This window comes from Aphelocoma coerulescens, unplaced genomic scaffold (genome assembly GCF_041296385.1).
Source record: "Aphelocoma coerulescens isolate FSJ_1873_10779 unplaced genomic scaffold, UR_Acoe_1.0 HiC_scaffold_94, whole genome shotgun sequence".
Classification (NCBI taxonomy): Eukaryota; Metazoa; Chordata; class Aves; order Passeriformes; family Corvidae; genus Aphelocoma; species Aphelocoma coerulescens.
The window spans coordinates 545,104-615,519 of NW_027184076.1; the positions used below are offsets into that span (position 1 = coordinate 545,104).

Sequence of the window (70,416 nt, forward strand, 5' to 3'; positions counted from 1 at the left end):
CCCTCTGGCTCACCGCCCTCCAGCAGCTCCTCAGGGCACAGTGCCTGCGGCCGCCGGCAGCTCCCACCGCTCCAGGGACACCGGGGCTGCAGCTGCTGCTGCGCCCGGCCCGGCCGCCAGCTCGGAGCCAGCACAGGAAGAGGGGACAGAGGGGGCACAGGGGGAAAACAAGAGATTAAAAAGGTGGCTGAGGGCAGAAAGAGCTTAGAATGCAGCCTAGGCCTATATAAACATCAATCTATGTATCTAAACATCCAAATACTTCTAACTATATAACTGCGTACATTTATAAATATAACTTAGATATATATATAAATTTTTCTCTACACATATATAAATATAACTCTGCAAATCTATAACTGTAACTGCATATGTATAATTACATCACATCTATAACTATATATATAAATTTAACTACACAGATCTATAAATATATGCACCTATAAACACAACTCTATAAATCTATAAATACTATATGTAACTAATAAGTATAGTGTAAATACTATAACTAACTATATGGATATATAAATATAACTATAGACATCTATAAATCTATCTATAAACAGAGGGATTCCACCTGCCCGATGGTCACAGGCTCTCCCACGGTCCCTTCCTCCCACGCAAGGCAGCCCTCCTGGAGAGGTAGATCAGATGGATATCTGGGAAGCAAAAGGAACACTGAGTCAATATTGGCCTTCAGGCATCTCTCCTTTTGGAAGTAATTGCCTTTCTATCAAAGACTGTAGAAGGTGACCTGAAAGGCAGACTCTCCCTTGGGAATTTGAAGCCTGCTCTTTAAAGAACAGGGAGCATTCCAAGTTTTCAAAACCTCTGAAGGTTTGAAGTCTCCCGATAAAGTCTCAGCACCCACGAGAGCTTGAAGCACAGACAGTCCCAGCTCCCACACAGAAGCCCAGCCTTGTTCCTCCTCTGTGCTGACACAGACACCTCAGTCCTCACTGAAATGGCTGAAGCTGAAGGGTGCTGTGAGCTGAGTTACGAACCAGCTCCATTACCTGGGACCTACAAACTGCCCTCTGCAGTGAGCAACAGCGGCTTCAACTCGACCATCAGCTCTGGCAGGAAGAACTGGGAGGGAAAGATCTCCCCATGAGGCCTGCAGGCTGCACCAGCCTTGCTCAAGAACGCAGATCCAAGGTGCTCTCTCTCTCCTATTAGTTCTTGCTAATTTGGGGTAAGTTAAGTTTTTCCTTTCCAAATCATAAATCCTTGTGTTTTATCATTTGCTTGGCCTCAGAGCTTCTGCTGCTTGTATTTTTAATGTGTCTCACTAGGCCTACCAGCAGATTGGTCATACATTGATTTAATGTTCTGAGACAAAAAGCTCAGACTTCTACATTGACTTTTTGCTGGGGTTTTGCTCTCTTGCTTCAGGAGTCACTCAGTGTTGCCTCCAGAGCACTGTCACCCTGCAGCAAACTCATCCACAGACTTCAGCTCCAAACTGGGACACCTGGGTTGGTGACACAACTCCCACAGGGTCAGGGTTATTCATGGCTCTCTGGCCACAGCACAGCACTCGGTGTCAGTGCCTCTGGAGAAGCGTGGAGGGCAGGGCTCGGGGAGGCTGTGCCAGGGCAGGATTTGACCTAAAGGCACCAGGAAGCACCAACCCTGCAGACAAGAGCTCAACTCTTCTCATCTCCCTTCCTGCCAGAGGCAGGCTCAGAGCAGCTGCCTCAGAGCTCTCTAAAGCAGTGTGGGCTCTCTCCTTACCAGGCTCCTTGGGCTCCAGGGACCTCTTTCTGCAGCTCATGGCGCCAGGCAAAGCTCCCTCTGCTGCAGCCCTGTTCCCGGCCTCCCCTCCTGAAGACTCAGGGGCAACACTACGATTGTCCTGAAAACCAGAAAGAAAGAAACCCAAATATCACTCACTGTTTTCTGCAGGGACACAATAGATCAGAGCCTGCCACATTTTCTTCTCTTGAAGAAGAAAATGCTTTTGAAAACTGCTGTGTCTGAGTTTACAGAAGACGAAAGGTCATCACACTTGGCAATGAGATACTGGGGATCCCAAAAAATCCCACTCACCACCTTGACTCTGCCCTTTCTGGCTAATAAATCTGCAGCAGGCAGTGGGTGTGCATATTAAACAAAACAGAGAAATTCTTTGGCAAAGTTGTATAATAATATGCAAAAAGGCCTGTGCCAACACAGGAACTGAAAAGTCCAGGCACATCTGGGAAGAGGCAAGAGTTAACAGGAAGGGGATTCCTAATCCAAAGAGGGAATCTGTCAAACACAAGGACTCATGGTCCCTGACTGAATTGCTCTTCCACACAGAAGAAGCCCCTGGGCTTAAAGGAGTCCTTAACCCGTTCATGTCCAGCATCACCATTGTCCTGCTCACCAATCACACAAGTCATGGGGCCTCAAAACCAACACTTCTGCCCCCTTAAAGCTCCACTGCTCACACACTTCCATCCCTTGTTCCTAACAAAGAAGTCTGGGCCCCAAAGGCCTTCAACAGTGGAGAAGACTGACTTCTCAAACACAGTCCAAAAGCTGCCAAAGCCGACAAAGTTGAATGTGGGGCTCACACTGAACACATGAAGTGGGCACTAAGGAAGGAGTTCTGCCAGCTCCTGGCACAGGGATGTGCTCCTCCCTCCACAGCCCTGAGCAGAACAGCAGAACACTCTCATCCAGGCTGCAGCTTTGCAGGGTCTGGATGGGAACACACATCTCTTCCCACAGAGATGCCCAAGAGGAAGGTGCCTGAGCTCTGGAAAACGGAGAGCAAGGCTGGCAAGTTTGCCCAGCTGAGGATTTGCCAGATAGAAACAGGAATGGAGGCACCAGGCTACTGAGAGGAGCAGAAAGCTGCAGCTCCAGCCCATCCCCAAGCACGGCTCTGGCAGCGCCTGCACGCTCGGCACGGCTCACACAGCAGCAGCAGCAGCTGCAGCCCAGCCCTTGCTTTGCCTTGGCCTTCCCACCCAAAACAGGCAGAGCCCACGTCTGCTGCTCTAACGGAGGCACCTCTCGCATGCCCCTCCCTGCATGGGACACTTTGCCTTCAGTGGCAATTCTCCCCACACTCTTCTCTTCTTTCCCATCACACAGAGCCTCTTAGAACCTACAGAGCATCACCACAAAGGCCCCTGCACCAGGGATTCTCCCCAGCAAAAGGAGCACCCAAACCTGGCCACCACCGGCTCAAACCTCTCATCCTCCCTAAGGGGGGAGACTTTTCATTCCCTCTTCTTTTGGAAATCTTGCTTGACCAAGCAAATCCTTCCTCGTCCATTCAAAGCTTAATCCAAGAAGCCTTTGCTTCTCAGCCATGCAACAACATCCACAGCTCTCAGCCCAGCCCCTTTCACTCCCACCCAATGGAGTTACCTGAGCAAAGGGAGACCTTTCAGGCAGGGATGGTGACAGCATCTCCTCCAGTGTCTCAAGAACAAGGTCTAGATCCAGGGGTGGCAATTCCTCTTCCCCAGGACTATTCCAAGCCCAGCTGGAGGCCGTCCATGCTGCACAAGCAGCACTGCCAGCTGGAGCACTGGGGGCTGAACTGCCTGGCGTGGCTGCAGGAATCCAAACACATTGGTCAGGCTCCAGAATGTGGCTTTGGGACACAGAGCTCTATTGCTGCCTTGCAGCAAACATCACAGGAAGCACACAGAAACTCAATTCCAGAGATGTACTCTGACTTCCCAGGGGATTGGAAGACTGATTTCTTCCTCTCAAACAGTGTTTCCTCTAATTGATGGGTATGTATATTAAAGGATGGATTGTAAAACTGATCTACACACAAAGACTTTGTAATCTCAGCCTTTTCTATCTCCCCAGCAGCTTTTGGATGTGGCTGCTTCTGAGTTTCTCATCCCAACAGACCACAGAAAGTGGATTCACCCAGGAAGAGCTCAGATCTGCAGACACACATGCTAAAATTCAAATCTGATTGTATTGTAAAAAGCAACCTTGTGGGTGAGGCTGTATTCTGCAGCTGCAGCAGTTCTGGGGACACACAGAGCTCACTGAAATTTAATAGCCTTCTTTGCAGGAGAGACAATCTGCAAACTCTGCAATATCCTGTCAGCATCCTAGTTGGGCTTCATTCCAAGAGAGATGGGGGTGCACCTGACACTGACCGGTTGTGGACCAATGTTTTCTGCCTCTCCCTTTCATCCCTACAGAGAGGCTGTCTGGAAAATGGCCAGAACACCCTCCAAATCTGGAGGAAGGACAGGAAAAGCAGACAGAGACTGGTTTTGTTTTCATGGTCCTGCTTCCCCATACACTTGACACTTTCTACCTGATTCTCTCTTGAGATCTTCCCACGACAGAGCACTGTGCAAAAAGACTTCAAATGGTCACTTTCCAGGACCTGTTTGAATAGCAAGGGTACAAACTGTCTCCCTACCTGATGGGCTGTAGGCTGGGGTGTGCTGCTCTGAAGATGTGCAGCTGCGCTTCTGCGGAAGGGCCACGGAAGTTCTCGGATGGTCTACAGGCACCAGTGGAACCATGAGCTCAGGGTGGCGTTTAAGGTCCATGCGAACCAGTGGAATGACGAGCTCACGCTTGAGTGGAAATTTGCATGTGCCTGGTTCCTCAGATGAGACCCCAGGAAGTCCAGAGGTGGTAAACATTCTCTTGGGAGCTGGTGGGGAAGCGTCAGACTCCTGAGCACCTGGACTTGTCCTGGGAGGTCCGGGAGGCAGCTCTAAACCCTCAGGTGAGACAGCACCGAGGTGCTGGGATGAGGGAGCTGTGTAGGAGGCAGGGAAGAGGAAAGGAGGCACAGGGAAGACTAGGTCAGTATTGGTTCTCAGGTATGTTTCCCTTGGCAGCAACTGTACTTCTATCAGGGAAGAGAAAAGTTCCCATCCTCCCAAGCAGGATTACAAAGAAGAAAAAAAAAAAAAACATGCTTCCGGGCTATTCAACAACCAATTCCTTGTCTACTTAGCTCTCCCCTACTCATTCAACCGTCTGGGAAAACCGTCCCGCTGCAAATCCTTGGCAGGAGGCAGCTGCCAGAAACCCAACTGCCGGGTCTTTTCCCTCTGCTCCAAAGGGACAGGAGGCTCCCTCCAGCTGGGCGGGACCACAGCCGGGCCCTCGGCTTACACACCCGCACGGAGAGCTCCCCAAGCAACCCCAGGGGCGGGCAAGGAGCAGAGCCAGCCACGGCTCAGGGCTGGGCCGGCTGCAGGCCCAGCGGGCCGGGCTGTGGCGAGCGCAGCCCCGGCGGGACCGTCCCGCAGCCCCCGGCAGCGCGGCACAGCCGGCACCGCTCCCGGGCCCTGCCGGCGCAGCTGCCTTGCCCAAGGACAGCCCCTGTGCCGCCCGGGGCAGCCGCGCTGAGCGGCCCCAGCACGGGCAGGGCCCGCGGCCAAAGCCCCCGCCAGCCTCACGCCCGCAGCTCCCACCCCGTCTCACCGGCGCCGGGGGGGTGCCCGGCGGGGAAGTGCAGCAGCGGCCGCTCCGTGTTGAGCTGCTGGAAGCGGCTGGGCTGGCGGCTGCGCACCTCCAGCCCGGCTGCCAGCCGCTGCCTGTTGGCCCTGGTCAGGCGCTTGATGCGCAGGAGGAGGTCGGGGCGGTCGCGGCGGAAGTTGGGATTCTTGAAGTGCACGACGGCCCCGGCATCGCCCGGCACAGCCGCGCCAAACCAACCCAGCACCTTCTGGAAGCCGTAGAGATTGAGCTGCCGGACGACGCTGCCGAAGTGCGTGGCTTTGAAGGAGTCCGGCAGCGCCGCCCCTCCCTCTCCGCCCGCCCCGTCGGCGCCGGCCGGGCTGAGCAGCTCCTGCTCAAAGAGGGCGCGGTCGATGAGCAGCCCCTGGCCCTGGCTGTCCCAGCGCACGGAGCGGACGCGGGGGCTGTTCGCCAGGCGCCACAGCTTGGCGGGGAAGGTGCTGGCATTGAGCCCGGCGGGCAGCGGCAGCTCGGCCATCGCGCCTGTCGCCCACTGGCGCCGCAACGGCCGCAGCTGCACCGGCGGCGCGCGGCCTGAGGGGGGCGCTGCGCTCGGCCCCGCGCGGGAACGAGCGGCACAAAGCCGGGGCTGCGGGCACAGCGCGGGCGGGGCGGCTCCCGGGGCGCTGCCCGGGCGCGGCACGGACCGGAGCGGGGCAAACCCTTTCTTTCTCTGCGTGGAATCGTCCCTCTGCCTTTGGCTCGCAGCACGACCCCAAACCACCAAGGCAAGCGCAGCCAGTTTCAGAAAGGGTCCAAACTGAGGAATCCCATGGGAAACTGTTCCTATGTGTCAAGTGGCAGCCACATCTCTCTGTGTTCCGCATGGCTGAAGGGAGGGAGGAAAAAGATCTTCCACTGAGTAGCTTCACTCTTTTGCTTGGGGTTGCTACCAGAGTTGCCTACTTCAAAGCAGACTGGTCCAACAAGACCAGGGGAAATGATGAAAAGGAGAGACTTGAGGACTTGCTTTTTGCCCCTTTTCCAGCTAACTGGCTGGCTCTTTCTCACTGTTTCTGCCTGTCTTGGGCAGATTTGGCCCATTTCTCATTCTTTGGAGTCAGAAGCAGCAACAGGAAGGGGCAGCAGTTTTGTCAGCGTTGCCCATCAAAGCTTAAATCGTGCACCGTGGATGGATGTTGCTTTCCCCAAGGGATTAATGACCTAGAGTTGTAGTGAACTCCCGCTGATGTCTCTCCAAGAGATTGTGCCTTTTTCTTTCCTCAGGAATCATTTCTTCTCTTCTTTTTTTTCCCCAGTCTGGGGAGAGTTCCAATGCAAAATCCCTCCTGCAGCCAAGTCTTTTCAATGGACACTAACAAAGGTGATCTTCCAATCCTCTGTGCTTAGTGTCACTTGTTCTTTTAAATTCTCTTTTGAACTGGAAAGATTTTTCTGTTCATAGCAGGAAAAAATAGACCTAATTCTTCCATCTCTTTAATTTGTGCCTTTTTTTTTTTTTTTTTTTTAATATCTCTACATCATTTAACCCTGCGGGCTCATGTGAGTATGTTTGGTGCTGTGGCATAAGCTCATCCCACACACAGAGGGGATGTTCTCCTTACATCCAGCTTGTCTTGAGTTCCAGCTAACACTGCCTTCTCTTGCCCTCCTTCCAGGTCCCTTTGTGAGGAGCCCTGCCCTGTCACTTTGGTCCCTGCCCTATGGGTGACACAAGGATTGTTGGTCTCACCACATTCTGGAATAGTCTTTTGCACTGAGTGGTTTAAAGATGCCCTGTCATCTCTTCCTGTGTGTGCTGGCTTTCTCAGAAAAATGGAAACCCACTACCCAGAAAATCTCTTCCCAATTCATCTTAAACAGCTTAAAACAGTACCTGAATTCCGAATGATGCACCTCAGTGGGATGGGGTTTGTCTTTCTTTAAACACAGTGTAACAACTCTTGTAAAAATTATCCCAGCGACCGAATTGCAACAACATTTCTAATGAATAGGCAAAAAGGAGAAGACAGGAGTTCAGAAGAGAAGGGACATCTTTCTTCATGTTTCATGGCCCTTATTTCCCAGACATTTGTCTATGTGCTGCTTCATCCAGAAAAGCCTCTTTGAAGATCTCCTCTGTACTCTCTGTGAGTTATGAGAAACACACGATCACTGGACCGGTGCCCTACTGGAGATGAGGAAGCAGGTGGCTGAAAAGCGGATTGTCCATTGGAATGTTTAGTCACCCCTGAAGTATGGTTATGGTTGCATTGACTTTTCCACAGTACTCTGTGGCTAAGAATGAGAAGTTACCCTTAGCTGTGTTTTAAGGCTACTGAAACTTGAAAAGAAGGGTGCTTATCTTGTGTCTGGCAGCATGACTCATTCCCAATTTTCTACCCTACTGGTAGAATTTAATGTCAGTTACAAACACCACAAGACAAATGATGGATATTACATTTCAGTGTTTGGGCCAAAAATTGGTTTAATAATTAACAACAGAAAAGGTTGTTAAGTTTTAGGAAAGAAAAATCCTTAAAACTGTGGTATGTGGTTTTAGATTAAGATTTTTCTCTTAAAATTACTCCTTTCCCCTTTAAAAGTAATTTGTAGAGAACATCACTCAATGTACAGGCCTGATGACTTTAAGTATTATTACTGTTCCATATCTTTCCTTTTTCCCTACATGGCACCGTAGCTTTTGAATCCCAATTTTTACCACTTTGACAATGCAGTTTTAATGTTTTTCCTACTGGTGAATACTTACCAGTTCCAAGTTAAAGAGCAGTCAGTTCTGAAAGCAAAATATGCCTTATGTAAATATATTTTTTCACTAGTCTCCTGGTATTACATGCAACAGGGGCAACGTTAAAACAGTCTATACTGACTTATTTTAGAAGCTGTTAGAAATTATAAATATTTTCAGTATATCTGCAATACATTAGTGTGTGTTTCAGGTGAAACTGTCCCTTGTGCTCTTCTGCTAGCATGTAAGATCTCCTTGCGGCGTAGGAAGACACAATTTTCACTTTCTGATTGGCCCACAGCTGTGTCACTGCCTTCACCTTTCCATCTCAGATGCTCAGACAGTTTTTCCTCCAACACCTGCGATAGCAATGTCCCTTAAGGTGATGCAGACATGGTGGGCATGCAGCACCCAAGCTGTTCCTGATCTTCTGGGAACTAACTGCTGGTCCTGAACCCATCCTTTGCTGTTTACTTCTATACCGTACTTGTGGCAAAGGCTGTTCCTGCCAGTGTTGTAGGTTACTTGGTCTAACCACAGCAGCATGAAGAGTAGAAGCTGAAGAAAGAAATGTACATTTTTCTGACCAATTTAGCTGGAGTCTGTATTTGGACTTACATTGCTGATAAAAGTGAGAAATTCCTGGCAAACAAGTAATAAGTCATTGAATTTAGCATGTATTTCTTGGGTTCCTTGGCTACAGAACGGGGAAGAGAATCTTCATCACTTTCTTCCTCCTTACAGATGTGGTTTTAACCCAGTATAGGAACACCTAGACCCCAAGTTTGACATAACTAAAAATATTGGCATAGGAGGTAGAATCCCACCAGGCAAAGGGAATCTTACTGCAACAGCAGGTACAGAGCATCCACGCTTTTGAGTCCAGTGAATTCAAAACACAGGTTTTGAAACCTGCTCACCAGCACTGAGGGGGCCACCTTAGTCCCTGGACTTTAGAGGGTAAGAAGAGAGAACATAAAGTCTTTTCTACAAAAAAACAGAACCACAAAGTAAAACTTCATGGTAACTGCCCTGAAACTGCACCTCCGTTTTGGGATGAACTTGGTCTGAAATGGTTCTTTGCTGAACTTCACAAGCAGCTTCTGCCTCTTTCTGTTTGCTCCCTTGGGTTTGTTTGTCTGCAAACACCATCTCAGGTTGTTCTAGTGCTGCTCCCCCCGACTAAAATCTCTCTGTACATTCTGCAGCCTCCACTGAATATCTGCATGAACTGTTTTGTGTGATGTCTGCACAAGTCTTGTTAAACCTGAAGTTGTGATGCCCTGGTTTGGGTCTCCCTGTCTCCTGGACATGCTGCTCAGGTCTGCCAGGATGGTTGTCCTCCCTCAAGTGAGCTGAGCTAGTGGAAGCGCTCCAGGGACGTTTAAGAGCGCAGCTACCTCAGGTGGAAGGAATTCTCATCGTCTGTGCCCGTTCAGGCTGGCTGTGACTGTGCCGAGGGGAAATGGCATTTGTTACCTGAGTAGCTCCAGGAGGACTAAAGGTCATGGTGAAATGCTCTGGTGAGGGCTGTGGCAAAGGAACAAAACTGGGATTAAGGGGAGTTTTCAGTAATAATTGCATCTTGTTCTGGCTGCTGTCACAGGTAGTTTAGTCACTGGCTAAGGTAGCTCAGAAGTGATTTTGGAATACTGCTGTTGGACTTTAAATGGTATGGACTCTTCCTCATCCAGATGTGTGGCTGTGGGCCTGTGTGTTTATGAGTGACACACAAGCTGAGAGAGGCAGACAAATTCTGCAGGGCTCCTGGGGTTCAGGTGCCCTCCAGCATCCTTCTGCTTGCTGGAAAAGCTTCTTGCCAAGCAATGGAAGAAATATCTCCCTCTTCTTCTCCAGGAATATCAACTTGGCCACCTGCATCTTGCAGCTCATGTCAAGGGAAGTACTGGGAAGCTGGACATCTCATAGACTCCAAACTCACCTCATATGTTTGCTGTGTCCTTCAGTAAAGAATGTCTTCTTACCAGAAGAACTTGAAGACATTCGACACCTAAGCCAAAGTAAAAGAAAAGAAAGAAATTAAAGCATCCGTTGTCAGTATTTAGGATCAAGAAAATGCAAATATTTGCAAAAGGCTCAAGTGAAGAAATGAAGAAACAAAGCAGGGTTTACTCTATTAAAGCTAGGGATATAAGTCTGCCTGCTTATGCACCCAACTGCTTTCCAGGTGTGCACCTGCCAGGGATTTTACCTTTCTGTATGCTGTAGGTCTCAGGCTAAAACCATCAACAGGCAAACCCAACCAAACCAAACTAACCAACCAACCAAAAAAACTCCACAAAAATCCCCAACTCAGAACTAATCTGAACTAAACTGAACTAAACTAACAAAACCCCCCCCCCAAACACCAATCCCCCACCAAACGAAATAAAAAGTAGGTGGAGAAACTTGTTCCCATAATGTCACTCCTTTGACACAAGACAGTTTAGACCTCTTTTTGAATGTGAAAGAAAACCATACATCCTAGGTAGCAAGATTCAATTATCACTGAATAAATAAGAAGGACATTTTAGTGTCGGGAGAATTTGACCGTTACTCTTAAGCAAAAAAGTTGGTACCTTACTTTCCTGGAAACATCACTTCTGTTTATGGTATTACAGTCCCTCCTGACCGGGCCAAATAACAGCTCCTTGTCTGCCGACAAATACAGCCATGATTCTCAGGTATTTCGGTGTGTGGAGATGAGCAGCGGGTGAAAAGGAGCACAAGCCATCTCCTCTGAGCTCCTGCTGTTTATGGGAACAGATACGGGCCTTGGGGATGTTTGCTAAAACACTGCACTCCAGCAATCAAACTCCACACATTCAGAGTGCTGAGTGCTGAGGCACACTCAGCACTCGCTGGCACCAGCTGAGGACTGTGGGCTTCTGTGAAGCCAACACACAAAATTAACCCCTGTTAAGGTCAAAGCAATGGCATTGTTTAAGAATTAGACAAGTTTATCGGACAAAATTATTTTGATGACAGAATGTAAATTTATTTTTTGCAGACAGCACAGCAGATGATGGAAATTGCAATCAAAGATGTCTGTTGTAGGCAAACTAGAATGCAAGGCTGATTGTTTCATTCTGAGATTTCGATCTGAACTGTATTTGTGCTGGACAAACAATAGGATATACCATTACAAGGAGAAAGAGGTGGAAATGCTTTGAGAAAGGAGGAGCATGAGCCATCTTAGCATGAAAAGCAGGGGTCTGTGCTTGCTGGGCTCTCCCACAGGCCCAGTTTTGTGCCACATGGCCAGTCTGATTCTAGTTATGAACCCTGTGGAGAGCAATAACTGTCCTGACTTAAGCAGTGGAAAAGGGAATGTGCTTGCTGGGGTAAATTGATAGTTTTCTAGTAAATCTTTGTCTGACCATGAAAGAATAAGGGAAGAGACAAGAATTTTATAACACCATTTGAAGGAGCTGGGAAAAAACTGTGGAGTTGTTCTCTTCCTCTGGTCTGAAATCAACAACAGTTTTTAAAGTCTGATGCCCAAAACCTGGGCAAGAGAGCAGTCCTCCGTAGTATAAGGCCTATAGAGCAGGTATTTGTTTATTGGACACCGGGAGGGAGGGAGGGAGGGAGGGAGGGAGGGGAGTAACTCCACCACAAACTCACTCCATTCTTCACACAGTAGTAGATTTTATACTTTTTTTCCTTAATGTGCACATTATACTTTCCTAACCTTCATATTGCAAGACATTTTCTAATCACACGTTTATGTCAGCCCTTGGAGCACATGCACAGTCTCTGCACGCGGTGGTCGTCAGCCTCCTGGTGGTCATTTCTGATGAAGGCTCCTAAGTCTTCCTGAACTTCTCACCCCTGCTTCCTGCACGTGCTCTCTAAGATTGCCGGCTCAAATAGCCAGGGGTTAGCTTTTGCAGTTAGCCTGTCCTGCTAAATGTGCTGGTTTCTAAAAAGGGCTTCATTCACATACCCTGTTACAAAGGACCTACTTCTTTCTGCATAGCTACAGCTTTTTGCAGAGCTCAAGCATTATCTTGTTGCCTAGGCAGCAGTAGCCTGGCTTTGATAGTGCTGAACAACCAGTCTGACAGAACTTGTATTGCAGGGACATCTGATTTCATTCTACTGTTTCCTTCCAAAGCCCAGCCATGGCTGGAGGAGGAACCGAGGGAGTTGTCTTGGATCCTACACCCCAAACAGGGCCAGACGTGGTCTTGTCCGCATTCTAAATACTGAAAGGTAAAGACACGTTCCACCAATGAAGGGCTGCACAGATCCCATTGATGGTAATGCCTGGTTAAGGAGCAGACCCGTAGAACATTTGGTAGGAAGGGTCATCTAGAGGGCAACTTTGGCTCAGGGCCTGTTGCTGAGGCCTCAGTCCTTCAGTGTTTTGTGGTGCAAATGAATGCCCTGGAGGGCTGGAAAGGAACAAGTCCCTCTTTAGCAGGTTGCAGACAGGGAACGGGATTAGCCCTGCCAGGCCGGGCTGGGGCCAAGAGCAGAAGGCCGGCACGCTGCGTTTGCCCACGGGCAGCCGTGCAGAGCAAGGAGGCCGCTCCTGCCCAGGGGCTGAGGTGCCCGAAGCTGCCTCCCTGCTGCGCAGCTCTGCGGGGCCCGTGGTGCGCAGCGTCCTGGGCAGCCAGGGCAGCCCAGCTGCCTTGGAGCACGAGGAGCGTCCCAGAGAAGCTGCGGCCCTTTGCTTTGGAGCTGTTTCTCCCAGTAGTTCTTCCGAGTTCTTCTTTGGACTATTTCTCCGAGTCTTGTCATTAATCCATAGATTCTGACATGTTTTCCTTTCTCCTTGCAAATTTAAGACATCTTTTTGAGAGAAGTGACTGACGTAGCTTCTGCTGCGGGTGGTGCTTTAGTCTGTAGGTCAGGGCAGGTGATTTTAACCAAGGATGGAGTCCAAAGGTAACGTTCCAGTTTTGCCAAGTCAATAAAACCATTTACAATGGGGGTGCTGATGCTGAGCAGCTTTCCTAGTTTTTGGAAAGTTGCAACCTTAAAAAACCCTACAGGTTTTCCTACCTGAGGATACCAGCAGTAGCATGATGCCAATTCTTTGCACCTCTTTTCTGTATCTTTGGTGCTTTTAAGAGTTCCTCAGTCCCCAGCAGGAAAGAAAGCACGTGTGATAATGTAAGTGATTTGAGAGCTGTGTGTTGTGCCTTGCCACATCAGCGTTCCTGACAAGCTGGACACCCCACTGGTAGGTCTGTCGAGTTGAATTCACCCTAATTGTGTGCAAACAGCAGCCCAGAGATGCCGAGAAGAGCAAGGACGGTGGGTGGGTGTGCACGGACACACCCGTGGGCTGATGGCTGTGTGGGCAGAAGGCTTTGGACAGCAGTACATCTTCACTCTCCCAAGTTGGAAGAATATTTCAAATCTACATGAAATGAAAATATTTCTCAAAATGTATCAAATAATACATATTAATTTATCATCTCTTCAATTTATCCTATATAGTATGATATACAATATATTTTAATAGATATAATAAATAGAATATGTCAAATTTCTACTTGATCTTTTCCTAAGCCATAGCCTGTGGGGCTTATAGACCATCTCCTAGCAGTGCTACATTTTTGCCTTCTGGTCCTACTTATTATAGCAGCGTTTCCCCTGCGAGTTCCTTCAGGGAACTTCACTCAAAGGGCTTCCATCATTTCAGCGCTTGTGAGAACTTGTTGCTTCCCAGTTGTCCAGCATCCTTCTGGATTTTGGAGCATTTCAGCACTTGGGTCAATGGCCCTTCCCTCATCCCTGCCCTGCAGCAGTTACAGTCACTGTTCCCTCGCCCTGGCTCCAGACCTTTTGCCAAAGTGCTGCCAAAGGCAGCGCAGCTGGCTCAGGATCCCTGGTTGCTGCTGCTCTCCAGGATGACCTTCAGAGGGACACTTGGAGCGCTCCCTGAAGAGCTTCCGGTGGGATGGGGGTGGATTTCTCCTCCCCGGGTGGCTCCTGGTTACAGTTCTACGCTCAGGGTGATGCCTTTTCCTGGTCTTAAAATCAAGAGTCAAACACGGTTAGAAGGGGAAAAGGGATTTTACCTTGGGATTTATTTTAAGGATCCTTAGGTGCACATGTCCAGGTCATATGCATGGAGAATGACAGCAGTGGAAAAACTCAATTGGGAAGTACAGGGACCACCCAGAGAGAGTAGCTATGTGTGTAGAAATGGGACCCTCTAAACCCAGATTTGCAAGATTTGTCAAGAGACATCCATGACGTGGGTTCAAGCCCTGCCTGTAGCCTTGCTGAGAGTCCGCATACAGCCAAGGAGAAGGGACAACATCAGTCCCTATGAAATATTATATGGCAGGCCATAGCAGGTTCCACATATCCCAGGGGAAATTCATATGAGAAGTAAAAATGATTTGCAAAAGTGTTTAATGGCTCTGAGTTCCACTTTGCAGAAGCTCCAGAGATTCGTCGTGTTATCCAAACCAATAGGATTGGACACAGCTGCTCATCCATTCCAGCCTGGAGACTGAGTCTACATCAAGTGGTGGGACAGCGACCCCTTGCAAGCCAAGTGGAAGGGACCATTCCAAGTTTTGCTGACCACTTTTACTGGGGTCAAGGTTGCTGGCAAGGGACCGTGGATCCACTACTCCAGGGTGAAGAAAGCTTCTGCTCCCAAAATCACCGAGATTTGATACAGAGACTGATACAAATCAGAAAGATGCAGTTTAAACTGTTTTTGACATGTTTCCTGTTTGTCCAACTGGTAACCATGGTTCAAGGTTCACCCCATGATTTGCATAAGACTGTGGTCCAAAATGTGTCCAAAATTCTTAATAAGAGCAATTGCTAGATCTGTACTCAGTTACCACCCCTAGATGGGAAGGGTCAGTGGCCATTGATTGGCATTTTAATGGAAGAGAACCGCACTGAAATGTGGGAACCAATGAATAGCACCCTTCTGCTCCCCATTACCCTGAGTAGCCTGGTAGAGCATGCCAACTATAAGGTTCCTTGTGCAATTGTAAACGCCACAGGAAAAGCCGTTCTTCCTTCATATTGTCATCAGACCCATTTCAGGGAAATAATAGACCCAAGAACTGCAGCAAAGATGAAACTGACAGGGTGGAGACTGGCTCAGTCGTTTGGGATGGGGTTGTATTGGATATGTGGTAATAAGGCCTGGAAAGTTATGCCTGTGAACAAAGACCAGGCTTGTGCTATTGGGGCTGTGGTCCCAAATATAACAATATTTGACCATCTTGAAAAACCAAATGAGAAGAAAAAAAGGTCTCTTAATCCCCTCATTGAACATCCCACACTTTTTCATAGCATAATCAGAGCCCTTGTACCCGCTTACGGAGTAGTTGAACTGGAAAGAACAATTGTAAACATCTCGGCTGTCATTGAACGTATTGAGCAGCATACTGCAGATGCAATTTCAGCCTTACAGGAGGAAGTTGACAGTCTGTCCCGTGCAGTTATGCAAAACAGGGTAGCTCTCAATTTCAAACTTGCTGCACAAGGAGGTGTATGTGCTATTGTCAGTACCACTTGTTGTTCTTATGTGGACCAAAGTGGAAGAATTAAGAGAGATTTAGATGAAATTTGGAAGAGAACTCAAATTCTACATGAAGTAGCTTCTAGAAATAACACCTTAAAATTTGATCATGTTTTTGATACCCTCACCTCATGATTACCAAACTGAGCCCAGGTAAAAGAAATATTCATAACAGCTGTAATTGTAGTTATTATCTGTGTAATTTGCTGTGGAGCAGTTGGTTGTGTAAACAGGTTCTGCGGGTAAAGAATACAGACCAGACAAGACAGAGTTTTGTTAGTCTCTAAAACGGGGGCAATGATGCCATGAAGATTTTTGCCTTTTCTTTTATAGCCGTTATACCTTTTTACAACTTCTGTATTCTTCGTGCTTTTTGCCGACATTCTTAGACTTGTTTGTCAAACTGAGAGACAAAACATTTTAGGAGCTTGGTAGCTAGGGATCAGTGTGCCCCAGAGCCCAAGGTCCTCTCCAGAACACATTCTGTAAAGCAAGATAGAACCATGGCAGGGGAAGGTTCCTTAGAGAAGGGGGCTCACTTGAGCCTCTCCTTGGGGAACCTTTGATAGATCTGCTAATTAGTAAAACCTATAATGTTATACCCGATGTTGGGGAGACACACACATACTCAGCGGGGTGCATCTCAATGCATACGACCTGGACGTGTGCACCTAAGGATCCTTAAAATAAATCCCAAGGTAAAATCCCTTTTCCCCTTCTAACCATGTTTGACTCTCGATTTTAAGACCAGGAAAAGGCATCAAGGGGAGTCCCGCTTTCTCAGCAGGCCTCTGCAGCGAGTCTGTAGCCAACGTGTGGCTCTGCTGCCAGCCCAAATGTGCCGTTCCCTTGCCCAGCCTGGCTGCAGCTGGGGGATCTGCTGGGCACGGCTGGGGATTTTCATGGCCAAAATCCTCCAGCACCATCCTGTTTACATCTGCCCAGTCCTTTGTACAGCACAAATCTACCATTCTTGCAGTTTAAACATGGAAATTATTGCAGATTGCCACCCTTGCACTGCTAATGTACAAATACAAAAAAAGCAACTTCAGTTTAAAAATGACATTTATTTTAAATTGCTACACCCACGCTGCTAATACATGAACATAAAACTATCAACTGAAGTTTACAAAACTAATTTATTGTTACAATCATGCTATGTACATATATACAAATACCCACTTCAGTTAAAAAAAATTAATTTACTGGAACCCTCTACTACCACTACACACAAATATCAACTGAAGTTTAACAATTTAATTTATGACATAATTCTACAACTGTACGGCCCATATATGAATACAGAAATACAGATATCCCTCTCTAAAGAATCCCAGATCCAGAACTAAATAAATAGAATTCTAGAACTATACAATTCCATAAATCTGAAATATAAGTAAATACATATCAAATACAAATACGTATAAAAACACACAGATGTAAATATATATTAAATATTTCATGTGAGATATAATGAGACATCTATAATACACACATATCAAATCCCTCTATAAATATGCAAATATCAATGTACTAATATAAAAATCATTCCAACCCCATCAATCGATCTCTAGAGGTACCCAACTGAACAAGTATGTAAATATAACTACAGATGTAAACAGATCGATATACATGCATCAATATACCCATACAAATAGATATACAGGTGTCAATATCCCCATTCTTCTAACGCTCTTAGTCATACTCCACACATTTATAACTAGAATTATATCAGGAGGGATTGCAGCCGCCGATATTCCCAGGCTCTCCCTCAGTCTCTTCCTCTCGTGCAGAGCAGCTCTCCTGGATGGGGACAGAGATGGGACATCTGGGAAGCAAAGGGAACACTGAGTCAGGATCGGGACGTTTCCCTTGGCAGCAGCTGCACTTCCATCAGGGAAGAGAAATCTCAGAGCCTCCCCAGGAGGCTTAGAAAGAAAAACCAGGCCCAGCGGGCCAGGCTGTGGCGAGCGCAGCCCCGGCGGGACCGTCCCGCAGCCCCCGGCAGCGCGGCACAGCCGGCACCGCTCCCGGGCCCTGCCGGCGCAGCTGCCTTGCCCAAGGACAGCCCCTGTGCCGCCCGGGGCAGCCGCGCTGAGCGGCCCCAGCACGGGCAGGGCCCGCTCCTGCCCAGCCGGCCAGTGCCCGCGGCCAAAGCCCACGCCAGCCTCACGCCCACCCTGCCTCAGCGGCCCTGGGGCCTCACCCAGGCTCTCGGGCGGCAGCAGCAGGTCCCCGTTCACTGCTCTTGCTGTGGCCTTCAGCTTCTCCCTGATGGTTCTCATCAGTCTCTGGATGTTCTCAAGGACTTCAGGGCAGCTGTGGCAAAAGTGGAGGCTCTGGAATGGGTTCCAAAGCTTGGCAGAGCCACAGTCCCAGATCCCGCTGTGCTCCCTGCTGGCCCCCTCCATGCCCTCAGCCCTGCCATGCCCTTGGCAAGCCCACAGCACCCCCAGGTGCTTCAGACCCCCACAGCCCTCTCACCCCTCTCAGGCCCTTCAGACCCATTGAGTGCCCTTAGACCTGCCATCCTCCTCAGCCTGTGCCACTTCCCTGTCACCTCAGCACCCCCACACCTCTCAGCCCCACCACCCGCTCAGCTTCCTCCAGACCCCTCAGCTCTTGCCATCCACATCAGCTCTCCCAGTTCCCTCATTCCCACCACCCTCCTTAGCCTGTGCCACTTCCCTTTCACGGCAGCCCCCACCATTCCCCTCTGCTCCCCCACCATCCCCTCAGCCCCACCAGCACCTCAACGTCACCGTCCCTTCAGTGTCACCTCTCCCCAGCCCCCTCTGGCTCACCGCCCTCCAGCAGCTCCTCAGGGCACAGTGCCTGCGGCCGCCGGCAGCTCCCACCGCTCCAGGGACACCGGGGCTGCAGCTGCTGCTGCGCCCGGCCCGGCCGCCAGCTCGGAGCCAGCCCAGGAAGAGGGGACAGAGGGGGCACAGGGGCAAAAGCAAGAGATCAAAAAGGAAGTAGAGGAGGGAAAGAGCTTAGAATCAGCCTATACCTATACAGATATCAATCTATGTACCTATGCCTCCATATACCTATAACTATATAAATAGAAGTATGCACATCTAAGTATTGATAAACATAACTACATCTATATAAATGCAACTGTACACATGTATAAATGTAACTATGCAGATCTATACATACAACTACGTATATATAAATATAATGATATATAACTATATATAAAAATGTAACTATATAGCTCTAGAAATACAACTACATAGACATATAACTAAAACTGTATAAATCTATAAAGATAACTGCAGAGATAAATATAACTATACACATCTATCAATATCACTATAGACAGAGGGATTGCACCTGCCTGATGGTCACAGGCTCTCCCTCTGTCTCTTCCTCCCACTCAGGACAGCCCTCCTGGAGAGGTCGATCACATGGGATCTGGGAAGCAAAGGGAACAGTGAGTCAATACCGACCCTCGTGCACATTTCTCTTGGGCAGCAATTGTCCTCCTATCAGGGACTGTTACAGGTGGCCTGAAAGGCAGAGTCTCACTTAGGAATTTGAAGGCTGCTCTTTAAAGAACAGGCATCCTTTCAAGTTTTCAGAAACTCTGAAGTTTTGAAGTCTCCCGATAAATTCTCAGCATCCCCAGTGCAAATGGCACCAACGAGAGCTTGAAGCACAGACAGTCCCAGCTCCCACACAGAAGCCCAGCCTTGTTCTTTCTCTGTGCTGACAGAGACACCTCAGTCCTCACTGAAAGGGCTGAAGCTGAAGGGTGCTGTGAGCTCGGTTATGAACCACATTGGGACACCCGGGTTGGTGACACAACTCCCACGGGGTCAGGGTTATTCATGGCTCTCTGGCCACAGCACAGCACTCGGTGTCAGTGCTTCTGGAGAAGCGTGGAGGGCAGGGCTCGGGGAGGCTGTGCCAGGGCAGGATTTGACCTAAAGGCACCAGGAAGCACCAACAAGAGCTCAACTCTTCTCATCTCCCTTCCTGCCAGAGGCAGGCTCAGAGCAGCTGCCTCAGAGCTCTCTAAACCAATGTGGGCTCTCTCCTTACCAGGCTCCTCGGGCTCCAGGGACCTCTTTCTGCAGCTCATGGCACCAGGCAAAGCTCCCTCTGCTGCAGCCCTGTTCCCGGCCTCCCCTCCTGAAGACTCAGGGGCAACATTAATATTCCCCTTGAAAAAAAAACAGAAAGAAAGAAACCCAAAGATCACTTACTGTTTTCTTAGAATTACTTCAGGGGTACAATACTTCAGAGCCTGCCACATTTCCTTCTCTTGAGGAAGAAAATGCTTTTGAAAACTGCTGTGTCTGAGTTTACAGAAGACAGAATTTCAACACACTTGGCAATGAGATATTGGGGATCCCAAAAAATCCCACTCGCCACCTTGACTCTGCCCTTCCTGGCTAATAAATCTGAAGAAGGCAGTGGGTGTGCATATTAAACAAAACAGAGAAATTCTTTGGCAAAGTTGTATAATAATATGCAAAAAGGCCTGTGCCAACACAGGAACTGAACACTCCAGGCACATCTGGGAAGAGGCAAGAGTTAACAGGAAGGGGATTCCTAAGTCAAAGATGGAATCTGTCAAACACAAGGACTCATGGTCCCTGACTGAATTGCTTTTCCACACAGAAGAAGCCCCTGGGCTTAAAGGAGTCCTTAACCCGTTCATGTCCAGCATCACCATTGTCCTGCTCACCAATCACACAAGTCATGGGGCCTCAAAACCAACACTTCTGCCCCCTAAAAGCTCCACTGCTCACACACTTCCATCCCTTGTTCCTAACAAAGAAGTCTGGGCCCCAAAGGCCTTCAACCATGGAGAAGACTGACTTCTCAAACACAGTCCAAAAGCTGCAAAAGCTTCCATTTCATCACCACAAAGGCCCCTGCACCAGGGATTCTCCCCAGCAAAAGGAGCACCCAAACCTGGCCACCACCTGCTCAAACCTCTCATCCTCCCTAAAGGGGGAGACTTTTCATTCCCTCTTCTTTTGGAAATCTTGCTTGACCAAGCAAATCCTTCCTTCTCCATTCAAAGCTTAATCCAAGAAGCCTTTGCTTCTCAGCCATGCAACAACATCCACAGCTCTCAGCCCAGCCCCTTTCACTCCCACCCAATGGAGTTACCTGAGCAAAGGGAGACCTTTCAGGCAGGGATGGTGACAGCATCTCCTCCAGTGTCTCAAGAACAAGGTCTAGATCCAGGGGTGGCAATTCCTCTTCCCCAGGACTATTCCAAGCCCAGCTGGAGGCCGTCCAAGCTGCCCAAGCAGCACTGCCAGCTGGAGCACTGGGGGCTGAACTGCCTGGTGTGGCTGCAGGAATCCAAACACATTGGTCAGGCTCCAGAATGTGGCTTTGGGACACAGAGCTCTATTGCTGCCTTGCAGCAAACATCACAGGAAGCACACAGAAACTCAATTCCAGAGATGTACTCTGACTTCCCAGGGGATTGGAAGACTGATTTCTTCCTCTCAAACAGTGTTTCCTCTAATTGATGGGTATGGATATTAAAGGATGGATTGTAAAACTGATCTACACACAAAGACTTTGTAATCTCAGCCTTTTCTATCTCCCCAGCAGCTTTTAGATATGGCTGCTTCTGAGTTTCTCATCCCAACAGACCACAGAAAGTGGATTCACCCAGGAAGAGCCCAGATCTGCAGACACACATGCTAAAATTCAAATCTGATTGTATTGTAAAAAGCAACCTTGTGGGTGAGGCTGTATTCTGCAGCTGCAGCAGTTCTGGGGACACACAGAGCTCACTGAAATTTAATAGCCTTCTTTGCAGGAGAGACAATCTGCAAACTCTGCAATATCCTGTCAGCATCCTAGTTGGGCTTCATTCCAAGAGAGATGGGGGTGCACCTGACACTGACCAGTTGTGGACCAATGTTTTTTGCCTCTCCCTTTCATCCCTACAGAGAGGCTGTCTGGAAAATGGCCAGAACAGCCTCCAAATCTGGAGGAAGGACAGGAAAAGCAGACAGAGATTGGTTTTGTTTTCAAGGTCCTGCTTCCCAGTTCACTTGACAATTCCTGTCTGATTCACACTGGAGATGTACACATGATAGAGCACTGCAGGAAAATACTTCAAATGGTCCCTTTTCATGATCTTCCTGAAAAGCAACGGTAGAAACTCTCTCCCTACCTGATGGGCTGTAGGCTGGGTGTGCTGCTCTGAAGATGTGCAGCTGCTGCTCTCTGGAAGGGCCACAAAAAGGCTTTGATGGTCTACGGGAACCAGCGGAATGATGAGCTCAGGCTGGCGTAGAAATCTGTGTGTGCCTGGTTCCTCTGATGAATCCTCAAGAAGTCTGGAGGTGGCAAACACTTTCCTGGGAGTTGCTGGGAAAGCCTCATGCTCTTGAGAACCTGCACTTGTGCTGGAAGGGCTGGAAGCAGCTGTGAATCCTCAGGTGAGGCAGCACCGAGGTTCTGGCACAAGGGAGCTGTGGAGCAGTGAGGGAAGAAGAAAGGAAGCAAAGGGAAGGCCGAGTCACTACTGGTCCTTGGGTGCGCTTCCCTTGGCAGCAACTGCACTTCTGTCAGGCAAGAGAAAAGCTTCGATCCTCACAAGCAGGGTGAGAAAGAAAAAATCCCCACATGTTCTGGGGCTTTACAACAACCAATTTCTTGTCTACTTAGCTCTCCCCTACTCGTTCAACCGTCTGGGAAAACTGTCTCGCTGCAATTCCTTGGCAGGAGGCAGCTGCCAGAAACCCCACTGCCGGGTCTTCTCCCTCTGCTCCAAAGGGACAGGAGGCTCCCTCCAGCTGGGCCAGACAAAGACCGAGCCCTCGGCACTCCGATGCACCCACAGAGAGCTCCCCAAGCATCCCCAGGGCCAGGCAAGGAGAAGAGCCAGCCACAGCTCAGGGCTGGGCCAGCTGCAGGCCCAGCGGGCCAGGCTGTGGCGAGCGCAGCCCCGGCGGGACCGTCCCGCAGCCCCCGGCAGCGCGGCACAGCCGGCACCGCTCCCGGGCCCTGCTGGCGCAGCTGCCTTGCCCAAGGACAGCCCCTGTGCCGCCCGGGGCAGCCGCGCTGAGCGGCCCCAGCACGGGCAGGGCCCGCTCCTGCCCAGCCGGCCAGTGCCCGCGGCCAAAGCCCACGCCACCGTTTGTGCCTGCAGCTCCCACCCTGGTTTTTGCTTTGCCACCAGCGGTTCCTGCTGCTCCCGTCAGGTGTGGGCAGCCAAGACCGGGGGCTGAAAGTGCTGCTCAGCTGGGCCTGGCCGCCAGCCCGGCTCCCAGCATGGCCACAGGGCACAGAGCTGGCACAGCAGACAAGGCAATGGGGACAGAGGCAGCAGAGTGGGGATAGATGTGGTAGAGCAGCAGATGCCTTGACAGGTACCAAGAGACGTACCTAATTATCCATTGACATGGAACATGTGAAAAAGCGGCCTCTAGAATGAAAACCTTAGCTTGATAGGTGTCACTATAAACATCTAGAAGCAGAACTAGAGGGAGAGGGGTTCCAGCTGCCCCACCTTCACAGCTTCTCCCTCAGCCCCTTCGTCCCGCCCAGAGCCATCCTCCTGCAGAGGTTCAGCACGTGGGCGTGGAGGAAGCCAAGGGCTGCAGAGCCCCTGCACAGCTGCCATGGAGCTCTTGCCAAGCCCTGCCCAGCACCAGCCCCTGCCGGCCCTTGCCAGTGCCTTGGACTGACTCAGGGCAGTGTGGAGAGGAGGGTGGGCAGCAGAGCCTGGCACATCCATACCTGGGCTTCTTGGGCTGCCAGAGCTTCCTGCATTTCTCCAGTCTTCTTTGGTGTGTCCTCCTTTCCCTTTCTGGCTGCTATTCCCTGTCTTCTGGCCAGGCCTCTGCTCGCTGTCTTTTCCTTCTCTTTTTCTCTTCCTGGGGCTAGCAGCCTACAAGCCTTTAGCCACAAAGTTGGATTAGAGAGGCAAAGGTGGGAGGCACAAGCTCAGTCCCTTCTTGCTGGAACCAATGTGGGCTCCTTTTACCTTCCTGACACAGAAAGGCTCGTCAGGGCTTCGGCCTTGGCCAGCGACTCTGGGGAGCTCTGGTGGGTGTTTGGAGACAAAGCTGGAGGTGCCTGAAGCAGAAATTCTGGAGGTGAGGGGGGGGGGGGGGATGGAGGGATGAGGGGGATAAGGAGGGAGGGAGGAGAGAGTGGGAAAGGGAGGGAGGGAGGGAGGGAGGGAAGGGGGGGGGAAGGAGAGAGGGAGGGAGGGAGGAGGGAGGAAGAGCCATCACGGCTGAGCCTTGCCTCTGCACAGGAGGAAGGCGCTGGCTGGGGGGCAGCTCTTGCAGGCAGCTCCCGCAGCAGCCTTGGCTGGACACAGGGGGCCGCCAGGCACAGGCACCTCTGGGCAGCCAAGTTGCCTTTGGCCAGCAAGGCTGCAGCCGGCTGCTGAAGCCAGCCTTACCTGCTTGTTCTCGGCCAGCATGGCCTCGAGCTCCAGCTGCTCCTCCTGCGGTGGGCTCAGCAGCTTTGGCCCCAGGCAGACGGCCAGGCTGCTGCAGGTCATTCTGCTGCTGGACACGTGCTGGCCGATGAGTCGCAGCAGTGCCAGCAGCTGCCTGAGGAGGAGCAGCTTTGCTGCGGGCAACTTCTTGGCCCCCCCGAGGGAACAGGAAGGCAGCGTCCATCAGCAGGCCCACGTTGCCCACGGCCGTCCCCAGAGCTGGCCCCAGGCAGGGGGCAGCCAGCGGCTGCTGCGCAGCTCCGCAGGCGCTCTCGGCCAGCGCTCAGGGCTCCAGCGCTCCCGTGGGAAGGATGCAGGGCGTTGCTGCCCAGCTCCTGATTTCCCCCGAGCCCACGCAAGGGAACGCTCCCCGTGCATTGCCCCAAAATCAGACTGCCAGCCAGCAAGAGCAAGCTGTCCAAAAACACAGCCCCTTCAGGAGAGTGTCCCCTTTCAGGAGAGTGCCAGGCTTCCAGCAGTGCCTGCTGCGGAGCTGGAAGCTGCTGCCCACGTTTACTCTTTGAGCTGACAGATCTTGTCCTCTCTGCTGGCCATCTGCATCGCAGCCGTCCAGTCCTCGTAGAGGTCGGTGACGAGGAGCTTGCCGGGGATGCTTCCCAGGAAGTCCTGCAATGCCAAGGGCTGCCGGTGAGCCTTGGAGCACGGTGGCGCAGGCAGGAGCCTTTGCAGCTGCAGCTCAGGAGGACTCACCTTGAGGAGCATGGCCAGCAGCAGCACTGGCTGGCTTGCCATGTCGACGTGCAGGCCGTGGTCCAGGGCCTGCCGCAGCTCCTGTCAGGCTTTGGCGCTCTCTGCTTTCTGGAAGATGCCTTCTGTTGTGGGCCCTTCCTGGTGCAGGACAGCCAGCAGCTCCTGCAGGAGAGGCGGGAGGGCAGGGGCTTGTGTGAGGAGCTGCCCTGTTCGCAGAGCTCTGCCCCAGCCTGGGCTCGCTGCCTCCTGCTGCAAAGGGGCTGGGAGCAGGAGCCTGAGGCACGGCTGAAGAGCCCAGTGCCCCATGGCTGGGGGACATGCGTGGGGACACTGGCTGTGCAGCATCCAGAGGGAGGGACGGGCAGCCCTGTGCGGCCGCCTCACCTGGATGGGCCGGGGCAGCGTGCCGTCCTCCGCGCAGACGGCTGCCAGGGGCTGCCCGAAGAGCGCCCTGCTGCAGCCGGAGCCCTCCTGCCCTGGCGCCCGCGCAGCCCTGGCTGGGCCCCGCCGCAGAGCAAAGGGCCAGGGCAGCCACCTCCTCCTCGTCCTGCCGCTGCTGCTGCTGCTGCCGCTGCTGCCGGTCCCTGCTGCTGCAGAGGAAAAGAGAACCAAAGGCATCAGTGGAGACAGCCAGGCCAGCGCTGCCACAGCCTGCCCTGCCCTGCCCTCAGCACCGTGTGGAGCCATGCAGAACCCCAAGCAGTGAGCAGGCAACTGCAAGTGTGGCTGCACCTTGGAGGCTTCTGAGAGCTGGAGTGTCACTGGGAGAAGCTGCCCCGGGCCTGAGCCTGCCCTTCTCCAAGCTGTGGGCAGCACTGCAGGCTCTCTGTCCATGCACAACCATCTCCAGTGGTCACAGTCCAGCAGGTGCCCTTGCCCATGCCCAGGGGATGCCCTCCTCAGGGTGCCACAGCTGCATGGCCACACTTGGGGCACAAGTGAGGGCAGCTCGGCCAGAAGAAGAGATCGTCTTTGCTTTTGCCTGGTCTCTAGTGAGGTGGAACATTTGGATGAGAGCTGGAGCATTCTGATGGAACACTGCATGGCTCAGCTGGGCTTGCTGGAATCTGTTAGGCACATTCGCTAACTCGATGGGCATTGCTAGGGCATCTGCTCTCCTGTTCCCTTCGGCATTAAATCCTGCCAGGTCAGTGTGTGATCTCACACACTATGCATGACATAGAATGGTTGCTTTCAGTGGGAGATCAGTTGAATCAATTTCGAAAGCAAGTTATGAAGTTTTGGGTTTGCAACCTCCTTTAGTAAGGCTCTCTCTGCCCTGGAAACTACACCTGCAACATAGGCTGAGTCAGTTATCAAATTAAATGGTTCACTGAACCACTCAAATGCCCTGACCACCGCTGTAAGTTCTGCCACTTCAGGATCCTTCAACTACCTGTACATCAGACTCCCACTTCTGAGTGCAGGGATACTTCCATGTGATGACAGACTTGCGGGAACGACCGCAGGCATCTGAAAAGATTGTCAAGGCATTTAATGGTTTTCTGCTTTGAATTTCTTTTGGAATCAGTTTGAAAAGGCAGACCTGGGGCTCAGTGGTGTGCCTGCTGGGACGACAGCGCTTCCTGTACCTTACAGATGGACTGTCTCACCTCCTCTGATAGATGCCTGGGTGATGGGAGGTCATCTTTCCCTCGCAGGAGGTTGAACAGAGGAGCGAGATCTTCTGTTGTCAGCTCTAGGAGAGGCCTCACCCAATTGATGGACCCGCAGAGCTGATGGAGTTCCTGCAAGGTCTTAGGGTTATCAATTATTTTGACTTGTTGGGGAACCACAGTCTGCTCATTGGATTTTTAGTCCAAGGTATTTAAATGGAGAGGTTTTCTGGACCTTTTTGGCCTGGATTTCAAATCCATTTGCCTCTAAGGCCTCAATTACCTTCCCCAGTGTCCAGTCTAAATAGGATTGGTTAGGAGCACACACCAAAACATCGTCCATATAGTGGAGCACTATTGCCTTTGCTGCTAACTTTCTGACAGGGGACAGAATGCGAGCTACATACCACTGGCAGATGGTGGGTGAGTTCTTCATGCCTTGTGGCAAAACTCACCACTGGTAGCGCTGCACGGGAGCCTTTCGGTCGATGGAAGGGACCGAGAAGGCAAACCAGGGCGCATTGTCTGAGCGTAGTGGGATCTGGAAGAAACACTCTTTAATATCAATGACTGCTACCTTCCACTGCCTGGGGAGCATGGAGGGTGAAGGCATTCCGGGCTGCAGGGGTCCCATGTCCTCTATGACTGCATTTATTTTCCGCAAGTCCTGGAGGAGGCGCCACTGGTCTTTCCCCAGCTTTTTGATTCCAAATACCAGGGAATTCCAAGGGCTCTTACATGGTTCGATATTTCCTCTTTTCAATTGCTCCTCCATGAGTGTGCTAAGTGCCTTTAATTTGTCATTTTTCAAAGGCCATTGATCCATCCAGATGTGTTTGTCAGAGATCCAATTTAATTTCTGGAAGGGGCACTCCGCAGTGGCCTGTACAAAAAATGTTGGGGTTGAGATGGAATTTCGACTCGAGCCCCCCACTGGGACATGAGATCTCTGCCCCGCAATGGAAATCCAGAGTCAATTACAAAAGGACGGACTGATGCTATCTGTCCCTCTGGACCCTCAATTTGGACAACTGCCTTGCTTCTTTGAGCAGATATAGATCCCCCCCCACCCGTCACAATACCTTCTGCCAGCTGCAGCTCCCAGTGTGACGGCCAATTGTGGGAAGAAATGACTGTCACGTCTGCTCCCATGTCCATCATTCCTGCCAGGCTGATGTCTGAGCCTTGGCCAGACAGTTTGCAATTAAGCATGGGTTTGTCATTCCCAGCTGCCTCAGCCCAGAAGACAGAGGGGTTGTAGTCCTGTGGCGGACTACTGGGCATGAGAATAGCTTGGGCCACAACCTGGTTAGCAGCAAGAAAATAGGGAGGGTTAACACACTGGATATTGACAGTAAAGAACCCTTGTGGGCCCACTTGAACAATTTCTGGTGTAACACAAATGTCAGCTGGTGAACGTACAACATCTTTTAACACAAACAATATACAGTCTCTCAGACTCTCACAACTCACGACGATTCTCTGGGGTGTCACCGAGTCCATTTGAGTTGCAGTGGTCGTGGTAACCATTTTCCTGGTGGCAGTTTCTTCATTCATTCCCCCATGTGGCCCTGCCAATCCACACAGTCCTGTCAGTGTTTTGGCTGCATCCCATCGGCGGCAGGCGATGTCATTTTCCCTGGGGAGACAGCTCAGGAACCCTGATTAACTGAAGCCAGAGCTCTGCAGTTTTGGGCCAAGTGCCCTGGTTTGCCACACCTGTGACAGACCCAATTAGCATTTCTATTGCCCTGAGATGCTGTTGCATCAGCAGCGGCTGCAATTTCTATTAAGTTTTTCCCCGTTTTTAAATTTGGCTGATGAATTGGCACCAATGTCGTGCAAGCACGAATCATTTGACTTAAGGTCGGTGGAGGTTCGAATGGAAGACCCAAAACCACTCTATTACAAGCATCATTGGCATTAATCTTTGCAATTTGCGTTATAATATGCTCTCTTGTTTTCGGATCTTCCGCTTGTTTTTCCACTACCAGCCTCAGTTTATCCACAAAATCAATAAATGGCTCATTTTGCAGTTGCCAAATCTCAGTGTAATTCAATTGAGGTGCTAATTTAGGGGGCATCATTAAGAACGCTTGCTGTGCTGCTTGCTTTACAGCATTCAGGACCGGCTCTGGTGTATTTTGAGCCTGGTTCTGGGGCTTGGCTAATAACCCCTCACTGGTAAGGTGATCCATAGAAACCCCCGCGTTGTTTGGATCCTGCAGTAAAATAAGGAGGACCTCTCCCAGTTGCTTCCTCCAACCTTCTTCCCACATTTGAAACTTGGATGGGGAAAGCAAGCAGGAGAAAATGCTTTTGAGGTCATGTGGCACAATCACTGTACCGGTGAGAGTTATCTTAAGAAGGTTCTTAAAATACTGACTCTCCCTCCCAAATGCTTTCTGGGCTTTGCAAAGCTCTTTCAGCCCTGCAGAATCAAAAGGTTTCCATGTGGGATTACTGCCAGTTCAATCATATGTTACAGGAACAGCAAAGGGATAGGAAGGGGCTGAGGAGACTCCCGGACCTGATTTCAAGGTGGTTCCGGTTTCTACCCCGTGGGAACTGGAATGGGGGGGGCGTGGGAGCCAGGAACTCCTCCACAGGGGGCGGGGTTGGAGGACCAGGAGGCGTGGTCACAGGATGGGCGGGGATTCCCAACGCAGGGGGCAGTACCCAATGCATGGGAGGAACCCGATGACATCACATCTCGGGGAGGGGATAGGAAAGGGTTGGGGGTAAGAGGGCGAAAGGGCCTGGGGGAAGAACAAGGGGGGGAGGGGTGAACTGTGCCATGTGGTCAGCGCCATTGTTCAGACACGTGGAGTGGGGGGGGACAATGGCAAACAGCATTTAAAACAGTTTTCTGGGCTTATAACGGGAAGAGGGCAAGGGATACAGGGTTTGGGAAGAGGTCGAGGCAGCTTGACCAGAGCTACCCCAACAGGGTGGCTGAAAAGAGCGAGAGGGGTCAGAGAGAAGGTAGCAACTCTGTGCCTCTGGGCATATCACCCCATTCAGTTTTTCCAATGAAGGGGAAGTGGGATGAGGAGCAGGAGGGGAGAAAGGAGGGATACAGGAAGAACTGCAAGGGGATTTGTGCTTTTCTTTTACTTTCTGATCCATTTTATGCAAGTCCTGAAGCACTAGAACTAGAGGAAAGAATTTTTCTCCAGAGGAGTCCCCTTTTCGCTTTAAATCAGTAATCTTATGCCCCACAGCCTTCCAGAAGGCAGGAGATTTTAAATTTGCTGGAGACACTTGAGGAAGGTAAAAGAAAAGCCAGCGAACTGTTTTAACAGACCCTTTGAAAATTTGAAACCAGTAACTGAAAGGAATTTCACAACTTGGAGAAAAACCTCTCTTTGGGGCTGAGAGAGTTTGGATCCCATCTCTCTTTGGGCACTTCTTCCGCCCACCACCTGAAAAAAGAAAAAAGAAACAAAATATCAGGGACCAGGGATACTCGCACAAGTTTCAGACATCAGCACAAATTTGTCTGGTCCCAAAGTAAAAAGCACAGGTTGGGTTCTCTGAGGCACGCCTGCTCTCCAAAGTCAGTTCAGTGCAGAGTGAGTGGGAGTTAGCAGCCTTCTCTCAGGGCACTGCTCCTAAAACAGAGCAGACTGCTCCGAGAGGCGTTAGCAGTCCAAAGTCGCTTCTTATCGCTGTCCACTGACAGCCACGATGTCACAGGGATCCACTCGTGTGAGCCCCGTGCTTGGTGCGCCAACCTAACCAAGTTCTTGCTGCTCGGGGCACGAGCTCTGGCGTGCCCCAGGTCAGAGACAGCCCAGCTGCGTTACTTCTGCCCGCCGCAGAAGCGACTTCAGCATCAGGAAAAGAGCTGCTGGCTGAATTAGCTAGCTGGCTTCTCGGCAGAGGAAACATGGCAGGAGCCAATGGTATCAGCTCACGTTAGCTCGGAGACAAAGGAAGAGAGAGGCTGTTCTGGTCTGGCTCCTAACAGATTTCTTGTTAGAAGTTTCGCAACCCGAACGAGCTGGGAAGGGATGGAATGTGATGGGATCCTCCCTGAGGCTTGTCCGCAGTTTTATAGAGTTTGAAAACCGCGGGGAAAGGGGAAAACAACCAATGAGTTACAAGCCAGGGGGAGGAAACAATTTCACAAGAACCACTGGGGGAAACCGAGAGGTGGGAGTTATAACAGAGAACCAGTGAACAACCAAGTAACCGAGAATTTTCCCGAACCGGGGGAGGCGGCTTGTACCCGGGCACTGCCCAGGGGGGTGCGGCTTAGGCTTCTGAGCCGCCCATTGACCCATCCTCTGAGTCTGCCTCTTCGGGAAACTCGATCCAGTGGATGGGTTGGTGTAGTGGTTTGGTCCAAATACTCATTCCTGTTTACCTTGTGTGAGATAAGAATTAGGAGAAACGCAAAGCAGGCACCAAACTTGAAAGAATATAAAGAAATTTATTAACAGACCTAAAAGAGGGGGGAAAAAAAAAAAAATCATACCACACCTTCAGAACACTTCTCCTCCCCCCCACCTTTCTCCCATCTCCCACTGACAATGTAAAAAGACAACCCTTGAGATGTTCAGTCTGTTTACCACTTCCATAATTGTTCAGTCCGTTTAGGAAGAGGAGTCTCTCTTGCCCATGCTATGGAGAAATTAGCACAATGAGACAGCTGCCCGGGTTGGTTCTCTGCTCACATGTGAGTCCCTTCCCCTGACATGCAGCTTTTCCCACAACTGCTTTCGAGGGTCCACTCTTGAATTACTGGGGTACAAATTGAAGGTTGAGCCATTCAGAAACAGAAGTTCTCTTCAGCCATCTCTGGGAGCATTTCATCTCTAAGAACAGAGGCCCTCCTCCTTCCCTGGGAGCAAAGGGTCCTCCTCATCTTCATCTCTAGGGCTATCTCTGGGAGCATCTCTAGGAACTGAGGTCTTCTCCTTTTCCATTTGGAGCAAAAGTCCTCATCACTTCCATCTCTCCCTGTTCAAACTTCTCCTCAAATTACAGCTGCTTCAGCATCTGCCTATCTCAGCGCAGGTGCTTTTGCTCACAAGTACAAGTTGAACACTCCACCCCCCCATGCCTTCATGAAATTACAACAGGTACTCTGATACATCATAGCTTTACAACAGAATATCAGCTTTAAGCATCTCGTCTTTCTTCTCCCTCAGGTTTTCAGCTCTTCACAGCACTAAAAGGGTTAATCTCACCTAGGCCTTGCAGCTGGAATTTCGCTTATCGCTGTTGGTCACACGATCTTTTGCCGGACAGCAGGGCAGCTTCAGCTGAATCTTGGCCGCACTGGAGAGGGGGAGCCGGGCTGCTCCGGCTGCCCATAGCAGGGCTGTGGGGGTGTTCCGCGGGTGGAACAGGGCCCACCGGCTCCAGGATGGCTGTGGTGCGGCCCGGCCTGGCCCGAGCAGGGCCTGGGCTGGGCCCGCTGGGCCCCCGCACAGGGCCCACAGCCTCCTGTCCCAGCAGCAGAAACGAGAGAGGGCTCTGCCTGGGGTGTGTCTATCCTTAAGTGTGGATCACAGAGGCCACAATTTTTAGTGGCTTCAAGAATTGTCCATATTCAAACTGGCCAGCTGATAGGCTCTGTCAGGTCACAGAGGAAGCTGTAAGCACCCCTTTGCAAGAGCATCACTTCTGGGATTATGCTTTGCTAACCCATGACAGCTGGGATTGATTGGCATCACGCTGCCCCAGCCCCGCAGTGGGCTGGGTCACACCAACAATTTCAACTGTTTGTTTCCTTACCTGAGGAAAATCGGATGGATTTCCTGTCTTTTCTTCCAATTACCATTGTTTTCAAGAAGAGGATAAAAAGCTTGATGAGTTTTGTTTAATGGAAGCTGCGCTTAAGGGACCAACAAGAACTGCAGAGATCCTTCTCATGTAATAATCCTTAGAGATAGTATAGATAGTTAGTATAGCAAAGTCCCTCTTCCAAACTGCCTGTCAAGCTGGTGGGAATCTTCAGAGAAGCAAAACGTGCTTTTGCTGATGTAGTTGCCCCTAACTAGGTCCGCCAATCAAATCAGCTGCCAAGGCAAGCTCTGCTGACTCTTGGAAAAGCTGTGGCTGCTTTGGGGTCTGAGTTTTTTGTTGGTATAGAAAAGTCATCTCTGCCTCTCTGCCAGGGCAGAAATTGCCACTGCAGAGTGGGCTCTGGGAGAGCATTTACAGATGTGAAAGAAGCAGGTGGAGCCTCATGTTTCCTTTTTCTCCAGGCTGAACTCCTGATAGCCACAGGAGGGAGACCAAAGCTGCAGCAGCCCAAGCTATTCTCAGTTTCGCTGCGCCACTTCCTGAGCTGCTGCCTGCAGACAAAGGAGGAGCGGCGCTGGTCTGCCAAGGAGCTCCTGCAGGTAAAATGCAAAGGGGCTGCAGGTCAAACAGTGTCCGAGGATGGGCTCCTCCTCCACTGAAGCCCAAGGCATAAGATGAGCCCCCTTCCTCCTCATCTCCACTTCTGGTTCTTTTTAAATGAAAATGGTGAGGAATCCTAGGCTGGGCTGGGCTGGTAGGAGCCTGTAAAGGTCATCTGGTCCAAACAGCCTGCAATGAGCAGTCCCTGCAATGAGGGACAACTTGAAAGAGATCAGGTTGCTCAGAGCCCCTTCCCACCTGACCTGGAATGTTTCCAGGGAAGGGACACCTACCAGTTCTCAGGACAACCTGTGCCACTGTTGCACTATGCTCCTTAGACCTACTCGGAGTAAATCCCCTTTTCATTTAAAAATATTATCCCTGCCTTTGAAGCACTGAGCTTGGAAAGTCATGGTTCATTGTTCTTGGTTGTTTTTTTTTTTTCCTTTGGGCAGCATCCATTTGTAACATCAGCCAAGCCTGCGTCCAGCCGGGCACCACTCATTATTTCAGTGAAGAGGTGGAAAGAGAAGAAAAGACTGTGACAATCACATCAGGACTGTTTTCTCCATGACCAGCTTAGTGTAGGATTGTAGAGTAGGATTGCAGAGTAGGATTGTAGAGAAGGATGGCAAATAATTAAAGTTTCTGAAACCTCAACTCATTTGGAAGATTTCCTTCCTTTTTACCCTGTGATTTAGCTCAAGATTTCCTTCTCAATTGTCCGTTGTTTCTTAAAGTTGGAAAGTGACACTTATGGCTTCTTTGGTATGGTTTGTCAGTGGGGCAGGCTCTTCTTCATTCATCCTCTCCAGACCACACTGCCTTTGCAATACGGCACACTGGCCGGTTTTTGTCCAGCCATTGTGCTTGTAGTTGAGGCAGAAAGGGCAATGGCATTTGCAGGCAAAAGCAGAGGAGGAGTTGTGCAGCCAAGACATCCTGTGCAGATGTAGGTGTTGAGCTGTGACTCGAGAGCATTGGGGTTCCTGCCACTTGGATTTGTATCCCTAAGTGCAATCTCTTTGGCTCGGGGAGAGTCTTGCTCAGCTGAGAAAGCAGAAAGCTCAGCGAGGGTGCTCTGAAAGGTCTCGTCTGAGGCAGAGCTGTCAGCGAGCGTGAGGTGAGAGCGGCCCGGCCTTGCCCAGGCCGGAGCCCCAGCAGAGCCCACGCAGAGCCCAGAGCAGCCTGAGGCTGGGCAGAGGCAGGCTGGCAGGAGGCCCTTGGAGCTGCAAGAGGCAGCAGCCTGGCACTGGGTGCCTCTTCCTGGGAGCGGGCACATCGTCCCATCTCAGAGCCAAAGCGGCAGCTGGCTGCTCCCGAGGGAAGCGTAGCCGTGCTGGGCACAGCGCAGACTGGTGCCATTGGCCGTCTGGAGGCAGCCCAGGAGGAGAGAAAGGCAAAAGACAGCCGAGGGCTGGTGCCCCGGCTGAGGATTGCTACTCTTCTGCCGGCTGCCCTGGAAGTCCTGGGAAAGGTTAGCAGTGTGTGCAGCAGCCTGGGCACAGCGGGAGGGAGCCGGGCTGCTCCGCAGGCTCGAGCACGGGGCAGCGTCCTTCAGGCACGGCACTTCTGCCAGGGGCACCGAGGCCAACGGGAGGCAGCGACAGCTCGTCAGGTCAGATCTGCAGGAGCCAGTGCCTCACACAGCTCGGGGAGGAAGCAGTTCTGCACTGAGTCAGAGCAAAGGTGTGGAATGCAGAGCGTTCTGCAGAAATATTCGGGGCCACCAGGCCAGCCTGCTTTGTGCTCTCCAGGGCACAGCAAGCAGTGCACCACGCAGCTCTGAGTTGCTGGCAGAGAGGTGTTAAAAATGAACTCACTTTTGGATACAATTAAATGGTAACAAAGTCGTCGAAGCAAAGGAAAACTGCTTATGAGTAACGATTCCGTTGAGCCGGGTGTGTGCCTCCCTCCCCGAGAGCTCAACACACCCCCCCTCTAAGAAAATGGCTGCTTTTTAGACCCTTTCCCAGCCGGGACGGTCCCTGTCCCCTTTCCCAATGGGTGGGTACTAAGAAACTTAGGTGCTCTCCTGACCACCTTCTTTTCTGTCCCCTCCCCTCCCATCCTACTTCCTTTTTAGTCAGGTCTTCAACCCTGCCCCTCTCCCAGCTCACAGCAACACCCAGCAAATTAACTAGAACAGCTCCAAACCATAAATCCAACATACATCCAGCAATTTTCATTCTTTGACCTAAACCCCTTTTGGCTGCAGCAAAATATTACTTCCTCTCTCAGAGGGAATCGGGGATGTGCCTGAGGCTTGTGCTTGAGTAGTGAACTGATTTGGAAGGGAGCAGAAGGCTTTCAGTAGGCAATTTGTGTTTTCTTTATTACTTTGGGAAAGAAAGATGCAATGTGGCTTCACGCAGCAAAAGCACTTGCAGGGTGCAGTGATGAAATGTTGTGTTCAATTCCCAGGGAAGGAAGGTGTAAATGACCATCAGAGGAGAATTTGAGGAATGGGTGTTACGGGTTCAGGAGGACGCCCATGCCCAGAGAACTCAAGACCCAGTTAGAATTGCAAAGCAAATGAATTTTAGTAGTCACGTTAGCAAGAAATACATACCGGCGCCTGGCTGCTGGAAAAGCCACCGAGCAGGAGAAGGAGATAGAGCATGGCTCCTGAGTGGGAGGGGCAGAAGGGCAGGACTCCTTCAGGGCGTCCCCTGGATAAAAATGGCGTGCGTCATGTCGTCCTCTCCCCTCCACCCCCGGGGCACACCTTATATCTCCTCCTCAGGAGTGGCCAGTTTCAACATCATTTCGTCCAGGGCCAACTTACGAGATGAGGTCACATTGGCCCATGACCATACTCCATGCCAACAATGGCTCCATTATGTATTGTTTCTCCTTTCCCAGGATGAGTTCCACCAGGTGACCGATACCTAGTTTCATTTCTAGAAGTTAGTCCCGCTAACTAAGAATACAGTCGTCTTCTGCATTATCTTGTCGATGTGCAACACTGCGGACCAAACATGTCAGGCCTCAGATCTGTCTCCTATCCCTGACACATGGGGATGTTCCCCAAATGACCACCAGAGACCCTCAGGACACCCCTACTCTCACATCAAGAACTTCTGACAAGTGGTTTAAATATGTCAAATAGTTTGAAGTCATGTTTAGCCTGTGAGTTTCAGCAAAGTAATGAGTGTGTCTTAGTTCCATGGGTACAAACTAGTAAGTGAGATTGCTGGGTGTGCACGTGTTAGGGAAGTGATTCCCCATGCACCCAGCACTGAAATCAAGTGCCGCCTCCTTTCTAACGCTGAGCTGGCAGCAGGGATGGATCCCTGCTTGGTAACCTTTCATTGTGGTCACTTATATTGAACAGTAAAAAAGGTTGAAATGAAATATTTCAAGCCGTTTCCCTCTGGTTTCCCTTTCCTGGGGGCCAAAGCTCTGTGCCCCAGGTGGCCTGGGTGTGTGCAGAGAAATGCAGCCCCCACAAAGCCCTTGGTTTTCCCACAAGTCATCATCACTCCTTCCCAGGTGCGCCCAGCTCTGGCAGGAGAGAGAGAGCCCACGGCGCAGTGGGCACCGTGCCCTCCCAGCCGGGGCTCTCTGGCACAGAGCAGCAGCAGTGCCAGCACCTTTCAACCCGCTCCTGGCCTTGGCTTCAGCCGGGAGCCAGAAGCCTCTGGAAATCAGCACTGCCAGTTGCATTCCCAGCTTGGAGCAGCTCCTGCGGGTGGGCAAATCCTGCCCGTTCGACTGCTTCCAAAGAGGACGAAAGGCAGAGGCAGAGACGTACCTACAGAGGGGACCAGGGCGTGTCCAATAAAAGTGCAAATGTGTGGGGAGATTTGTTAGGAATTATTACAGCTGTCATGCAATTAGTGCCTTCTCTCCTGGATCTGTGCAATGCTTTGGGCCATTTTCTTGGTCTAGTTTCCTTTGCTTTGGTCCCATCTCAGTGTTCACTTGGGGTACAGGCTGCAGGTGCTTGGGGCACTCTTTGAGTTACTCTTGGAGCCCTTGAACAACAGGGTTTGGCCCACGAGGGGACTTTGTGCTGCTTTGTGACAGAGGAGAACTTCCCAGGCTATTGTGTGTTTGCTGCAGGGAAGCTTGGGTTGCTTAGCATCAATCCCCAGACCAACGCAGAGCAGCTGCTTTGTGATGTCAGGGCATGGTTGCCACGTTGTGGTGCTGTCATCAGAAGGTTGCCTTGGTGCACAGAAGGTCTCAGTGTCAGAGCAGCTCTTGGGCTTGCTCAGAGCAGGAGCATCCTCCTGGTTGAGGCCTTGTCAGGGGGCAGCTGCACTCTGACAGGAGCCTTGTTTTTTCTTGTGTTAGAGCACAGTCTGCAAACTTGCACAGCAGTGCTAAAATCATGGAGGCACTTGCTGCTGCAGTTTGCACTGTGTATGGCATTGGTTATTCTGCCTATTACCTGACTAACCTGACACGTGAGTAGAGGTTTTCCCTGGGTGTAACCCAACCTGGCTTGTGTAGGTCTTCCTGCTCTTTCTTAGTAACTGAGTTGATTTTGAAACAAAAAGACCATTAGGATGCCACTGCTTTGGTAAAGCTCCTGTCAACACATTCAGCTCAAAAGAGGGTGTCTGTAGCCAGGGAGGTGTGGGCAGCATTTGCAAGGGAACGTGCAGGGGTTCCCTTCCCTCCACGGGAGAGTCTGTGGCAGCCGAGTCTGTCATTTCCTCAGGGGGCTGGGTGAAGCAGGACAACTTTGAAAAGGCAGCCTGGGAGGTGTTCTCAGAAGGCCTTCAAAGAACTCTGCAGTTGTGCCTGGAATTCAGGGAAAGCTTCTTTGTTTCTAAATTTTGTCATTAAAAGATTTGACTGTCTAACTCGACCCTTTAATGAGTGCTAAAATAGTGATTCTTTTTGCAATGAAGTGCAAACTCCCAAACAGTGAGTGTCTGCTCTTGAACCCCAGAGCTGCTCCTGGGCTGTTTCCCAGTAGAACTATGACACCTCAGGGGGGTTTGGGGGAAGGTTTTCTGGGCAACAGGTTTTCAGTAACTTAATGAGAATTAGTGCTAGCAACCTTTTTATAAAAAAAGAACCTGAAGGAGAGGATAAAAAAGGCAGCTTTAGCTGTTGGTCAGAAGAGAAATATTGGGTGTTAAAGAACAATTTGCATTTTCTTGATCAAGTTTGTATTCATTTACTGGCAAAAGAGGCCAAAGCATAGGCACAACCAAGAATATTGTCCTGCTCTCTTGCTGGATGTGTGGAAGAACTGTGTCTGCTGGAGGGCTATTGTGAAAAGAAAACACTCTCTGTTTGGGTGGACTTGTTCTGCGGGATTAACCAGGTTTTTTCACAGCGTTTTTTTCACAGGCGGTTTTTTCACAGCATCTGGTTCATTTTCCCTTCCCACTGCAGGTCACATGATCCGCGTATTCGTCAGTCCTGACCCTGAGGTGAGTGAGACAGGAACTTTTGATGTTCCTGGTGTTTAAGAACTGTGTAGAAAGCTGTGAGCTTGGCCTGCGGCAGTAGAGTAAGGAGGCTGAGCTGGGTGGGCAGAAAGAAAATCCATGTTCATGTCTGCAGCAGCAATAGCAAAGGCATCACTGTGTAATAGCTGCTTTTGCATTTCAGAGCTGTCGCAGAACTAAAAGCCCAGCTTTGCAGAGAGAACGTTGCTTGCTGACAGTAGCCAGGCTGCAATATCTAATTCAGAGCAATATGCAGTACTGTTGAATTAGCCCATTTTACTTTAGTTGGAGGCACTTGGAATCCCATTGCTATGCAAGGTTATGATTTCTCCTTAGTAGAGCTGGTTGTAGAGCTAAATAGAGATAAGGTTAGAAATGACAGGTAACTGCCTGTCCCTCACACTCCTGCCTGTCCACAGAGCCCAGAACCAACCTCAGGCTCTCCTCTGGCTCCCTCTGCTCCTGGAGAAGAGGTTGAAGAGGCTGAAGAGGCTGAAGAGGCTGAAGAGGCTGAAGAGGAGAAAAATGTCCAGAACTCTCCAGCTGTGGTCAGTCATGAACCTGAACATCCTGAGCCGGTAAGTGCCAGTTGTGGTTGGGGCTGTGTTTAGAGGAAATCAGAGCTGCAAGTTTCTGAGCGGCCAGCACTTGCTGGTGGTGGCCGAGGATGCTGAGTGCTGGAGTCCTGGCAGGACCTAGCGATTCCCCCCAGCCAGTGAGAGCTGGAACACGGCCTTTGAGCTGTCATGTTTAGGCCCCAGCTTGCTGGGATTCCAAGAGGGGCAAACGTGAATCATGAAGGCTCCCCTGTCGCCAGAGGAGGGAGCGCTCCAAAGACACCGCTCTCAGCCTTGCCAGACACGTGGGGGACACGGTGGCCTGGAGAGCCGTGTCCCACTGCACAGGCTGGCCAAGTAGCTGCTGGCACAAAAGCTGTTGATGTGAGCACACAAGTGCTTTGGGGTGGTTTGTCCACATGAGCTTCTTGGGTGGGCCGAGCTGGGAGTATTTCAGAGACACACTGGGGACGGGGAGGTGCTGCTTGAAGTCAGGGACTTTGGTGCCTTGGTTGCCAGGTTGTTCTCTGGCCTCTTCAGGCAGAGCAGTGAGGAGCAGAGCTGACAGGGGCTCTGAGTGCGCCTGTGTTTTTGCTTTTGATAAGCTGCAAAGAGATGGTTGTGTTGTGCACAGACCTGTGTGGGGCCCCTCTTCTCCCGTGTGGCAAAAGAAGCAAAGTGCGCAGTTGGGAGCCCTTCTTCCGGGGCAGAAGCCCGAGGCTGCCATGTTTCTGCAGATACTTTCTGTTGTGAAGTCTGTTTTTAAAACTGCATTTGAAAACTGCATTGGAGCCTAGAGTGGGGGCAAAGCTGCAGCTCCTTGAGTGCTGTCTCGTAGGGTTAAGAACAGGAAGGAGATCTTGCCGTTCTGGCTGCTGTATTTGAAGTCAATGTGCAACTTTGTGCCTGGGGAGCTGCGTGGGAGAAAAGGAGCCAGGGGTGCCGGTCCACAGTAGCTGAACGTGAGGCAGCGTGTGGCCAGGTGGCCAGGAAGGCCAAGGGCATCCTGGCCTGTGTCAGCAAGAGTGGGGCAGCAGGAGCAGGGCAGTGACCGTCTCCCTGTGCTGGGCACCAGTGAGGCCGCAGCTGGAGTGCTGTGTCCAGTTCTGGGCCACTGTGAAGAAGCAAGACCTTGAGGGGCTGCAGCGTGTGCAGAGAAGGGCAAGGGAGCTGGGGAAGGGTGTGGAGGCCAAGTGCCATGAGGAGGTGCTGAAGCAGCTTTAGGCTGGAGAAAGGGACCTTCAGGCAGACTTTAGGCTCCTGCGGGACCTTCAGGCAGACTTCCCTAAATGCCTGCATGACAGTGCTCGCCACAAGTGCCGTTGCATCCCCTGCCAAGCATCCCCTCACTGCACCCAAGGGCTTTAGGCACTGCAGCAGGTGACCCTTTTGTCTTTTGGTCTCTTGGTTTGTTGGTTTGCACGGAGGAGAAGGCCTGTTTATTTTCTCTTTCTCCAGCAAGCAAAGGTGCTTTTGCTGTACCTTTCCTGCCCTTTTCCAGCACTAGCACAGATTTTATCCAGTTTTAGGTTTCCATGTCTGCAGCAGCAATAGCAAAGGCATCACTGTGTAATAGCTGCTTTTGCATTTCAGAGCTGTCGCAGGACTAAAAGCCCAGCTTTGCAGAGAGAACGTTGCTTGCTGACAGTAGCCAGGCTGCAATATCTAATTCAGAGCAATATGCAGTACTGTTGAATTAGCCCATTTTACTTTAGTGTGAGGCACTTGGAATCCCATTGCTATGCAAGGTTATGATTTCTCCTTAGTAGAGCTGGTTGTAGAGCTGAATAGAGATAAGGTTAGAAATGACAGGTAACTGCCTGTCCCTCACACTCCTGCCTGTCCACAGGGCACAGAACCAACCGCCGGCGCTCCTCTGGCTCCCTCTGCTCCTGGAGCAAGGGCCAAATGGGTGAAAAATGTCTGGAAATCACCAGCTGGCATCAGACGTGAACCTGAACGTCCTGAGCCGGTAAGTGCCAGTTGTGGTTGGGGCTGTGTTTAGAGGAAATCAGAGCTGCAAGTTTCTGAGCGGCCAGCACTTGCTGGTGGTGGCCGAGGATGCTGAGTGCTGGAGTCCTGGCAGGACCTAGCGATTCCCCCCAGCCAGTGAGAGCTGGAACACGGCCTTTGAGCTGTCATGTTTAGGCCCCAGCTTGCTGGGATTCCAAGAGGGGCAAACGTGAATCATGAAGGCTCCCCTGTCGCCAGAGGAGGGAGCGCTCCAAAGACACCGCTCTCAGCCTTGCCAGACACGTGGGGGACACGGTGGCCTGGAGAGCCGAGTCCCACTGCACAGGCTGGCCAAGTAGCTGCTGGCACAAAAGCTGTTGATGTGAGCACACAAGGGCTTTGGGGTGGTTTGTCCACATGAGCTTCTTGGGTGGGCCGAGCTGGGAGTATTTCAGAGACACACTGGGGACGGGGAGGTGCTGCTTGAAGTCAGGGACTTTGGTGCCTTGGTTGCCAGGTTGTTCTCTGGCCTCTTCAGGCAGAGCAGTGAGGAGCAGAGCTGACAGGGGCTCTGAGTGCGCCTGTGTTTTTGCTTTTGATAAGCTGCAAAGAGATGGTTGTGTTGTGCACGGACCTGTGTGGGGCCCCTCTTCTCCCGTGTGGCAAAAGAAGCAAAGTGCGCAGTTGGGAGCCCTTCTTCCGGGGCAGAAGCCCGAGGCTGCCATGTTTCTGCAGATACTTTCTGTTGTGAAGTCTGTTTTTAAAACTGCATTTGAAAACTGCATTGGAGCCTAGAGTGGGGGCAAAGCTGCAGCTCCTTGAGTGCTGTCTCGTAGGGTTAAGAACAGGAAGGAGATCTTGCCGTTCTGGCTGCTGTATTTGAAGTCAATGTGCAACTTTGTGCCTGGGGAGCTGCGTGGGAGAAAAGGAGCCAGGGGTGCCGGTCCACAGTAGCTGAACGTGAGGCAGCGTGTGGCCAGGTGGCCAGGAAGGCCAAGGGCATCCTGGCCTGTGTCAGCAAGAGTGGGGCAGCAGGAGCAGGGCAGTGACCGTCTCCCTGTGCTGGGCACCAGTGAGGCCGCAGCTGGAGTGCTGTGTCCAGTTCTGGGCCACTGTGAAGAAGCAAGACCTTGAGGGGCTGCAGCGTGTGCAGAGAAGGGCAAGGGAGCTGGGGAAGGGTGTGGAGGCCAAGTGCCATGAGGAGGTGCTGAAGCAGCTTTAGGCTGGAGAAAGGGAGGCTCCTGCGGGACCTTCAGGCAGACTTCCCTAAATGCCTGCATGACAGTGCTCGCCACAAGTGCCGTTGCATCCCCTGCCAAGCATCCCCTCACTGCACCCAAGGGCTTTAGGCACTGCAGCAGGTGACCCTTTTGTCTTTTGGTCTCTTGGTTTGTTGGTTTGCACGGAGGAGAAGGCCTGTTTATTTTCTCTTTCTCCAGCAAGCAAAGGTGCTTTTGCTGTACCTTTCCTGCCCTTTTCCAGCACTAGCACAGATTTTATCCAGTTTTAGGTTTCCATGTCTGCAGCAGCAATAGCAAAGGCATCGCTGTGTAATAGCTGCTTTTGCATTTCAGAGCTGTCGCAGAACTAAAAGCCCAGCTTTGCAGAGAGAACGTTGCTTGCTGAGAGTAGCCAGGCTGCAATATCTAATTCAGAGCAATATGCAGTACTGTTGAATTAGCCCATTTTACTTTAGTTGGAGGCACTTGGAATCCCATTGCTATGCAAGGTTATGATTTCTCCTTAGTAGAGCTGGTTGTAGAGCTGAATAGAGATAAGGTTAGAAATGACAGGCAACTGCCTGTCCCTCACACTCCTGCCTGTCCACAGGGCACAGAACCAACCGCCGGCGCTCCTCTGGCTCCCTCTGCTCCTGGAGCAAGGGCCAAATGGGTGAAAAATGTCTGGAAATCACCAGCTGGCATCAGACGTGAACCTGAACGTCCTGAGCCGGTAAGTGCCAGTTGTGGTTGGGGCTGTGTTTAGAGGAAATCAGAGCTGCAAGTTTCTGAGCGGCCAGCACTTGCTGGTGGTGGCCGAGGATGCTGAGTGCTGGAGTCCTGGCAGGACCTAGCGATTCCCCCCAGCCAGTGAGAGCTGGAACACGGCCTTTGAGCTGTCGTGTTTAGGCCCCAGCTTGCTGGGATTCCAAGAGGGGCAAACACGAATCATGAAGGCTCCCCTGTCGCCAGAGAAGGGAGTGCTCCAAAGACACCGCTCTCAGCCTTGCCAGACACGTGGGGGACACGGTGGCCTGGAGAGCCGTGTCCCACTGCACAGGCTGGCCAAGTAGCTGCTGGCACAAAAGCTGTTGATGTGAGCACACAAGGGCTTTGGGGTGGTTTGTCCACATGAGCTTCTTGGGTGGGCCGAGCTGGGAGTATTTCAGAGACACACTGGGGACGGGGAGGTGCTGCTTGAAGTCAGGGACTTTGGTGCCTTGGTTGCCAGGTTGTTCTTTGGCCTCTTCAGGCAGAGCAGTGAGGAGCAGAGCTGACAGGGGCTCTGAGTGCGCCTGTGTTTTTGCTTTTGATAAGCTGCAAAGAGATGGTTGTGTTGTGCACGGACCTGTGTGGGGCCCCTCTTCTCCCGTGTGGCAAAAGAAGCAAAGTGCGCAGTTGGGAGCCCTTCTTCCGGGGCAGAAGCCCGAGGCTGCCATGTTTCTGCAGATACTTTCTGTTGTGAAGTCTGTTTTTAAAACTGCATTTGAAAACTGCATTGGAGCCTAGAGTGGGGGCAAAGATGTTGCTCTGAAGTAGGTGACACTTTCATCTTTTTGTTTGTTGGTTTGTTGGTTTTCTAGGAGGAGACTCCCTGTATTTTCTTTCTCGGCAAACAAAGGTGCTTTTACTCAACCTTTCCTGGACTTTTCTAGCACTGGACGAGATTCTGCTAGAATTTTAGCTTGCAAGCTGGCGGTTTTGGAAGTTGCAGTGTTTTTGCATGAGAACACGTAGTTTGGGGCAGGGAGATTGGTGCAGAAGGAGCTGTTCTGGTGTCCGGCCAGCCAGCAGGGCCTTGCACATCACTCTCAGGTTAACAGCGCCCGTGCCTTTTGGCAGCCCAGGGGAGCAGAATGTGTTGTATTCCAGGTATAGGAATTCAGCAGGAAATCAACACCCTTGCATTCCAGCTGGTCCTCTGAGGTCAGAGGGGCTGGGAGGGGCTCAGCTTCACTTCTGAAGTGCAGCCACTTTAACATCATCAGTCTGGTTGAGTCCAAGAGAAGAACTTGCCCCAGTACAGATGCACAAAGAGTGCAGTTCCCAGTGCAGTGTCCTGGGTCTGATCGCATTCTAGAAGGACCTTCCTGCTCCAGGTTCCCCAAGAGTGTGGTTTATTGAAGCAACAGGAGAGCAAGTTCAGGACTGCTGCTAATCAGGGCACTGGCTACCAAGTGTTGATGTGTGTAGTGAGGGAAAGCATAGGAAAAGAGAGATGATAACAGTGAGATAGATCTATCTATCTATCGATCGATCGATCGATCGATCTATTTATCTAAATGAAACTTCCCTGCTCTGCTCCAAGGCAATTGGAGGTGCAAAGCTCACCTAAAGACATCCTTTCAGGAGAGGAGGAGAGACATGTTCCATCAAGCGATCCCAAGCAGGCAGATATGTTTCCCCCTCCAGAGATGGTTGTTTTTTCCCCTCAGAGGTGTTTTCCTCCCCCTGTTTATCCGTGAAAGTTTGGTCTGTCCTATGGGTGTGGAGCAATCCCATCCTCTAGGTGGGGTTTGGTGACTCTGGTCAAACATGCATTACAGGACACATGGTTTCCTTCACTGGCATCCTGAAGGGTGTCTAAGCTAATTTGTTAATGGGGCCTTCTGAGGGTCTCTGTTACTGCCGGTCAGAATTCTCAGTTGATAAAAGAGGGAGGACAAGAAACACCTTGGTTCTCCTCCATATACTGAGGTGGCCATAGAGGCCCTCTGACCTCCATTGGAGGCTCTTTGTTCGCATCCTCATCTCCTGAATAATCCAGGATTTGTAACAAGAGTGTAGATGTCAGAAAGGCAGGAATGGCAGTGCAGGCCTGAAGAGAACATGAACTCCAGAAGTGTCTCTCACAAGGAGCAAGCTCCCACAGGAAGCCACCTGCAGAGCCAGGGTGGGGCTGTGGGACAGGGCTGGGTGTCAGTCACTTCTGAAAGACAAGCAGGACACGGCAGAAGAGGAGCGAGGTCCTCAGCAGAGCCTTGAGAAATGCCCCACGTTCCCTTGTCAGATGCCTAAGAGTCTGTTGGAGCTTCAGTCCCAGATGGAGCCTGACTGTAGTGCCAGTGTCACTTTGGAATCTGTGCCTCCCCGTGGGCAGAGAAGGACCCGGGAGAGCAGCAGCACATTGCTTTGGGAATGTGCGAGCCCATCAGTCTCTGAGTCCTGCCCCATAAATATTTTATGGGAAGTTGAAAGCCATCTTCTCTTGCTTTCTGTGCAGCTCCTTCTAGAGAAAGAGCATGAGCAGATTGCTCTATCAGAGATGCCTTGCCAGACTCGGCGAGAGCTGTTCCCAGCCCGAGAGCAGCTGCAGCAGCTCAGGCAGCAGGTGGAAGAGGCACAAGAGAATGGCCAGGTGAGCCTGCTTAGCCAGGTGACAGAGTGAAGGGCAGGAACAGGGACATAAAACGGAGCTCTTGGGACTGAGGAGGCCAGGAGTCCCACAGGCACTGAAAGCACAGAGCCTTGTCATCTGCAGAGCCCAGTGCTGGGATGGGAGGGTTCCAATGGAAGCAGAGCTGGGTAGGGAAGCAGAAGGGAGGGGCTGAATGAATGTGATTTTGAGGCTGAAAGAGGAAAAAGCTGAGCCTGATGGCAGCTGCCAGTCACTTGCTTTGCATTTGTGTGTACAGAACATCAAGGCAGAGCCACAAGCAGAGCTGCCCGAAGCCAAGAGTGACATCAAGGCAGCAAAGAGGAGGAGCAAGGAAGACATCAGAAGCATCCAAGAGGAGAAGAATCTCCATCAGCACAGGAGCGATCTACAAGAGCAGGTGAGTGTAAGAGCTGAAGCCACTCCACTCGTGAGACATCCTCTCTCTGCTTCCTTGCAGAACATTGACAAAGAGCTGCAGGCAGAGCTGCAGGAAACTGAGGCTAGGATCAAGGCAAGGGAGAAGAGGCTGGGTGAAGGACTGAAAATCATCCGAGAGGAAATTAATCTTCTACTCCAAAAGCATGAGGCTCTACAAAAGCGAGTGAGTGAAACAGAGAGAGCCGCTGCAGTCACCAAACTGGTGGTTTCTGCCCTTCTTGCTTTTCCTCTGCAGAGCAGCAGGCGGGTGGGGTGATGTCTCTGAGTGCCATCCTGCTGTGGTCTCTATCACAGCCACTCTGAAGGACACGTCCTGGGCTGCTGAATCTCAGCTGCTGCCCTGGACAGTGTGACTAGTCCTTTGGCCTTTTGGCCAGCAGTCATCCAAATGGATTCCTGCTGGCCTGTTCCTGCTCTCCTTGTTTCTTGAGGTGTTTTTGCAGGTCAGCTTGGTGACCCTGATGGATCTTGAAACAAGCTGTCTGTATCCCTTGTGAACCTGTTCTTTCCCTTTCCTCACAGTCGCTGACCCACGGCTGACAGGGATAAGCTGTAGTGTCTGACTGCTTTGTTGTGTTTGACTTGAGGTGGAAGTGTGGACATCTCAGCTGGCAGCCTGCAAAGACTTCCAGCAAGTGATTGGCCACAAAGAGCCCCAAGGCTGGCGTGGGGCACAGGAACTGTCCCAGCCGGACCTGCTGCAGCTTGAGCCCGTCCCGAAGATGGTGGAGGAAAAGAGGACTCCATGGGAGGAGGTAGAACATTAGAACAAGGAGATGCAAGTGTGTCCATAGTCCTTGGAGGGGGAAAAGAGTGCTTGGGAGGAAGTGGAATAGTCATTGCAGCAGTCATCCTTCAGAAAATCCATGAGAATGGAACAGGAATCTGGCCATGAACTCAAGTAAAATCAGCCTTTGGTTTTGACCCATCCGGTTTGAGAAGTGGACATGCAAAAAAAACCATTTTAAGAGCCCTGCATGTGGCTGACAGCATCTTCCTCTGGGCCTGCATTTGAAATGGGATCCCAGGGCAATCTCTGCCAGCCACACTTTCTGACACAACCTCATTTCTTGTCTCAGATCTACACAGGCTCTCGCATGGAACCTGCTCCTGCAGCAGCAGCAGCAGCAGCATTGTCTAAAGGAGCCTTTGCACCCCAGCCTGAGAAGTGGAGCCCGGGCACTTTGCTCAGCTCCAACACCAACACAGCTTCTTCCCATCAACAGGAGATGGAGGATGACCTCCTGGAGCTACTGAGTACGTCTTGTGTATTTCTTGTGTGAGGGACAGTGTATTGTGTGCATGTGTCAGCATAGCTGTGCCAAATGTTGCTCCGCAGTTTGCTGTCACAGGGACATTTAGGACTCCTCACAGGAAGTGCTGTGCTTCGAGGCAGCGAGGGAGTGCTCTGGGTGTTCCTGCTGCCTCTGAGCACAGCTCAGACTGCCTTGGCTTTGCCTGAGCTTCCCTCTCTGCTGAAGGCAGAAGCAGGGATTGTTCCTGCATCAGCTGTGACCTAGCAAATGATCTAGGCAAGTCCTCTGTGCTAGTGGCCAAACTGAACGGAATATTTGGCTTCCTAAATTCTCCTTAGACTCCTGATTTCTCAGCATTCATCAGAGCAAAAGACCTTCGCAGAAACTGTTTGGTTTTGGAGTTTTGTCTTTTGGTGGGTTTGTAAGGATTTTGGTTGGTGGTTTGTTGTTTTGGGGTTTTTTTGTGTGTTTGGTTTGGGCCTTTTTTTTTTTTTTTCTGGTGAAGTTGTTTTTTCTCCATCCTGAAGGAGCTCTTCTTCCTCATGTGTCTTATTGGTGTAATTTTGATGACTGTTACTATTCCACTACTACATCTACAGTTGGTTTTTATGACAATGCAACGTTTTTGCCAATGACCACTTCTTTGAAAAAACATCAAGTGACAGCACAAATTGAGAGCAAGAGGTGTTTTCCACATGTCCCCAAAGAAAAAGCAGATACTTTTATAACAATCCCTATTTAATATCCTAGTTTCATGCTTATAAGGATGTGTCCAAGAGACACATTGATGTGGCGTGGTCAGGTAAAACTGCACTGCAGGCATTTCTCAGGAGTGAGCCTCCAGCCCATCCACTGTCTATCCCTCAGATCCGTGGCACTTTTTCATCCCTGATTCCCAGTCATTCCCGTGACTGTTAGAATGCCACCCGTTGGCCCAAGCCCTGCACAGCTCACTCTCTAGGAAAACACATGAAGCCCTTTGTGATTCTGCAGCACAGCCCATTGAATCTGCTTCCTGCCCATAACAGCTGCCAGTGCTGTGCTCTCAGGTAAGACCTGGGGGGGCTGAGAACAGAGCCCAGTTGACTCTGTGTCTACCATCACCTGTTGGGACAAGAAGGGCATTGATGTGCACCTCGGTGTGTCTGATCTCAAAGCCAATCCTCTTGTGTCCTGAAAGGGGGCAAGAGCTTGGAACGGGGCTCGGTCTGGCTGTGGCTTCTTCCCAGTGCTTGTCAGTGCTCATCCTTGGGCCTTCCCAGCCCTGCTGTGGTACCTGCCCTGCCCCTGACGGCCGCTGCGACTGCAGAGGCTGGAGCCTTCCTCAGCTGAGAGAGTCCTGCTGCTGCCCGGCCGCTGCAGCGCGGAGCTGCCAGGAGGCAGCAGCCCCTCGTCTGGGCCGGCTTCTGCATGGCACGGCCTGGACTCACGAGAGGCTCAGCATCTCCTCTGGGCAGCTGTCCGTGCCACGCCGGCACCCGAGGAGCACTGCTGTCCTTGCTGCCCGTGGCCGCTGTGCCGAGCTGGGAAGGCGGGGACGTGTGCAGAGCTGAGAGGGCGAGTCCAATGCCAGCGACTGATCCGCGCAGTCAGGGGGAAGACAAGCAGTGTGGTTCTTCACATGGGACACGGGCAAGGGCATCTTTGAACTCAGCCTGCCCATAAAGGCTGAGCATCCTGATGCGGAAAGCCCCGTTGGTATTGGTCACAATGTGAGCTGCTCTGGTTTACAAAAAGAAAGGCATTCCTTTGGCAAGATGCCATCCTCTCCTGCGAATGCATCTCTCTGTGCTTTGTTTCCTCTCAAGAGATCTCTTCAGAGGACTGTAGAAAATCAGTCTCAGTGCTGGCCATCTGTGCTGCAGAGCTGCCTGGCCTGTTGCTGTTGCTGTTGTGGTTCTCGTCGCTGTTGTTGTTGTTACCCAGATGACCACAAAAGGCTCAGAGCCCCAGAGAGTGGGGCTGCCTTTTGTATCTCCTGGAAGGTGGCATCTCTGCTTTCAAGTGAGCATCTTGCACTTTGTTTCCCTCAGGGAAAATGGTGAGCATGGAAAATCCAGTGATGAAATACACTGAACTGGAAAATATCGGCAGTGGGTGAGTCCAACCACAGTTTCTTCTACAAAACCATGGGCCGGCTGTTCTGCTGGTGGAATATCTATCAAGTGTCAAGTCAGGCAAGCTGCAAACATGTTCAGACACTGGGCTTAGATTGACCCATCTCTCAGTGCTGGTCAGAATTTGTAAGTGTGGTCAGAAGGCATTGTCAAAGACATCTCCATGCTGCCACGGTCTTGCCTGCAGCAAGGAACAGGAGCTGGAAGATCTCCTGTCTCTCAAGTGTGGGACAGCTGTGTGTTAATTTCCTTAGCATTTTTGTATGTCTCAAAATCATACGGCCACACTAATGAAAGGAGAATCTTGCTTGCCTGAAAGAGAAGCCTAGCCCCTGGTAGCTGTCAGATAACAGTTCTCAGGAACAGTTCTTTCCAAGAGGTTGCTGAAGGAAATACTCGGTGGTCAGGATTAGAACCACACAGTTTAGAAACGGAAACTCAAGATGAAAGAATAAGCTCTCTTTTTGAGCTGAGGGACTAAAGCCCAAAGCTTCAGGAACAGGCCCAGTGCCCATGCACTGGAGAGGAAAATGCATCATGTGCCCTCTGGCAGAGCCCTCATGCCTCCTGCAGGTTTTAGGCACTTAGAGCAGAGATCTCCTGTCCGGGCTGGCTTTCACGCCAAGATCTAAACAGCTTCTCCTTTCTTTGCTGCTGTTTTGTTTCTAGGGGTTTCGGAGAAGTTTGTAGAGCATTCGACACTGCCACAGGAGGAGAGGTAAATGTCAACAGTCCCTGCAGATTCTGCAGCTCTTGAGGGCTTTCCCCTCTGGTGTGAGTTGTGGCTGGAGCTTTGGGTCACCGCGAGAGCTGTGCTGCAAAGGCACAAGAAGCACAGACTGGTGCCAGCCTGCAAAATACATTTGGGACAGTCGTTGTCCTTCTCAGCTGCCAGAAGGAAGGCAAAGAGAGCAGTGGTTCCTTTTGGAGAAGGAAATGCTCACTCACTCTCAGTGGCTAAAACAAAGGTGGTGCCTTAGAGCATCTCACTGCTTTCTTGTGGCTACAGCTTCAGAGTCCTGAATTCTCATTTCTGGCTGCCAGCAAACACATCTGAACCTTACTGGTAGTTCCTTAGCAACCTGCAGTGCTGCACTTGGGAACTGCACGTAGGGAGGGATCTGCAAGGCGTCCCTAAAAGCCCTAAGCCCTGCTTATAGCCCAGGATGTATCCATAGAGTAGCAAGGCTTGGATTACTTCTCTGGATCCCAGGCAGAGCAGCAGAGAGTGTGGGCAGAGCTTTGTGGGTGATAGTTGACACCATTGTTACCAAGTGGACAAGGCAAAACGTCAGTGGCCATGTGTCCTGTTTCTGGCCCACAAGGGAGCGGAGAAATGGGCTGTTGGAATGTCAGTTCCTAATTACTCCAGTGTCTAATCACAAGGCACTTTGGCACAGCTCAGCTGTGTCATTCCAAAATCACTCGCTCCGTGTGTGTTGTGGTCTCGTGCCACCAACTTCTCAAGGTACTGATTGTCATTGTCATTTTAGGTGGCCATAAAGAAAATTAGTCTGCAAGGACTGAGGAGGAAGGAAGTAACTGTCAATGAACTCATGATCATGAAGATGAATAGGAATCCCAACCTGGTCAACTATTTAGACAGGTGAGTGGTCGTGGTCTTATCCCATGAATGTTTGTTTACCTACTGCAAGCATGAGAGGTCAAAAACCCACTTTGGTCTGTGGCAGAAAATAGAGCCATTAATTACTGATCAATTATTATTTCTCTTCTCATCTCCAATGGATGGGAAGAGAGTGCATTTTGTCTGCATTAGTCTTCCCTGGCACACATCGTTTGACAATTCTTCAAAAGCCTGCACCAGTGCTATCTTACGAAGTCAATACCCTCTAAGTTCACTGCCACCACGTTGTCTTGGGGCTTGATTTTTCTCAAGAGTCTTAAATGCTAATGAGCCATCCGAGAGAGGATTTCCCTTGGACTGCAGCCCCTCTTTTCCATTGCTGGGCATGCCAGGAAGACTAGGTGCTTTTTTTCCATAAACACCATGTGTGACAGCTTTTTATCTGGGCTGTTAGTAAACTGCGTTTTTCACTTGCTGGCCATCTAAGACATCTCCTTTTTCACAGCTGTGCCTTTCTCCTTGACACAGCACAGACTGCAATCGCTGCACAGCCTAGAGGGAACGTCTATTCCTTTGAGTCTGTTCTCGTTTCAAAGGGACCTGGAAACAAGAATCAATCGTTGTCTTTTCCAAACAGTGGCGTAGCCATGCACGTTCATCTCCATGGCCTCATTTCCTTCTTTCAGCTACCTTGTGGATGATGAAGTCTGGCTGGTGATGGAGTACATGGATGGAGGCACTCTGAGAGATGCCATCAATGAGATGTACATATCTGAAGATGAGATGGCAGCCGTCAGTCGGGAGGTCAGGGATCCCACCTGTGCTTCCGAGGGCTTGGGCAGGATTGTCTGGGAAACAGGGGCTGAGAACTGGAGGGATTCCATGTGCCAAACTTTGCTTCTGTGTGGCTGCTATGCTATGGGGAAGCAGGGGAACTGCGTGGCAGTGTGCCTGCACTCCCTGTACTCTGTTCTTGTACTCTTATCTCCTGCTGTTGCATTCTCACTCTGTCTCTTGTATTTGTAGTTGCTGTTCTCCACCTTGCCTCTCTGAATGCTTGCCTGGAGCCTGTCTGCACGGCATTCCTTGCCTGTAAAAGCAAAGGTGCTGGTAGCAGAATTGGAAACTAATGGTAAAAGGGACTCATTTCTCAGAGTCCTCAGCTGAAAAGGGTAGTAGTGCACCCAAAATGCTGTTTGCTTCTGAAAGGCGACTCATGTGATACTTCCAAGTCTGTGCTGAGGCCAGCAAGAAAACCTTTGCCATGCAGCCTCCCACCCAAAAGTGAGCCGCTTCACAGCAAAGGGAGGGACTCTTTCTTTCTTGGCAAAGCCTTGCTTGTCCTCTGGATGAAGAAAGCACATCCACTGCAGCAGCAGTCATTCTGGCTGCTTTGCAGAGGACAGTCTAGAACAGCAATTCCCGTTGGCTCTCTCAAAAGCTGACGTGCCTTCCCTTAGAAAGGTAGTGTTGGAGCAGCAAGCTCTTCCTCTCAATGGCTCTGTGTTCTGCCATTACACTCTATTCCCCTGGAAAGGGAATCTTTTAGAGCTGTTTCCTTTCTTGTGGGCTCAAATCACACCACTCATTTTTATCCTCCTGTCTCTGTTTTCTCTCTCAGTGCCTGCAAGGACTGGATTTTCTTCACTCAAACCATGTCATCCATCGAGATGTGAAGAGCAGCAACATCCTTCTCAGAACTGACGGCTCTGTCAAGCTGGGTTGGTATATTCTTGGCCAGGCAGAGCGTTCCGGGCATGTGGGGTTTGGGGCTGCTTTTGAGTGACTGCCAGTTCCCCCAAAGTGGTGCTGCTGGCAGTGCAGGGACCCCTGCAGCGAGCTGAAGGCACAGTTGCAACGTGCACAGAGGTATGGCGAGGAAAAAGCAGTCCAGAGTGGCACTGGTTTGGGTCTGTGGGTGTCCCTTCCAGAGGGAGGGAGCTACAATCTAAAGGTTCCAGGGAATAAAAGCCACTTCTGGGGGCAGGATTAAAAAATTATAAAAGCAGCCACTTCCGTGTTTCCTTGGCTAAAGTCCTGAGGAAACAGAGCAGGGACGGATTTCCAGGAGATTCAACAGCGCTTTCTCAGACTTACAGTGGGGAGTTCTTTTGCTTGGTTTCCTAATTGTACAGAACTTTTTTGTTCTCCTCAGCTGATTTTGGCCTCTCTGCTCAGCTCACCCCTGAGCAGAATCTAAGGAGCTCAGTGGTCGGGACGTCTTGGTGGATGGCGCCTGAGGTTGTGCTAGGTCAACCATATGGCCCCAAAGTGGACATATGGTCTCTTGGAATTGTGGGGATCGAAATGGTGGAACGAGAAGCTCCTCACTGGAATGAAAGTCCTTCCTTGGTAAGGAGCAAATACTCACTGATCCCTCTGTCTTTTTCACCTATCCTGTGTTCTGTCCTCCATCAGAAAAAATCCCATTGCCGTCTGCTGGCACTGCTTCCACCAAGGTCCCCTTCTAAAAATGGCCCTGCAGCACATCAGCATCTGCTGTAGTTTTGGTTGCATCAGTGGGGGAACTCAGGCCCTACCACATGCAAACACTCTCCATTCTCAGGCAACACTTTCCTTTAGGTTTTAAGGTGTTCCAGCTCATCTGTCTGTGTAGAGGTCTCTAATAACACAAAACACACATCTCAGAGCTGGTGTTACATTTCCAGAAAAGAAGGAAAGAAACCCAAACCAACAAAGTTTCTAAAACAGTGCTTTTCTAGAGAAGAACTGCACTCCCTGTACGGTTTCTTGTCACTTGCCTAAAACCTGGGCATGAGGGTGTAAAGGCCACATAGTGTCTTCTGCTTCTTGTGCAGTGTTGCTGAAACACTTAGTGACCATATTTCTGTCATAGCCCAAGCCACGTTCTCCACGTGACCAAGCTGCAGCCTGGTGACATGGAGAGCCTGCCAAAACCTCCCATTTGTTACCTGGCACTTTCTGGGATGGGCACATCTTTAATGCATTGACTTGAGTATCCAGAGGAGCAGAGGGTTACCATAGGGATGGCATTTCTCCTTCTGCTGATTTGACCGCGAAAAGATTTTCTTTTGCCACATCAGAGAAGCTGGAACTTGCAGACTGCTGCGAGACAGAGCTGCAGGTGGCTCCTGTGTGCCCAAACAGGCATTTTCATCCCAAGACCTTTCTGCATGCATCTTAACGTGTCTGTGTTGAACGCGAGGTTCCAAATGTTTCTTTCCTTACCTGAGCAATAACTCCCTTTTCTATAATAATGCTTGAAAACAGTTAGAGCAAAGTCCCTCTTCCAAACTGCCTGTCAAGCTGGTGGGAATCTTCAGAGAAGCAAAACGTGCTTTTGCTGATGTAGTTGCCCCTAACTAGGTCAGCCAATCAAATCAGCTGCCAAGGCAAGCTCCGCTGGATGCTGGAAAAGCTGTGGCTGCTTTGGGGTTTGGGTTTTTTGTTGGTATAGGAAAGTCATCTCTGCCTCTCTGCCAAGGCAGAAATTGCCACTGCAGAGTTGAGCTTAAACAAGGGGCTCTGGGAGAGCATTTACAGACTTGAAACTGATGCCTGGAGTGGCTACCTAAAACCAGAGACTAGACAAGAATAAGAGAATCAAAATAGGTATTTATTTGAATGGCCTTCAAAGATACAGCCTGGGCAGTCAAAAGGCTACATCCAAGATGGACCCTGGGTCATGAGTTCTTCACAGTTTTGTAAGCTTGGTCCATTTCCATAGCAGGGTTAATTCTCCAATTATGAGCCCAGTTAATGATGTAATTAGCCCAAGTTTGCCCCTCTTCAGAGGCTTTGAGTTCACACATTTTGGGCCCTGGGACAATCGGAGTGTCCTTGGAGAGCAAACCTAGAGAGGCTTTGTTATGTCTAACTAGCACGAGAGAACAGTAGCTAACAGGCCACACAAAACTTCTGAGCTACACACTAGGCAGTACAGGAATTGAAAAATAGAAAAGTTAAAACCTAAGGCATCAAAAGAAGCAGGTGGAGTCTTGTGTTTCCTTTTTCTCCAGGCTGAACTCCTGATAGCCTTAGGAGGGACCCCACAGCTGCGGCAGCCCAACCTGTTCTCGGCTTCTATGCGTCACTTCCTGAACTGCTGCCTGCAGACAAAGGAGGAGCGGCGCTGGTCTGCCAAGGAGCTCCTGCAGGTAAAATGCAAAGGGGCTGCAGGTCAAACAGTGTCCGAGGATGGGCTCCTCCTCCACTGAAGCCCAAGGCATCAGATTTGAGCCCCCTTCCTCCTCATCTTCACTCTTGGTGCTTTCCAAATGAAAATGGTGAGGAATCCTGGGCTGGGCTGGCAGGGACCTGTCAAGGCCATCTGATCCATGTGGCCTGCAATGAGCAGGGATATCTTGAAAGAGATCAGGCTGCTCAGAGCCCCTTCCCACCTGACCTGGAATGTTTCCAGGGAAGGGACACTTACCAGCTCTCAGGACAACCTGTGCCACTGTTGCACTATGCTCCTTAGACCTACTCGGAGTAAATCCCCTTTTCATTTAAAAATATTACCCCTGCCTTTGAAGCACTGAGCTCGGAAAGTCATGGTTCATTGTTCTTGGTTGTTTTTTTCCTTTGGGCAGCATCCATTTGTAACATCAGCCAAGCCTGCATCCAGCCTGGTGCCACTGATCGAGTCACTGAAGAAGTGGAAGGAGGAGGAGAAAAGATTGCAGTGGCAATCCATCCATTCAGGACTATTTTCTCCATGACCAGCTTAGATGAGGATTGTAGAGTAGGATTGTAGAGTAGGATTGCAGAATAGGATTGTAGAGTAGGATTCTAAATAAATAAAGTTTCTGAAACCCCAACTCATCTGTAAGATTCCTTTCTTTCTCACCCTGTCGGGAAGCTCAAGATTTCTTTCTCAATTGTCCATTGTTCCTTAAAGGTGGAAAGTGACACTTACGGCTTCTTTGGTATGGTTTGTCAGTGGGGCAGGCTCTTCTTCATTCATCCTCTCCAGACCACACTGCCTTTGCAATACGGCACACTGGCCGGTTTTTGTCCAGCCATTGTGCTTGTAGTTGAGGCAGAACGGGCAATGGCATTTGCAGGCAAAAGCAGAGGAGGAGTTGTGCAGCCAAGACATCCTGTGCAGATGTAGGTGTTGAGCTGTGACTCGAGAGCATTGGGGTTCCTGCCACTTGGATTTGTATCCCTAAGTGCAATCTCTTTGGCTCGGGGAGAGTCTTGCTCAGCTGAGAAAGCAGAAAGCTCAGCGAGGGTGCTCTGAAAGGTCTCGTCTGAGGCAGAGCTGTCAGCGAGCGTGAGGTGAGAGCGGCCCGGCCTTGCCCAGGCCGGAGCCCCAGCAGAGCCCACGCAGAGCCCAGAGCAGCCTGAGGCTGGGCAGAGGCAGGCTGGCAGGAGGCCCTTGGAGCTGCAAGAGGCAGCAGCCTGGCACTGGGTGCCTCTTCCTGGGAGCGGGCACATCGTCCCATCTCAGAGCCAAAGCGGCAGCTGGCTGCTCCCGAGGGAAGCGTAGCCGTGCTGGGCACAGCGCAGACTGGTGCCATTGGCCGTCTGGAGGCGGCCCAGGAGGAGAGAAAGGCAAAAGACAGCCGAGGGCTGGTGCCCCGGCTGAGGATTGCTACTCTTCTGCCGGCTGCCCTGGAAGTCCTGGGAAAGGTTAGCAGTGTGTGCAGCAGCCTGGGCACAGCGGGAGGGAGCCGGGCTGCTCCGCAGGCTCGAGCACGGGGCAGCGTCCTTCAGGCACGGCACTTCTGAGCAGAGGGGTGAGAAGGTGACAAAGACAAGATGCACACCATTTTGATCCAGGGGATGTCCTGAAGGTGCACTGCCTACCTGCCACTCCCTCTGACCACCATGCTCCATCGCCTTGTCCTGCTCAGCAGCTTTTTGGGAATCCAGGGGTCGCTATGTTTCATTTGCTGCTGCATCTAATAAAATAAATTTGCTTTGCAACCCCAGTTGTGTCTTATGTTTTTTTGTGCATGGGTCTTCTCCTGAACCTGCTGCAAAAACCAGTAGAGACCATCAAGACACCCCTACTCTCATGTGAATAAATTCTGAGAAGTGATCTAAATATGTCAAAGGATTTGGGGGAAAGTTTAGCCTGTAAGTTTCAGCAAAGTAATGAGTATGTCTGTCCCGTTCCACTGAGGGAAACTGTGAGGAGTTCTTTTAGAATTAGATGGTCAAGAATAAAATTAAGCCAAATGAGGCAAACCTTGTAACTGAGACCTGTTTATTAGTAATAAAAAGAACAACACAAAAAAGGAATCACCCAAACGAAAGGAGACTGGAAAAGACAGAAAAGAAGGAAGGAAAATGGAAAAGGAATGGGCGGGGAAGAGAGAGAGAGAGGGGAGACAGAGAGCAAAAGAGGGCGTTACCACCAGCAGATCAGGGAGTGCCGTCGACGTCCACGCGACTGGGGGGTTGATGGGCTGCCTGCTAACGAGCCTGCGCAGCTCTCGGAGAGGCACAGCTTCACAGGCGCCGCTCCCGTGGTGATGGGAGTAGACTCACACGCAGTGAGTGCGAAATCAAACAGGAGGTCCAGGACCCTGCACAGGTTCGCGGCAAAGATTGCAGTGATGGCTGGATCGGAGCAGCAGGGTTGAACGTGGGTAGCTCAGGCAGGGACGTGGGGGCGAAGCAGCAAGGCGGCGGTCAGGGACACAGGGAGGCAGGACAGGCGCGAAGGCAAATGAGCCAATGAGGGCATGTTATAAATGACTTATTGAGAGGTGGCTTTTGCCGTATGTTGTATGAATTATGGGTTATATTATGAGTTATATTATGAGTTGTGATGCTGAATATTATGATATTTTCCCAGGGAAAATATCAAGGTGATAGGATATGTTGAAATGTTTTGTGTTGCTGGGGTGGTCTTGTTGTGGAGGTTGGTTTTGCAGGGCTGTATATCTGTATGTTGTAATAGCAGTTCTGGGGTTTGCAAAGGGCTGCGCTGTTGCCAGCCAGACTTTGAAGGCACCACCATAAAAGGACTAGGACTCCAACCAGTGAGGACCCTGAAGGCCACAGCAACAGAAAAGCGCAGGCTCCCAAATGACTGACCAGGGGGCGAGACTATGCAAAGCCATGAATAAATATGCATCAGGCTGATACAGCCAGAAGGGTATTGTCAGAAACAGGTGGACAATATTGCCAATTTTAATTGGTTTTATGAACAGTGACTGAGAATGGGAACCGAGAGTAGCTCAGGAACCCAAAACAACAAGGCAGATGAAGCAGCACGCGCGACGCTGGCTGCTCCCCCGACAAGCATGTCAGCAAAGGAGGACCCGGTGCCAGGCACCGGAACAGTTTATACAGTCTTTTGACCTGCTCAACATTGGTCAGTTGCGTTTGATCCGCGCTGTCCTTGGCTCGTTTAGGGCTGCATTCCTGGCCAATCATTTTCCTGACAAGCAATTTCTGCTCTTATAGTCCAATCCATATCCTCTCTGGTGGGGTTAGCGATGATGTAATGTCCGTCTCGGAACTTTCCAGATACTCCAGCCCACTGACCGGTCCCATGCGCCATCCAATGCTGACCCTACTAATTAATTACCTCCTTAACCTTTTTAATTAGCAGAGATCAAACCACTTATAATAGGTTTAAAAGGCAGGACCACCATTTTGTGGGTGAGCCTCTGGCACCCAGCCACACTTCCAGCACTGTCCCCTTTAGCTTTGCCATTTTTATTGAGTTCTCAATAAATTTTAATAACTCATTTCCATATCGGATTTGGGTCGTTTATAACAATTTGGGGACTTGTCTGGGATACACATACCAGTTCTGCAGGTCCCAGGGCTGCACTCATTGGGAAGGCCAGCCCCGCTGATTTCGGTGGTCCACCTGGCACCTCCAGTAGATCCTTAGACCCAAGCTGGATTACCAGGAACGAGGAGAACTAGCAAAGCAAAAGTAAAAATTCCCCTGTTTATTTGGTTTTTTGCGGCAGTTATTTATAATTTCTTTGCATGAAGACCCTGCCCACACAGGCGGAGGGGACTTGGCCAGGGGTGGAGTTGGGTGGGAGAACCCTGAAGAGCTCCGGGGGGATCGAGGATGAAACTGCCTGCAGAGTGACAGACTGGATAACAGCGTGGTGAGGCAGAGAGAGAAAGGTAGCAGGGAGCTGCTGGAGTGGGACGTGAAGAGACTGGCAAGTGGCAGAGACGCAAAGTGAGAGGGGTAGCAGAGGAACTGCTAAGTGGCAGAGATGTGAGGTGAAAGAAAAGCGGCGGGAGACATGAGAAATAGGATAGCTGGTGACGCAGAAAGAGACGGTAGCAGGATTCTGCTGGGGCAAGATGCAACCATGAAAGAGGCAAGGCGAGACGCAGAGGGACGGACAGGGTGGCGGTGAGGATGCGAAGAGAGGGTAGCAGAAAACTTCTAGATGGTGGGAAGCAAAAGAAAGGTAGCAGAAAGCCCCAAGAAGGCCCTGAAGGGGGGCTTAGCTGTTGGGAGGGAAGGCAATTGTAGTGGAGAAGGATCCTGAAAACGAGGAGGTGGAAACCAGAAGTGTATAGCAAAGGGGGAAGGATTTGGTTGTTGCGTACGGGGGCAGAGAAGGAAGAGGGAATGGAGGATAACTCCAAGATTGTAACGTGGGACAGAGGAAGAGCAGAGAAAAGCCTAAGAAGGAAAGTAAAAAGGTACCTATGGATATACCCCTAGAAGCCCTGGAAACAGCAATTACCCCAGGTGCACCGGTGTGGGAGACAGAGGAGTAGAAACTCCTGCAGTTAGAGGAGGCTTTGATTTGCAACCCTGGAAGAGACTAGGTCTGGCTTAATTGACAGAGATTTACAGATCTTAGGCAAAAGCATTACAAGCCTGTGTTCCTATAGTTATAAGTAAAAATGTACACTGGGTGTTCTGGTGGAGGGTTTTAAATATAATAGTGTGATTTCATATAGTTTGAGTTTAGAATGTAGATGGTATAATAGAGACATCTGTGTGTATGTGACATGAGAAGTTATTGGTCAAGACAGAGCTGCATTGCAGGGAGAAGTGCCACAGGTGATAGGTCATAAATCCAAAGCAAAGTGTCGTTTTAAGTGCCTATTGGATTAGAATGTTAGAAATTACGACGTAACTCTAAATCTTGTGACTATTCGCCATTATTCGGAGGTACTGTAAAATCTCACGCCTCGACTGATGCATTTTGTTACTTTAAACAATAGATCCAATTAGTCACATGGTCCCATCCCTGAAAGTTATTTCCTCTGACGAGTGAAACGTGAGAAATTCTACACACCGGTACCTCTGGGAACCCCAGGAGCCCCAATTACCCCAGATGTACCCATACCTTTGAAAGCTCCTGCGCCCCTGATTACCCCAGGTGCCCTGGTACCTCTAGAAACTCCAGCACCCCCGACTGACCCGGGTGCACTGGTACCTCTAGAAACACCAGTGCCTCCGGAGAGGAGGATACCCTCAGATGGACCTAGCCAGAATACTAGGAGTAAAGCAATATCCAGGGGCAAGGAGAATTCTAGAGATGGGAGTCACAGGCTCCAAGTGTGTCCCCTCAGAGAAGTACTGATGGAAGGAATGCAAGGAGGGGTAGGGTTTATAAACATCTGTCGCAACTCCTCTGAAGTGAGAGCCTTCAAAAAGGAGTTGAAAGGATTACTGGATGTGCCTCTTGCTTTGTCTGAACAGGTGGATCACTTTTAAGGACCAAGCACTTATTCTTGGGACGAGATGCAGTCCATCCTAGGCATGTTGTTCACTCAAGAGGAAAAGCAAGTTATAAGGATGACAGGTATGAGAATTTGGGATAAGGAACACTGGAACGGACAACAAAATGGGGGGGAGAAAATGCCCATTCCCCCTGGGATCACAACACCAAAGAGGGAAGGCCAAACATGGAGGACTATAGGGCTTTGATAATTAGAGGAATAAAGGAGGCTGCTCCATGAAACCAGAACGTTAATAAAGCTGTTGATGAACAGCAAGGGAAAGAGGAAACCCCCACAGAATGGTTAGAAAGACTCAGGAGAAACATGAGGCAATATTCTGGCATAGACGCAGAGACAGAGGCTAGCCAGGTATTATTAAAAATCAACTTTGTCATGCATGCCTGGCCAGATATCCGGAGAAGGATGCATAAGCTTGAGGATTGGCAGGAACAAGAATTAAATAAACTATTGAGGAAGGCCCAGAAAGTCTATGTTGGAAGGGAGGAGGAAAAAATCAAGACAAAAGCTAAAGTTATGGTGGCAACTGAGAGAGAAGGGAATTGACCTACGAGAAGTGGAACTCTGACAGGATAGGGGGTGGCAACAACAGATGCTCGCTGGAAGAGATGGTCTGAAGATCCCTCATCTGCCTCACGATCATCGCCAAGGACAGAGACTGAACACAGGAGTCCTGGCCTGGCTGAGGTGGGGTGTCTGCCAAGTGTTGCCTGTGGGTGTGCCCACTGGGAACTGGTACGCATTCCTGAGGAAAATTAGTGCAGGTCACAATGGACTGCGCCGTTCTTGCTGCCCAGGCGGGAAGGACCGCGCTGAAGCGAAAAGGAATGACCTGTCCTGTACACCTGTCCTGTACGCCTGTCCTGTACCTGTTTCCCAAAGCAACGGGCCCCATAACAACGGCTGCAGATTTCCCCACCTCTTGGCCAGTTGCCCCTCGCTTCTGAAAAGGACTATAAAGGGACTTTCTGAAATGACTGAGCCCCAGATCTCCCCACAGAAAGAAGACGAATCTATTGGTGGAAGACCACTTTATCTCATCCATTGGTAGCTATTGGCCCCCCTTTTTCTTCCTCTCTACTTTTTTTTTCTTTATCTCTCTTTCTCTCTCTTGTTTTTCTTTATCTCTCTCCTCTATTGCATTACTGTGTTGTGGGCACTTAATAAAGGTGCACTGTTTTGATTAAAACTGAAATCCCTTGTGTCCTTTTACACTCTGAGATCGATAAATGAACCATCACGAGCCCCGCTTGCATTAGCGGATCGTGACACTCGGGAATGGTAACAAGCTGGATGAAGTGAGAACAACCACTAAAACCAAGGTCCCATATGTTTTTATTGTAAAGGGAAGGGACATCTAAGGAGGAATTGTTCTCAAAGGAGTAAAGATCTGGAGGTTTTTGAAGAAGTACAAAAAGGGAAAACAAAAAGATCAGGAGTGTCAGGGACTCTATCTCTTGGGAACAAAATAGCATCGTGAGCCCCTGAGAAGCTTAAAATTAGGTCCTCAGGGAGAAGAATTTGAGTTTTTGGTGGACACAGGAACTGAGAGAACATGTGTCTGTAAGATCCCAAAAGGATGTGAGAAGAGCCAGGAATCTTTACAAGTAGTGGGGGTGAAAGGGGAAGGATTTCAAGCGTCTATTGTTAAACAAGTAATCTTTAAGGGAAATCACAAAACAGGAAAGGGGGACATATTACTAGTACCAGGGGCAGGATGTAATCTTCTTGGGAGGGATTTGCAAATACAATTAGGAACTGGGGTACTGCCCAAAGAAGGGGAAATAGTAGTTAAATTGTTCAAACTAAAAGAGGATGGTGAAAAACAGACAAATCCAATTGTATGGGCAGGACCAGAGAATCAGAGTGAATTTGACATGATGTCCATTACGATTAAAATAACTGATAAAAGCCGCCCAATCCAAGTTCCTATTCCTCGGAATAGTACCCTATTTCCTCGGAAGGGTGTAAGGGATTACAACCCATTATTAATTCTCTGGTCAAAACCAGAACCCTCGAGCCATGTATGTTCCCACATAATAACACTCCCATTCTACCTGTTAAGAAATCAGATGGTACCTATAGATTGGTACAAGATTTAAGGGAAGTAAATAAGAGAACTCTTGACCGCTATCCTGTAGTCCCTAATCCATACACCCTTTTAGGTAAGATACCACCCTCGCATCAATGGTTCAGTGTAATAGATCTCAAAGACACCTTTTGGGCTTGTGCCTTAGTTGAGGAAAGTCGAGTGGGAAAGTCTTTGCTTTCGAGTGGGAGGATCCTAATAGAGGAAGAAAACAACAGCTTAGGTGGACAAGACTACCCCAAGGGTGTAAAGAATCCCTGAATTTGTTTGGGCAGGCCTTGGAGGACACCCTACGATCCTTTGTCCTAAATCCCAACATTAAACTCATACAATATGTAGATGATTTGTTACTCTTCGGGACAGAAGAAAGAGAAGTTAAGAAGGCCACAATAGACCTCCTAAATTTTCTAGGAGCTCAGGGATTGAGAGTGTCAAAGAAAAAACTCCAATTTGTGGAAGAGGAACTCCAATATTTAGGTCACATAATTAGCAGAAGCAGCTGACGGTTACATCCAGAAAGAATTACAGGGATAGTTATTAAACCAAAACCAAAGAAAGAACTAAGGCAGATTTTTGGACTGTTAGGATATTGCTGGCTATGGATTGAAGGATACACCCAGGCTGTTAAATGGTTCTATGAGAAATTAACTGAAGAGGAAGTAATCTGGACTAAGGAGGATGAAGGCAGGTTTGAGAAATTAAAACAAAAATTGATAACTGCCCCAGCCCTCAGTCTCCCTGCTCTAAAAAAAGCCTTTTCTCTATTTGTGAACATAGACAATGGGGTGGCCCATGGGGTCCTAACTCAAGACTGGGGAGGATCTAAAAACCCGTTGCGTACCTATCCAAGCTGTTAGATCCCGTTCGTAGGGCGTGGCCCACATGCATTCAAGCTGTAGCCACCACTTCACTGTTAGTGGAGGAGAGCAGGAAATTAACCTTTGGGGGAAAGTTAAACGTACACACTCCTCATTCCGTGAGGACCATTTTAAATCAAAAGGCTGAAAAATGGCTCACAGCCTCTTGGATACTCAAGTACGAGGCCATCCTAACAGGCTGGAACGATCTGGAATGGATCACAAACAAATATTTGAACCCAGCTCAATTCTTATATGGGGAGCTGGTTGGAGCTTATGTCTGCCTAGACATAATTGATTATCAAACCAAAGTGAGGGAGGACTTAACTGACTAACCACTCCAAGGAGGGAAGATTCTGTATATAGATGGCTTCTCAAGATGCATATAAGGGTGTTGGAGTGAAAGCTCCTCTGGACTCAGGCCCAGAGGGAAGCCAAAGAACAGGGGTTGAATTAAAACCTTTGGACAAGCTGAGATACATGAAGCCACACCAAAGTGAAATAGAAATATAGATCTTTTTAACTTTTAGTAGAAATATATGCTAAGTGCCTTAAACATTAAAAAGCTGTAGCACAGACCTTAAACACAGTTCTTGCTGCAGCAGTGTTACCTATTCACAGAATTCTTTACTTTAGACAAAATATAGGTAGAATCATACTGTTCATGTTTTTTAGATAGAGTGTTCACATAAACAACAAGAACTGATAGAAACTATAGACGCAAATCTGTGTAATACCTATGTAACACCTGTGGAAGACTTAGGATTGCTAGAATTAGACCAGGATAGGTTAAGAAAAGGAAAAGTAGAATCGTGTGTTAATCATATTGGTCAGTTAACAAATATAATCCACAATTCTGTAAGAAAAAATATAGAGCATATAGAGCACATAGAGCATATAGAAGAAGAAGAAGTTGTTTTCTGCCTACTGTTTGCTGTTGCTGCTTGGCTTTATCATGAAGCCCCTTTGAACTCTGCCTTCAAGAAAGCTATGAGACTATGAAATAAAGAACTTAGCAGAACAGCAGCCTCCTCTGCTCTCTTACCCTGGTCCAAGAAGGAAGGGTACCCCGTCAAAAGCTCAACACAAGGGCGACAGAAATCAGGGGATGCCATCATAAATGGACAAAAGATGACAGTAGCTGAAAAAGGAGAATTGCCCCCAAATTGGTCAGCCCAGGCTTGTGAATTATGTGCTTTAGTCCGGGCTTTAAAGTTAATAGGCTGTGGAAGAGGAACAATCTACACTGACTCAAAATATGCCTCCAGCATGGTGCATCCCTTTGGAAAGACATGGGAAGAGAGAGGGTTACTAAACTCAGAAGGGAAGGGACTGATTCATGAAGGACTGATTTTGGAGGTCTTAGAAGCCCTGAGATCAGCAGAGGATATAGCTGTTGTTCATATTAAAGGTCACCAAAGGGGAATGGCTCCAGAGATTAGAGGAAATACTCTTGCTGACAGAGAAGAAAAGGATGCTGCAGAGAATGGGAAGGAGAAAGTAATGATAGTCCTAACTTCCAAAGATAAAGAGTCAGAAGCTCCAAGGTTTAGTAAGCAAGAAGAGGAGAGGTTGAAGGAAATAGGAGCAGAAATAGATGATGCAGGTAATTGGAAACTCCCAGATGAAAGGCAGCTGTTAAACAGACCCCTCACCAAAGAAATATTAGAAAGAACACATCAAAAGACCCATTGGGGCAGGCAGGCCCTTTGTGATGAAGTTTTGAAAAGTTATGGGTGTATAGGTGTTTTTGGAATTGCAAAACAAGTAACCAAAAGATGTGTGATTTGTCAGAAGATGAACAAAAAGGTAATGAGAAGAACAACTTTAGGTGCCTAGGACCTGGCCCTAAGACCCTTTCAAAATATACAAGTGGATTTTACTGAACTTCCCCAAATCCAGCGCTGGAGATATTTACTGGTAGTGGTGGACCATTTAACCGATTGGGTAGAGGCTATACCTGCTGTGAGAGCAACAGCCAACACCATCTCTAAAATGTTGTTGGAACAAATTATTCCCCGATATGGGATGGTTAACCGAATTGATTCAGACGGTGGAACACGCTTTGTCTCTAAAGTGTTACAACAATTAGTCCAAGCACTGGGGATAAAATGGGAGCTACATACACCGTGGCACCCGCAAAGTTCCGGACAGGTCAAGAGGATGAATCAAACTCTTAAAAGGGCATTGACCAAATTGATGATTGAGACTCAGATGTCTTGGATAAAATGCTTACCCCTTGCGTTACTAAGGGTTAGAACGCAACCACGATCTGACCCAGGGGTATCTCCCTACAAAATGATCTTTGGGTTACCTTTTTTAGCCGCAGCTCACAGAGCCGCAACTGGTGAGGAAGGGGAGGCAAACATCACAAAATATATTAAAACCATAGCCTGAAATTTGGAACATTGAAGAAAACGAGGGATGATTCCCCAAACTGCCCTTCTAGATTTAAAATACATCACCTCGAGCCTGGGGACTGGGTGTTAATTAAATCTTGGAATGAACCACCATTAATACCACAATGGGAAGGCCCCTTTTAGGTGCTGGTAACAACCGAGACAGCCGTCAGGACTGCTGAGCGAGGCTGGACCCATGTCAACAGAGTTAAAGGACCTGTCAACGAACCCTGCCAGTGGACTGTAACATCAGCAGCAGGACAGTTGAGGATGCCCCTAAAGCGGGTGGCAAGTAGACCGGTGGTTTGGGATACCTGAGGGACAAAAACTGTATAAACTCTGACATCGTCCCAGGGATGGTTTAATCCGTCCACAAACGGCGGGGGAAGGTTTGGGGTATAGCAATCACTGTCTTTGTATGTGTGTAAGATATAAAAAGAGGAAAGCCCCACCTGGTCCTTTTAAAATCTGTGGGGTTCTTGCTAGCTACGTACCCTGTTTGAAGTATCTGAACCCCAGAACTGTGATTGTAGTTTTATGTTGTGGATTCAAACTATTGCTGCCAGAGAATCAAGAATTAACCAAAATCGAATAGGAAGAGACCATCAAAGAGAATCAAACCCCGTATTTCCAAATGCCAGCAGGAACTCCGTATGATGTGGATGTGAGCCTACAAGGCCAGAGGGCAAGACCAGGTGGATATCTGTACTCTCCACGTAAGGAGCCAGCTATGGGCGGCAACCCCATAGGCTGTGGCTGTGGGATTAGGAGTCCTACTGGACCTCTGGTGCTTATTCCACTTCTTATTTGGAGATGCAAGCAGAAGGAACCCTCCCTGCTGGAAGGGTTATCAAAATCTATTTTATGGAAGTACCTGGGATTCTTATCTGGTAACCCATACTCACATGAAAAGGTGCTTGTTATTCATCTTAAACAGTGACTGCTGCGATAACTTATTTAGGCAAGCTTGGTGGAAAAAAACGATTAAGACCAAAGGTATGAACTAATGACACAGATAAAGAATCTAACATACAGCTCAAGCCAAATAGTGGTTTCAAAGAATAAGAGGGGGGATTGCTATAAATGACTTCTTGAGAGTTGGTTTTCGCCGTATGTTGTATGAATTATGGGTCATCTTATGAGTTATATTATGAGTTGTGATGCTGAATATTATGATATTTTCCCAGGGAAAATATCAAGGTGATAGGATATGTTGAAATGTTTAGTGTTGCTGGGGTGGTCTTGTTGTGGAGGTTGGTTTTGCAGGGCTGTATATCTGTATGTTGTAATAGCAGTTCTGGGGTTTGCAAAGGGCTGCGCTGTTGCCAGCCAGACTTCGAAGGCACCACCATAAAAGGACTAGGACTCCAACCAGTGAGGACCCTGAAGGCCACAGCAACAGAAAAGCGCAGGCTCCCAAATGACTGACCAGGGGGCGAGACTATGCAAAGCCGTGAATAAATATGCATCAGGCTGATGCAATCACAAGGGTATAAAAGGCAGGACTACCATGTTGTGGGTGAGCCTCTGGCACCCAGCCACGCTCCCAGTGCTGTCCCCTTTTGCTCTGCCATTTTTATTGAGTTCTCAATAAATTTTAATAACTCATTTCCATATTGGATCTGGGTTCTTTGTAACAGGGCAGCAGAGCCAAAAGGCAGGCTGGGGCAGGTCCAGGGAGGGAGCGAGTGAGCCAGCGAACAAATAGCAGCGAGCAGCAGCGAGCCCTAAAGCTCATGATAGAGCCTATAGAAGTTAGAGTTATATAAAGTTAGAGTTTATATCCCCTGTCCCCTTCCAAAGTCTGCTCACTGACAGGGGAGCATTGTCCACTCCAAGTTTTCTCTGCCATCCATTGGTGGAGACCTTTCACCATCTGACTTGAGAAGCCTCTCTGGCGTGTACAGTGTCACCTACTGACTGCCTGTCCCATGTGAGGTGTTGACAGGCAGAGTCTCCCCAGAGACAAGGCTTCCCCCATCTCCTGGCTGCCTCCTGCAAGCGGCACACGTGCACTTCCTCCCTCAGCATGCCTCTGACAGCCAGGGTTGAGACAAAACAGAATTAGCTGAATCAAAGCTAAATCACAATATCTTAGTTCCATGGATACAAACTAGCAGGTGAAATTGCTGGGTGTGCATGTGTTAGAGAAGTGATTCCCCATGCACCCAGTGCCAAAATCAAGTAATGCTTCCTTTCTAATGCTGAGCTGGCAGCGGGGATGGAGCCCTGCTTGGTAACCTCTCATTTTGGCCATTTTTACTGAACAGTAAAGAAAAATCAAAATGAAACCATTTCCATTAAGTTGTTTTCTGACACTTTACCGTGCTGTAAATCTAGTCCCTCCGGATGGGAGAGAATTTACCGAAAGTCCTTGCAAGGAGTTTGAGAGATAAACCGAGATGTCTCCTTTAGTTTCAGTGCTTCCAGATAGTTGTTTATTAAGTCTTATCAGAGGAACAGAGCCACTAGGGTGACCCAGGTACAGCACAGAAAGAAGAAAAGTAGGAGTGAGTCCAATCATCAAGATTTACACAGCTTTTTAAAGATATTTTAACCAATAGTTACTAAAAAGGTACATGATTTTCACTTTCCTACCAATGATTCAGAAACACAACTAGGAACTGCAGAATTTTCTATCCAATCAATCCAAACTACTTTTACTGCAGAACATGGAGTAGTAGAAGAAGGAGAAGAAGGTTTAGAGAACAACAACAATCCTCCATTTTGATATTTTTTACTCTTTTCTATGTACTACAAAGAGAAGCCCAAAACCTCTAAATTTTTCACCCTGTGACAATCTTACATAGAAGTCTATCAGCTAATTCATACCACTGTATTTTCTAGCTGTTGTCTGACTGTTGGTAATTTTTTCCAAGGTTTGAAGCTAAAGCACTGTTCTTCAGGGGGGTAAGAACCCTTCAAAACAGGCAGAGAAATCCTCTCAGCAACCTGGGTTCGTACAGTTTTCCTCTAGCTGACCTGTTCTGGGGGCCAAAGCTCTGTGCCCCAGGTGGCCTGGGTGTGTGCAGAGAAATGCAGCCCCCACAAAGCCCTTGGTTTTCCCACAAGTCATCATCACTCCTTCCCAGGTGCGCCCAGCTCTGGCAGGAGAGAGAGAGCCCACGGCGCAGTGGGCACCGTGCCCTCCCAGCCGGGGCTCTCTGGCACAGAGCAGCAGCAGCGCCAGCACCTTTCAACCCGCTCCTGGCCTTGGCTTCAGCCGGGAGCCAGAAGCCTCTGGAAATCAGCACTGCCAGTTGCATTCCCAGCTTGGAGCAGCTCCTGCGGGTGGGCAAATCCTGCCCGTTCGACTGCTTCCAAAGAGGACGAAAGGCAGAGGCAGAGATGTACCTACAGAGGGGACCAGGGCGTGTCCAATAAAAGTGCAAATGTGTGGGGAGATTTGTTAGGAACTATTACAGCTGTCATGCAATTAGTGCCTTCTCTCCTGGATCTGTGCAATGCTTTGGGCCATTTTCTTGGTCTAGTTTCCTTTGCTTTGGTCCCATCTCAGTGTTCACTTGGGGTACAGACTGCAGGTGCTTGGGGCAATCTTTGAGTTACTCTTGGAGCCCTTGAACAACAGGGTTTGGCCCATGAGGGGAGTTTGTGCTGCTTTGTGACAGAGGAGAACTTCCCAGGCTATTGTGTGTTTGCTGCAGGGAAGCTTGGGTTGCTTAGCATCAATTCCCAGACCAACGCAGAGCAGCTGCTTTGTGATGTCAGGGCATGGTTGCCACGTTGTGGTGCTGTCATCAGAAGGTTGCCTTGGTGCATGGAAGGCCTCAGTGTCAGAGCAGCTCTTGGGCTTGCTCAGAGCAGGAGCATCCTCCTGGTTGAGGCCTTGTCAGGGGGCAGCTGCACTCTGACAGGAGCCTTGTTTTTTCTTGTGTTAGAGCACAGTCTGCAAACTTGCACAGCAGTGCTAAAATCATGGAGGCACTTGCTGCTGCAGTTTGCACTGTGTATGGCATTGGTTATTCCGGCTATTACCTGACTAACCTGACACGTGAGTAGAGGTTTTCCCTGGGTGTAACCCAACCTGGCTTGTGTAGGGCTTCCTGCTCTTTCTTAGTAACTGAGTTGATTTTGAAACAAAAAGACCATTAGGATGCCACTGCTTTGGTAAAGCTCCTGTCAACACATTCAGCTCAAAAGAGGGTGTCTGTAGCCAGGGAGGTGCGGGCAGCATTTGCAAGGGAACGTGCAGGGGTTCCCTTCCCTCCACGGGAGAGTCTCCGAGTCTGTCATTTCCTCAGGGGGCTGGGTGAAGCAGGACAACTTTGAAAAGGCAGCCTGGGAGGTGTTCTCAGAAGGCCTTCAAAGAACTCTGCAGTTGTGCCTGGAATTCAGGGAAAGCTTCTTTGTTTCTAAATTTTGTCATTAAAAAATTTGACTGTCTAACTCGACCCTTTAATGAGTGCTAAAATAGTGATTCTTTTTGCAATGAAGTGCAAACTCCCAAACAGTGAGTGTCTGCTCTTGAACCCCAGAGCTGCTCCTGGGCTGTTTCCCAGTAGAACTATGACATCTCAGGGGGGTTTGGGGGAAGGTTTCCTGGGCAACAGGTTTTCAGTAACTTAATGAGAATTAGTGCATGCAACTTATTTTTTAAAAATAAGAACCTGAAGGAGAGGATAAAAAAGGCAGCTTTAGCTGTTGGTCAGAAGAGAAATATTGGGTGTTAAAGA

At 49.9% G+C, this 70,416-nt stretch overlaps 1 protein-coding gene and 1 long non-coding RNA gene across 3 annotated transcripts in view; one reads left to right on the plus strand and one right to left on the minus strand.

The window, feature by feature from the left end:
- LOC138102613 (uncharacterized) overlaps window positions 1-1,856 on the minus strand; it is a 3,688-nt gene extending 1,832 nt beyond the window's left edge. For both annotated transcript variants that reach the window (XR_011147452.1, XR_011147451.1), the window contains exons 1-2: window positions 1,738-1,856; window positions 1-659 (exon numbers count right to left, since the gene is read on the minus strand). The exon at window positions 1-659 is cut by the window's left edge. This is a non-coding gene — a long non-coding RNA (uncharacterized lncRNA). The remainder of the gene's footprint in view (window positions 660-1,737) is intronic.
- A 26,401-nt stretch (window positions 1,857-28,257) lies between these two features.
- Window positions 28,258-55,488, plus strand: LOC138102606 (serine/threonine-protein kinase PAK 3-like). The gene is given in 14 exon segments (XM_069000328.1): window positions 28,258-28,289; window positions 36,949-37,073; window positions 37,076-37,198; window positions 38,142-38,179; window positions 38,617-38,670; window positions 38,707-38,775; window positions 45,151-45,285; window positions 45,563-45,907; window positions 50,611-50,723; window positions 51,389-51,506; window positions 52,324-52,423; window positions 52,858-53,054; window positions 54,704-54,841; window positions 55,277-55,488. Coding segments are annotated over 14 exon segments (1,716 nt in total). The 3' UTR covers window positions 55,406-55,488.
- The last annotated feature ends 14,928 nt before the right edge of the window (window positions 55,489-70,416 follow it).